Source organism: Thermobia domestica, chromosome 13 (assembly GCF_964235325.1).
Source record: "Thermobia domestica chromosome 13, izTheDome1.hap1.1, whole genome shotgun sequence".
Lineage (NCBI taxonomy): Eukaryota > Metazoa > Arthropoda > Insecta > Zygentoma > Lepismatidae > Thermobia > Thermobia domestica.
Window position 1 is genome coordinate 137979137 of NC_137466.1, and position 67923 is coordinate 138047059.

General features: G+C 34.5%; 1 protein-coding gene across 1 annotated transcript; it reads right to left on the reverse strand.

Annotated features, from left to right (window-relative positions):
* Positions 1 to 3131: 3131 nt before the first annotated feature.
* Positions 3132 to 59002, reverse strand: LOC145667775 (uncharacterized). Its single transcript, XM_081735214.1, has 10 exons — positions 58874 to 59002; positions 51377 to 52357; positions 49652 to 49876; positions 45277 to 45528; positions 39862 to 40036; positions 22894 to 24702; positions 11618 to 12585; positions 9973 to 10197; positions 8886 to 9137; positions 3132 to 4887 (listed from the first exon to the last, which is right to left on the reverse strand). Exons 2-10 carry the CDS (start codon positions 52308 to 52310, stop codon positions 4715 to 4717), a joined length of 5013 nt encoding a protein of 1670 aa, XP_081591340.1. The 5' UTR covers positions 52311 to 52357; positions 58874 to 59002; the 3' UTR covers positions 3132 to 4714.
* Between the last annotated feature and the right edge of the window lie 8921 nt (positions 59003 to 67923).

Below are 67923 nucleotides of genomic sequence, written 5' to 3' on the forward strand. Positions count from 1 at the left end.
ACTCTCACAGTGTATTTGTTTACAGTAAACGCATACCTATCAAGACTAAACAAAAACAAGTCTGTTAAAAATTTAGTTACCCCTGTCAAAATCTGTCTGTACGTTTTTGCTTGTCCAGTCTTCCACACTTTTCTAACGACGCTCTTTTTTCTTCCCACATACACCTTGCATGAGTGACCTCAATGACATGTAGAAACGATATTTCGAAACTCACTTGTACAAGTAATGACCAATGTTACAATTGACCCGCGTTGCATTTGTCCCCGGTCTCCCCTATATACTGCATGCAAGAAGAAACAAAACACTGATCACACATGAATTAGAAACTCCAACCGGAAGTAGGCTCAAAGCTTGCAAACGGTGCGAGATATTGAAGAAAATAATCGAAAATATCTCTCCTTTATGATATCCCTTGCTGATTTTTTTTTGTATCAAAACGTCATTCACTTGTGTTTGTAAAGGGACATGTAGATGTTGTGAGGAATGACAAGGAGACTCATGCTCGTATGTGAATCATGTTCTGTGTAGAGAGCATAGGTTCAGCTAGTTTATATTTTAAACTTTCTTCTATCTTGCTTTCATTGCTGCAAAGCTGTCTATTACTTCTTCTAAATAAATAAATAAATAAATAAATGGAACCTTTTAACTTTTACGTCCCACAATTATGCCGGCTAGGCTAAAGGAGATGGTGATGATGAGAAATGAATGAAATGGTGGAATGAAGAAAGTAGGAGGAAATGGGAGAATCCCAGGAAAACCCACATACGGTGCTTATCCACCACAAAACTCACTTCGCACTGGCTGGGATCTATCCAAGAACCCCATGCACAAGAGTTTAACGCTCTACCATTGGGCCACCGCTGCCCCCCATAAAGCAGAGTTTAAAGTCATTACTAATGGACAAAAATAAAGGGGAAAATGGAAATTTGTAGGGAACGACTTATGTAAAATTATAAACTTATTAATACAATAGTAAATAATACACACTAATCATTGGATGGCTGGTTGGGTAGTGGAACAACAAGTGCAGCCACCCTCTCGTGGTGAGTAGCATTCTTATCTTACTTGTTTTAAGAATTTTGTAAAAAAAAGAAAAAGAAAAAAGAAAAAGAAAAAAAGAAAAAGAAAAAAGAAAAAAGAAAAAACCTGTTAAAGTCTCAAATTTTGCTAAATTCGCAAATTTTATTAATTTTTGATAGCGATGTGCGACCAGAAGATACTATATAAATATAGTATAAATATAGTTTATTTATTTTAAAGTTATTTTTACATACTTGAAGGAACCTTTAGGCTATATAGGGTCATCATCCCACATTCTTCAGTCCTTTTAGAAAAATATTGAAAATTTATTGTTTTTACCGGATTTTTTTTTTAAATTTCAACGGCGATGCAGGACCTTGAAGATATATAAATAAAAGTTTTTTCTTGTCTATACCAACGGCAACTTTTGCGCACTATAGCGTTCCCGAAATAGAAAAATGATTCTTTTCGAACTACCCTAATAGTCACTTTCAGTTTTATAATATTAGATTAAACTGTAAAGATAAAACTGTTCCAATTTATTTATTTACTGTTTAGGTTCTGCATATGGTCCATCATTCCCGCAATGCATGGTCCATCTAACTCATAGTACCATGGGATATATGAAGCAGTCAGCCATTTTTTCAAGCTTAAATTTTGACTAGAAATATATAATTTTTTTATCTTAAAAACCTTTAGTTATGGTTACAAAAAGTCCTTTCTTGGATTTCGTGCAGGAAATCATGCTCTACATGTGCAATTGTTCGAGTTAGTGGAGGTAGAAAAAAGTGGACCATTTCTACCGGACTTTCTATATGGCCCGGGTTCGTCTCACCCAGGGGATCCATCTCTACGAGACTTACCTAATACATACATCAATAACAAGTATGGACATACAACAATAACTCTTTCTGCATATAGAGGCCCCATGAAAAGGGTGATGGTAGATATTGGCAGGGAGTCATGAAAAGGGCAGGGGCTTAGATATTTGAGATGACGTCATACCAACTGATGACAGAGAAGAATAGTGTCATTTATAAATGACTGTTGTTATAGATATTTCATATTACGTTTATAACCACATATGATTTTAACTTTAACATAAAACATTATTTTGAAATAAAGCTACATAAAACATTATTTTGAAATAAAGCTACTTAACCAAAGGTGCTGTTTTAGATTAATGTTGACTACAGAAAAATGTCACGTTACCCCCTCTCCTTTAGTATAACTGTATCTTCTGCGTAGGGAACCTAGAGAAGGCATAATCAGCTATGATTCACAAAATTCGCTAATATATTGTGTATTATTCCAGAAACTACTATAAATATTTCTGCATAATATATTTATTTTATTTCCGTTACGAAATAAATTTCTTGGGGTGCTTTAAAGGGAAGAGCTCACCGGTATTTGGCGGAGTTTAAGGTACAAAGGAATTAAGACCAATTGTCAAAGTTGTTACAAAAAAAAAAAAAAAAAAAAAAGACGTAAAGTTTGTACGGTACGCTTAAGTATATGTAAAAATTAACACTGTTTAACTGTTTATCACATTATACGAGTAATTTGCAATATCTGGACATAAGTCTTGTGAGCTCAGAAAGAAGATTCAATATAGATCTTAAAACTGTAATATATCTAAAATGGCAAAAAGTGGATTTAATCCCCTTTTGCACTGAATGTGCCATTTGCTCGCTTCCCCAGCAGGTTAGTCCACTCCTGGTGGAAGTAATGAAATCTTGAATTCTTGAATTTCATTTCTTTCCCTTCAGGATCATCATTCTTTCTCTCTCCTATTGTCGCGTCGCTCCGAAATATAAATGAACTATCAGCACCTTGAAATAAAATTGATAAAGTGAATTACTTAAAAAGTAGCTTGATGTCTACCATGTTACTAAGCCGATGAAAGGCCCGAAGAAGAAAAGCCATAAGAATTAAAAGAAAGATAACTCCGATTTACCTTAATAAAAGAATAATATTTTTTTAAAAATATTCTTATTTTCGGGAAGGAATAATTATCACCTTGAGTATATGAACTTTTCAAAGGCAAGAGAGAGAGGTACAAGAAATAAATACAAGAAAAACTTTGCGAACAAATTCAACAGTTGAATATGTTAAAGATGAATAATATGTCAGACATTTATTTGAGCCTTGTACACCACAGACGTACATTAATTCAGATCAATATATACTATCCCTTAAAACTCTAAAGTTTTAATGGCTCAGTGGTAGAGCGTTCACCTCTGGTGCTAGGGGTCTCGGGTTCAAACCCTGCTCCCGCCAAGTGAACTTTGTGGTGGACAAACACCGTGTGCGTGGGTTTTCTCGGGGTTCTCCCGTTTCCTCCCACTTCTTTCATTCCACCATTTCATTCATTACCCATCATCACCGTCTCCTTTAGCCTAACCTGCATAACCGTGGGACGTAAAACTAAAAAATTTCATTTCAATTTCATTTTCTAAAGTTTTAAAAAAAATCAACTCATCGAAAAAAGAGATAGGAATGTTAACTTGAGAATTTTATTTTCCTAAAATGTTATTAGATATCATTTGTTTCCATTTGATTTTATTCCTCTCTTGACTATATATTTGAAGGAAATCTCTTTTTTACTTCGATATCCTTCATTTCATTTCACCATATATTTCATGAAAACTTCCTGTTTATTTCAATATCCTTTATTTGATCATATTATTTATGGAAGCATCATATTTATTTTGATATCCTTCATTTTACCATATATTTCATGGTAAAATCATCTCTCTTGATTTATTTCGACATACCTCAATGACCAAACATTTCTTGAACATCTGTTATTTCCTATAAACATCCCTCATTTGATCAGATATTTCTTGGACATTTTTATATTTTATTTCGACATCCTTTATTTGACTATATATGTCATGGACATCTCTTGTTTCCTTTCATCATTGTTTATTTGACTTAATATATATAATATATATTTGACTTAATATTCTCGTGTGCTGATTTTGAAAATATATTATGAATTTCAACACAAATGTGCTACAATTAACAGAACGAATAAAGATTTTATATATTTATTTTGCTCTTTTTATGCTGCTTTAAACTAGAAAACTGAAAAACTTATAATAACCAAATTTTGCTTTTTGACAATGGAAATTGATGACAATATTGATGCATAAAAATACATTTGATTAATGTGTCTTTGACTAATAGTGACCAACAATTTTAATTTAATCAACATTAAAACCTTTTAAGGTTCGTCGACGAAAAGTTTATCTTTAATTTCCAAGTAACCACGCTATATGACCCAAATACGCAATAACAGCGCATTTTGTACACTGCAATCAAGTGGTAAAAATATAAATTGTGCTTTATAATAGAGGAGCAACCACATCTCTCAGCGTTCTCTTCTGCCAATGGCAATGGGCTCATCACTTTCTGTGATCCATTCAGTAAATGATTACACCAAACTTGCTAAATCTTTTCGCAAATCTTAAATGGAATAAATCAGATCCAGTCTTTGGGCACAGAAAATATTCCCCGCTGTTGCGAAGAAGTGAACTTAACTAACATTCTTCTAATTAAAATGATTGATTTTGTTATATCCTGTATTAGTTTACGTAATTACTATCTAGGTATAAAATAGGCTGTCAAGCAACACAATATTACAATAGTAATAAATTTTGATGATATTTCTGCAGAGTGTTCTACATTTCTATTTATCACTTCTTTTAACAATTTTAAGCCAAGTCCCAGTTTTGGCGCAGAGAAAGAAATTCTTAGGGTCAAATTTTACAGGAACTTCTGTCTTTTCAGACAGGAGAACCTCATAGGCTGAGATAATAGCTGCTAAACATACTTTGGACTGCATCAAACCAAAACGATTACCTGAAATAAGAAATATAATAATTGCGTGACCCGCTACACAAAAAGTCAGTTTGCATAAAGTGATTTATAAACAATTATAAAAGATTTACAATCATTAATCTCTACCACCAACAGACAATGTAATACAGTCAAACCTGGATAACCGAAAAACCTGTATCACTGGGAACTTATCTTTCAATTACCTCCATAAGTGAGGCATCGGTTATTTTTACTTGCTAAATAAGGAACTTTATAAATGGGATTAAGTTCGTGGTCTCTTGTGACCACATTTATCCAAGGTTAACTGTATTAATTTATTAAATGCTATTATGCTAACAAGACTTTATAAAATTGGTTATTTCATCTGAATAAATTAGTAAACAATTAGTAAATATTTTTATTGTAATGGCGTGTAATGCAAGGTAACAGGACTAAGACGTTATCCATTTTTGCAGTATTTCTACTGTTTATGTCGTTCCTCTCTCTGCATTAGAACACTAGAATTGGGTCAAAATGATCCGGACATTCAAATTTCTTTTTTACCTCGACTAATACGTAAACCCTGAAGTTCCATATACTCTTCAAATACGTCACAACAGCTTATATTGCTGTTGTTAACACGACTATATTTATTACGTTACGAAAAATATACGTAAATGATTCAAAAGTAAAACAATCTTAGTATTTTGTGGGATGCAAATGATTCTAGGGTTCCGATGTTTAGTGAGCGAGTAATTTCAAACTAAATTTGTTTGTTTGCCTGAAACTTGTAACATTCCTTCTCAAATCTATGGCTATGTAACAAGTTTACTTTTAAGTTTAACATACTGTACAATCCAGACTTATACCCACATTGAAGAAACAATAGTTCGTACTGTTTATATGTGACTGCCTTATATTTTATAACTTAGACTACTTTGAAGTCAAAATGATGGTATTTTATTTGACATGTCCATATATATGTATTCGTGTCTAATAAATTCAACTTCAAAGCTCAAACGCCTAAACCGTTTTCAATAAAAGTGATGTTAGAATCGTGGCGACAGTCGCGGTCCGTGTAACATAGGAAATGAAATCAAATATTTCAGTTTTACTTCCCACGGTTATGCCGGTTAGGCTAAAGGAGACGGTGATTATGAGAAATGAATGAAGTGGTGGAATGAACAAAGCGGGAGGAAACGGAAGAATCCCGAGAAAACCCACGAGCACGGTGTTTGTCCACCACAAAGTCCACACGGCGCGAGCTGGGATCGAACCAGGAACCCCAAGCACCGGAGGTGAAAGCTCTACCACTGAGCCACCGCGCCCCCTTCCGGGTAACAGGATAGGCGATATCACAAGAAGTCAATATAACAGACGACAGTTAGCATCTCGTTTATACTGAAAGAAATTCTTTCCCTATAATATGGGTATCAAATGAAAGCTTACATCACGAGGATTATTAGTACGTAAATTATAACGAACGGAAAGAAGATCGATAACGTTGGAGGGAAGGAGAGGGAATTTGTCATCCACAGTAACCCATAGTACATAAGTGATGATTAATTTATTTAATAACTTCTCTCTTTTATTAAGTATTTCATAGTTCGTGCTATATGCTGAAAATAGAAGATAAAAAATTAAGTAATAAATAAAAAAAACTACTATAGTGAAAGTAATTCGTCGTCTTTTGTTCCGAACTGAAAACTAAGAAATGTGTTCTTACTTATCAATATTACTTAGATCAGTAGTTAGCCTAATTCCTATCACGATACCCATTTTATCACATCCTCTTGCCAGCGATCTCTTTATAATTTCTGGTTTGTAATAAGCTTGAGTAGGATTTTTAACATACCTATTTCGGAGATCTCACGATATCCATCTATTTCTATAATAGTAGAATACATTTCTTGTATATAGTGGATACAGTAATTTCCCTAAAAAGTGAATGGATTAAAACCAAATTTGCTGAGTTCATATTACAAATATCCAATCCGATCAGTCATACAGTTTCAAAATAGAGGTGGTTTGAAAATTTTAAAACTTCATAACTCCCTTAATTTTGGGTCATATATATAAAAAAAAATAAAGTGATTTCTAATTTAGGTTTAAAAAAACTTGAACAGTTATTAAAGAAGTTATTGAGTATTTTAGATGACTTGATAATGTGCGTCACGAAGATTGAACCGGACATTCATGCACTAGTGAAATCACACTATACAGCTTTCAACTTTAATTGTATGCAGGTTTCGTTGCATTTGTACTTTTCCGGTATTTCAATATGTAGTTCTCATTAGTGTCTTATCGTACCTCTCTCATTTAAATTGATTTTTAAATAACTCTGCACCTGTTGAAAATGTTTAGTAGCCCTATTTTGTTGTTGTTTCCTAACAGTATGTATATAAAAAATATCTACCAGAACAAAATTCAAAATAGTATTTAAAAATATTTTCCGGTATTAGATTCTAATTATGCTTATCTTTTCCACTTACATTCGTGATCTCCAGGTAGAGCAACCCTGCATTAGATATTAAAATAGCCGTTAAGTCGAAGGCCTGCAGATCTACATGATGTAGGGTGTACTAATAACAGGGATAAGGCCTTCGATTTACGGCTAATTTAATATTAATAACAGAAAACTTGTTTTCTACTTTTCAGATCGGAAGGATGGACAATAAATTACTTTCAGCGTAGCCCAGAAATTATTTTATCTGAGATTTTTACTAAAAATTGATATTATTTTTCTGAAATTAATTTGCTATGGTCACTGTGTAGAGTAACGGTTTTAGGCTGACTTCTATCGTTGCCATATCATGCTTGTTCTTGGTCTAAAATCATAAAGTAATTGAAGAACTACAGGAAATGAATCCTCGTGAAGAAAGTCAGAAGAAATATGTTCAGATCCAGTCCACTAACATGCTCATCCATTTGAATTGATGACACCGGACCTACAAAAGAGTTGTAGCCCAAAGGAGCCAATTATTTAAAGTAAATTACAAAGGCAGTTTATAAAATCTAATACTAGGCCCTTCTCTCTAAATTGAATGAGTAATTTCCACCTAAATTTCAAATACTAGTGGGATTAAGATTTTTTGTGTTTAACGTCCTACGTATTTGCTTCGAAGCTATGGGAGACAGCAATAGTAGTAACATTAGTGAATGAAAGAAAGTGAAAGAAAACTATAGAATCCCGAGGAAACCAATGCGAACCGCTTTTATCTTCCACAAATTCCAATCGGCGCAAGCTGGGATTCCACGCACCAAAGATGAATACTAAAGGGATGTGTCAATAAAATACAGAAAAGCATTTTATATGATAAACGAATGCAACAGAGAAACTCTATTAGATCATTAACCAGACAAGGACTGAAATATTATCTTCCCATTATCACAACGAATTCTCGTCACATATTGTTCAGCCACGGTATACTGTTGCATACAATAAAGGGAATATAACGTTAGTTGCGATGATGTTACAAACTATGTGATTTAATAAACAACAATCATAATAAAATAGATTTATTACTGAAGGATACGCATTCTGGAAATGAATATTAATTTAGTGTAAAAAATAAAATAGCCAATTGGATTATTTTTCCGCGCGTTTTTGGAAACGCGCATTATATGAAATCACACATATAAATAACCTCAAATACGATGTAGTGTAAGGTCAGAGAAGCAGGTGAGAAATTGTACTCTTTTTAAAAGGCAAATAAAGTTTATGTTCTTCTTATTTCTCTTACCATAAAACAGAATAAAATATAGCACGTAATGTTTCATATTAAATAGATGATGATAATCAGATTTGTTTAAAGTTGTTCAGAAATAAAAATATAATGACTTTTGAATCTTCGTCTTCTCAAAACTTTGTTCAGGCACTAATAAATATGAGTAACCAATTTAACAATATTTCATTTTCTTATAATAAGATTTAGACTTTTTAATGTTTTATCACAATATTTATTATGAAAATTCATCTTTAAATGAATTTTAAAAAGTATCTAAATATTATAATAGTAATAATAATAATGTAAACTTGCCAATGCACATTCTTGGTCCATCTCCAAACGGAAGGTAAGTAAACGGCTGTCGTTTTCTGATATTCTCTTCACTGAACCTTTCAGGATCAAACTTCTCAGGATTTGGGTAATACTTAGGATCGTGATGAAGAGCGAAGATAGGAATTTCCACTACAGTTCCAGGTTCAAGCGTGATATTAGTTCCAGGAATCGTGTATGCCTTCGTACAAATCCGATCTGTGACAGTGAGTGGCGGATATTTTCGAAGAGTTTCTATAAAGATATATAGCAAATACGTCAAGTTATTAATGTATTTTTATTTGAAAAATAAATGTTATTAAATTATTATAAAAAATGTTAAATAATCGAAATCACTATAAAGAATTACGTTCACATTTACTAACCGATTACAGTCAATTCTGGCTGTCAAGCCGATTACTCTAAAAATTTACGGTATTAGTGTTAAAGTTATGGTCATAGGGCATAAATACAGCCTTTTTATGGCCTACAATCAAATTTTACAGTAATTTCGTAAATTTTAAAGTAATAGTTGGCAGCCAGAATTGACGGTAATCGGTAAGTAAATGTGGCCTATATATTTTTTTTTACAGTGTAGATAGATATTTCTTTTAAATAGATATAGTAAGATATGAATTTATGGTGGCACATTTGAATGGACAATATAAAACTAACAAAATAATTACATATATTTTTATTACTAAGCAAGTTTATTCTATCTTCAGACAACAAATATATTCTAGCTTCAATTATCGCTAAATTTTGTGATTTTTGTTTAACGATATTGTAATATATCCATTGAGGACAGAGTATAACAGTACAGTAGTATCATTAAAGAATTTTTGCGTTTCTTGATGTTATACTAAAGACGTAAAAAAAATTGAAGTCATCAACATCAGTTGGACAACATACAATCTACTAAATTTCATGAGAAAGAAATATACCAAGAGAACAAAACTTTAATTTATCATAATAGACCTATTTGTCTAATACTTGTCACTACAAACGTCTTAGTGCTTCAAATTAACTGGAAATGTATTGTCGAACAATGTTTTAGAACGTAAGTCTCTTATAGTCGTTCGTGACCTACCTGAGATAACTTTATTCAAGTATCCCATTTCATTGATAACTCCTTGGTATGTCAGTTTTCCTTCAGTTTTCGCTAACACTCGATCAATGTCATCTCGCAGTCTCTTCTGAATCTCTGGATTTAAAGCTAATTCGTACAAGGCAAAATTGAGCAAAGTAGATGATGTCTCGAATCCTCCAACAAAAAACACGAATACTTGTGCTGTGAGGTCATCGTGAGAAATATCTGAAATACAAGATTACTATAGATGATGGTATCTCAAATATTTCTTTTCAAGTTAGCTTTATAATGTATCATACATGCGTCTACTTTAATACCTTTTCCGAATTTTAAACTTTGGTTTTGTTTAATGTATTTATGTTAAAGAAAAAACTAATAACCACAAATTGGTAGCATAATTTCATATCACATTTGCCAACAAGAGTTTCAGTAGCAAGGATAGTTACCACTAAATATGATAACTTTCTTCAAACAGGAAGCTTTTAGATCATAATAATAAGACTATGATATTACTATAATACTATTAATGCTTGGTGGCTAAACAAAGATAATGAACAAAAACATGCAAAAATTAACATAAATGTCTGTCACGAAAATTATACAAATAATAAGGTGCAGTTTATAAACGTTTCAAGATTAATTATTCCTCATTCATATTGTTCATGATTAACTATTACTTATTTCAAAGCCTAAATTATGAATTATAGATTAAATTATTATAAGAAAGAGTATATTTAATTCGGGTGTAAAATATGCATCAAATTTTCTCTTCTATTTAACTAAACAAAACTACTGGTTGGGAATTGTTTTTCACTTCTGAATAATAACTAAAACTCGTATTATTTCAAAAGGCAATAAATTGTTTTCTTATAACAATATGATAGTTGAATCAAGATAAAATGATAGTAATTTCGTTTTATATCTAGTATTAAAAGAAATAATAATTAAATTCTGAATGATATTTGTTTGCTACTCAAGCCATAGTTTCTGAAATCATAAAACTTTACATTAAACTGAAATTGTGATATATAATGGGTGTTCCCTACTTTACCATGTTATGCTCAGGAACAAATTTATTGTAAAGTGTATTATTCCTATTATACGTACAGAACTGGAGCAACTGCGATACCTTGACGTTTTAACTCTTTGCTTACATAGCATAAAACAATGATTATAAATCAAGAATTCTGTGTCTAATGAAAAAAAAAACATGAAAAATTTTTGAAGAGAACAAGAGTGTACCTAATTGCTGATTAGTTCTATCGAGTGTTCACTCAGAATTGAACCAAAAACTATAGAAGTTCATTAGTATGCTTGACACCATGTTATTTTGTAAAGATTTAGAGATACTAAAGATCCAGCCGAGAATCGAACTTACAGGTTTAAATATATATATAGTGCTTTTTTTAAAATTCTTTAGTAGCTTCAGAGATCACATCGATCAAATACACAAAATCGAAAATATACTATCGACATAGTATAAAACAAATAGTAAGAAAGTATGCAAAAATTATGTTTGTTCACACTACTTTTAGAACTTAAGCCTTTTTTTAAAAAAAAAAAAAAAAGATATCAAAATGAAGATATGACACTTCTTAATTTTTTCAAAGCTTTGACATCTAAAAATGAATTATTGAATTCTTACCAATATTTCCTTCTTCAACCTGAAGATGTCCATTTTCGGTTTCAGCGTCGTCCTCGTCATCTTCCACTTTACCCAAATTCTTGATTTTAATCAAAAGATCAAGAAAATCGTTTCTTGTAACGTTATGGCTCTCCCGGTATTCCATGGTGTCTTTAACTAATTTGCGAAAGAAATTAGTAACTTTCTCTTTAGTGAACGAAAGGTGCAAAGTTTTGGACAGTTTTGGAAATGAAAACATGAGGAAAAGATTCAAACTTTCCACGAAAGTTAGAGGTCTTGTTACTTCAGTACCCATTCTTCTAAATTCCGTTCGAGGGTTCTCCACTGAATTCACCTGGATTCCAAAAGCACAAGTAGCAATTACATCTGTGGTAAATCTTGCCATCATGTCTTTCATTTCGATTGGTTCACCAATTTTTGCAATATTTTTCAAATATTTCCTCAACTCTTCACCACAATCACAAACAAACTGAAACATTTTCTTCATTTTCCCGGACGTAAAAGTGGGAGTCAACTTAATACGCATGTGCCTCCAACGTAAACCTTTGAGACTGAACAAATTTCTAGCTTGCAATGGATCAGCATTCTCATCTATAAATATATCATGGTCTTGAAAATGTGAGAAATCTTTCACCATGATTGCTTTCAATAACTCTGGGTCTCGAATTAACAGTAGTGGTCGCTGAAAGAAATATAATCCCACATATTTCTCTTGTGGATATTTTTCATAAATTTCACGAAACCCTTCACCAAAGTTGATACGCTGTAAGATTACATCTTTCACATGTCCGAATATTACGGACGGATTCTCTGCTGATATTACGCCAATTTTTTTCCAATATTTCAATTTATTTGAAAGGTACAAGTAGATAAACCCAACCACAACCAACAGCAGTGTGACTATGTGAGGAAGAAATTCTTGCAGAAAGGATAAAACACCCATCTTACAATTTGATGTCCCTTTTTCCCTGGAAATAAAAAGAAATCACTAATACATTATAGCGACCAATATTTTTTTTTTAAATTCTTATTGTCCCTATTCACATTAATGTTATTACCTGTTTTGCATTTCACCTCAATTTAAAAGAGCAGATAGATATTTAAAATGTATTACATGGTTGATACCTTCTCAATTATTATTCGAACACATTTATAACTTCTTCGGTTTTAGTTAAGAAATTAGAGCAGAAATGAAATACATTTTTGGACGCTTAATCGATTGCAGAAAACCGCTTTTCGCTATCTTCTATGGTTTTTCCTTTATCACGATCAGACTGTTATCACGATCAGACTGTTTAAAACCAGACTGTTATAGTAACTGGAAGTGATGGTAGATTTCTACCAGTTTTAGTGTTAGTAGAAACTTAAGGATAGAAATGAAATTTATTCTTGGCACGTATTGTAGTAAAAAGTATTCTAATCAATTACAGGAAACAGGTTCTCTTTATCTATTACCGTTTTCACTCTAAAACAGGAAGAGGTTGATTTCTGCCACTTTCGGTTTTACTACAGATGTTAGTGCAGAGTTGGAACATATATTTTAGGATGCATGATCGATTATAGAAATCTGCTTCTTGCTGTCTTTTACGGTTTTTATTCTATGGACATCAATGTTAAAGTAGGAAGGAAGTGGTTGATTTCTGCCACTTCCGGTTTGAATAGAGGGTTAAGAGAGAAGATAGTACATATCTTAGAGAGCTAAATTTATTTAAGAAGAATGTTTCTCGCTATTTGTTATCGAGTTTCCTCTATGTAGATCAATACTGAAACCGGAAGTTGTAGTACATTTCGGTTCCAGTAGAGAGTTAAGGATGAATACGTAATCTATTCTTGGGATACTTAATCGATTGCAAAAAAAAGCATTTTTCATCTATTACCGTTTCTGCTCTACAGTTCTGAACATTAAAACCGGAAATGATTAATTTTTACCACTTCCGGTTTAAGTATCGGGTCCTAAAACGTAATAGTTTCCTAAATTTTGACTCTCTACATGATGATTACACACATCATTGTGTGTAAGGACCATTTCACTCCTTCTGTAATATGAGGGAGCGTCATGAGTGGCAGAGCTTGGATGTGCACAGCATGCGAAACTTACTTTTCTTCTTAAGTTTTGAACACCAGTGTAGTATCCCTTTTCATGTCCGAGATTGTGTGAAACATGGATCTAGAATCTAAGATGAAATCCGAACCACTGTAATGTATTTTCAAATTTCAAGGCTCTTTCATCTGGAATCTAATCTAGGACCCCATAAACCAAACGCGTGTGTCCTAGCCACTAGATCAGCAGAAAGATCCAGGTAATTTCCCCCTTCTATTCTGGTGCTGTCCGATGGGTCAAGGTAGCACTTCTGCCTAAGAGAACCCCCTGTCGAGTTAAGGGTCTTCACTACAGCGAAATTAAACTAGCGCTAATTTTAGAGTTTTTCTGTAATATCTTCAAAACAAATAAAAATATTCAAAAAGCAGAAACGTAGTGAACTAGATAATACGATTTTGCATCTAATACCGTTATCACAACTCATCTATCTGCTTTCAATTTGCAACTGTAGATAGATTTGGGATTTTTTGCGGGTTCTGTAAATAGCGGCATACAAGCAGATAGATTAATTGTGGTAAAGTTACTACATGCAAAATCGTAATATCTAGTTCACTACGTTTCTGCTTTTCGAATATTTTTATTTGTTTTGAAGATATTACAGAAAAACTCTAAACTTAGCGGTAGTTTAATTTCGCTGTGGTGAAGACCCTTAAGAAGGTCACTTTCGTATAAAAAGTTAAGTGATAATAATGGCGTGAGTACACGTTTTAATCCAATAGAAACAGCTTGGCCAGCAAAAATTTCTTCATGGAATATAATGACAGGCAGTGTACAACTCAGTAATAATAAAAGTAACCCAAAAAGTTCTGCCGCTTTTCACTCACTATCTTCAAACATCGATATTTCACCGAAGACCTACCTGGAAGATCAAAGCTAGTTCCCATCAGCATTCACGACCTCCTGCCAACGTTCTGGAGGGCCATGGGTTCAATCACGGTAGAACTTGGTGGGCCATGAAGTTAAGAAGGTATCAAGTTCATTTTGGATTTCTACTAGGGATTTGAACTGGCGTCCTCTAAGGTGATTGTACAAGGAATGGAACAGGTGATAATCGAACTGCAATGTCCGGGGAGTATGGCGCATGCAATAATGTTTCCCATCTAAGGCGTAAAATGGTGTCCCGGGTCATCCTAGCCATGTGGGGCTTAGCGTAGTCCTGTAACAGCAAGACTCCTTTACGATTCAGAAGTGCTGGCTTCAGAGTTTTAAGTTTTTCTTGAACACGGCTCAACTGCAGAAAGTACACAGTTGCATTGATGCTCTGACTAGGTGGTAGTACTCCCGATGCGCGATACCGCGAGCAGTCCACCAAACACATAGGAGGACCTTCTTCTAGCGCACTGCTGGTTTCGGCTGTTTTGGAAGAGGTTCATGGAATGCTAACGAATGATGACGGCGCCGTGGAGCTTCGAACAGGAGCCACTTCCCATAACATCTACACCCTGTCTAGAAGTGGCTCCTTCCTCAAAGGAGACAGCAAAGAAACACAGGTGTCTGCTCGCGTTGCCCGGAGTCAAATTATGTGAGACGCATCTACCTAACACACTGAATTCATGTAGTACTTCCCAAGATGATAGAGATGCTGCAGAATGGTTTCTCCATTCACACTGAATTGTAGTCCGTGTTCCTTACATGTATGGTCATTGTTCGCCTCAGTTCCTGCCTGAAGATCTTCATTTTTTTTTTTTTTACATGTGTTGGTCTTCCGGCAGGTGGTGCGTCTTCGAGTGTTTCGTCACCGTCCTTAAACTTGTTAAACCACCACTGCACTGTCGGCGTAGGCACGATACCCTGACCAAAGGCCTGGCATATCTTCCGCCCACTGTAGCGCGTTTGACCCCAGTTTGAACTCATACTGTATACACACCCTTATGACGCTCTGTGAAGGTCCCATGTTCACTCTGTCCTTACGGAAGTTTACGGTGTAACTGAACTGCCACAACCAGGTAGTGTGTTGGATATACCCACACGAACAACTTACCTTCGCCTTATCTCTATTCGCATTCAACTCACTGTGTGGGGACCAATTAAACACAGACCTCCACAAAAAGCGACAGAACTTTATTGATTACCTTTAAAGGCACTAGTACTCATAGCAGATTTTTAGGAAATAAATATAGAACTTAAAATGGATGAGTACGTATTCAACTTTAAATCACCTGCAAAAATAAATAAATAAAATAAAATAAATAAATAATAATCTTGGTGTAGGTCTGTTGCTGGAAACAAACTGTATTGTGTTTCTCTCATTTTATTAGTTTTATTCAAACTGTGAGTTGTTCTGTAGAAGCATTAGTTAGGAAGTAATGATGAAGGGAAACAATATACATAAGTATAGGTACATGTATTTGTGATATTTTTGACCTGTAATTTCGTTTTCTTTCTCCATCATTGTTCGGTTCGTTGTATTGGAGTTTAACTTCCCTGTCAGTCCGAAGCTAAACGAGGTGTGGGCCTGTATTTTAAGGTAGTATGTATACCACCGTAATTCGTTTCCATTTTTAAGGCTGTCCGTCCGGGAATCAAACCCGGGATGCTGCGCACCAGAAGAACGCACGTGATATTCACTAGACCAACCAAGCTCTTTTTACTTTATATGGAAGTATTATTTAAAAGGGCAAATATCCAGGAAAGGTTTCTCTTGAGTTTATTTTTTCGTTTCGTTTTACGTAGGTTGAATTAGCGAACCTTTTAATGAAGTACGTACAAATTGTTCTTTTTATGAATCAGTGGCTGGAAAGAAATATTTTCAATATGCAAACTAAGTTTGGCTGGTTCCAGTAAACAGGAAGTCGACTTAAGTCAGAATTACCTAAGTCGACTCTTGTTTGAAAATTGATGTTTTACTGTTATAAGATTCTTCTGATGACTTCTACATTGTGTAGAAGAAGTAAAGTCAAATTCCTAAAATTGAGCAAGTTACAGTATGTTATGAACAAATATAACTATGTTGGACTGCTCTCTGTTCTTCTGTAACTTTCATCAGCTCTACTGTAAAATTTACTTTTTTTCGACGTAGCCGGTTATCTATTGGAACAAGTCGTATATTTTGTGGCAACCAGAAATTGAAGTACTTTAATAACAGAAGACATTCACTGCTCAATAAGCAGATATACGTCACCATGAAGGGTGGTGTAAACGTACAGAGATAAAATTGTGACCTTTGGTTTTGATTTTCTGTTAAGGCTTAGATAAGCTCTAATATAATCTCCGTATTGAAAATGGACATTGAATTCCAAATAAATAACGTTTTCAGAAACTTCAACTGTATTCGACAACGGTTAACACACACTCAAGAAAATACATCACTTCAAATATTGACATACTACAATTTAAACGTACAACTCTCGATACAATAACCGAAACACGTGGAGTGTACCCAACGAGTAGACAAACATTTTACTGACACCAAGTCATCATAAGAGGTACAGAGTACAGTAGGTAAGTACAACTTGTTGTATATCTACATATCTTTAATGATAAACACAAGCCAGTCAACGGAAACGGTAAACAAACTGAACTACGATAAATTTTGAAAGATAAATGCTGACATGAAGGAGATGTTGTATGTGATACTAATCACTTTCTTAGGGCAATGGTCCATACAGATAACATAAAGAATTAAGAAATACAAAAGAATATAGATTATTTACTTGAGCTATTGTGATATTTTCTGATACAGAAACTGAATTCAATAGAAATAGTTGAATCAAAGAGAAGCTATTAACGTTGTAGCTTATAGACGTTTTCAATTCAGTACTTTCCTAAGTTTTAAAGCACACTTGATGTGACTTACAAAATCCATGCTTTTGGTTTCAGAAGAATAACTATATCATTGTAAACGATACGATTTTGTCGACTATATTTCTAACAATTATTAAACATAGGCTATAAGGAAATTTTAAAAAGTAAATGTGTATAAGTCTGTACCATTTAAAGGTAAAAGTATCCTTCTTTCTGAATATACTATGTAAATCTAAGTACTGATGTAAAAGAACAGGCTCCACACTGTCTTGACTTCAGCATACTTGGAGGTGATATAGCCACCGTCATGCTTTGGCCACCTTTACTTCCCAACGTTGCTATTTTAAAGATGCTGTGAGTACCTGCGTTAAAACCAGGATAGAACGAGAAAATGTTTCCATACATTCCAAAATTCATATCCGGACTTGGTAGGTAAATGTCTTACAGGCTACTCTGGCACAGCTCTACAGCTTAAAAGTAAGCTAAACGAAACTCTTAGCAAAACACCCCTCAAGGGGTTAAGGTCTACCAGTCGGCTTATGGGATTCATACGTTTGGGATCATGCGTGGTCATCACAGCGGCTCTTCTTGACTTGTCTAACTTCATTGAATCAAATGAGTCCCTTTATCCAAAGTAAAACGGATTTCTGAAAATCTGACCGTTCGTAGTTACGATTCACAGGAGTTTCTATATACTTCATATCATACAGGACCTTTTATCCACAATGGTTTGGATCGTGTCGAAGACTCATTTGATTCAATGTAGTTAGAAAAACGCTGCTTAGGTTTAACAATCGCTATATAAAAGGGTCAAGAAGAGTAGATCTACTAACAGATCCGCGACGTCGAACAACCGCTAATGCCCTGTGTTTACGAACGCTACTTGCAATGCTAGCGAGACAGTACATCAAATACTGTGTTACTAACCTACTCAGTGAAGTTTTGTAACATTTTGTGTAGAAGCTAGTCATGTTTAGATTCGTCCACTTCGAATAACAATAAGTAACTAACGTGTGGCTGTGAACGTTTGGAGTCAGCAATGCTGCGAGCGGTCGGCGGATCGAACTACTGTGGGTAAAAGATCCTATATGATCCAATCGCCACGGACCATAATTACCGGCGGTTGGATTTTCAGACTACAGCTGTTTCATCCGCTCCACAGTGAATAAAAGGACTCATTTAACTCAATGTAGTTAAAAAATACGATAGCTGAGTAATTGGTATTGTATCCGCAAGGATAGATGCCCCCTTACTGAACCACTCAAATACCTCTTTCTTCTCTCCCTTTTATTAGGTTGTTTATCAAATATCCGGGTTGACGCCTACTGAAAATTTACTTCGAGAATATAACACAGGGATGGAGTAAGACCGTATATCTAACACTATAAACTTTGTCCAAGTCCAACAGTTTGGGGTACAAAGACAATCAATGAGTAATGTGTTGTTGAACATGATCGTATGAAAGTGCACCATGGATTTCACACAATTGAGTGATTATTTTCTTTATGAATTCAACCAGGGGTATTTTGCACAGCAAGCTGCAGAAAACTTAACAATACATTTGGGCCAGGAATGCCGATTGAACGTGCCATTCGCCAATGGTTTGTCAAATTTCATTTTCCTGACAAGAAGTGTAAAATAAGTCACTGAATACCTACTAGCATCATGTTCAGATGAGCTCCCAAGAAACATTTTAAATCGGGCCTTCAGAAAAGTGTTCTTGCCATTGCAGACGAGTTATGGATATATCATCCCACTGTCATTCAGCGTTCTTGTGCAATCGGTAAGATGGAAATTTGATTTCATGGGTGCCACATGAGTTGATACACTCCAACAAGAATCACCGTCTGAAGGTAGACAGTTCTTTGAGTGTAAGGAATAACCGGAAAAGTTTACTACATCGGATTATTACTTTTGATAAAATAAATAAAATATAAAACAAATAAATAAGCCTGTTGCAATAAGTGAAAATTTTCTGAATAGTGGTGGGATCTGATCTAAGAATCTCTAAAAGATTTTATTGCTAATATGGTTATCTATGATGAGATGGCATCATGCCTTTCTAAGTCGAAGCTAAATCATCACTAAGGATTGATACAGTGTTAAACTTCATGAAACACACCGCAATTTGTCCGCAAACATACAGAAATTAAATTCGAATTTCCAATTCCTTATTTCTTCTGTTCTAGGTTGCTGAAACACATGTTTAATTATTTAAATCAGAAAGTTCAAATACCAAATTTCAAGGCACTAAATCTTCAGAGCAAAGTGGCTCCATTCCGGTAGAATCATGGTGTCCTTGATCTTTAGAACTATGCGTTCTTACTTTACTGACAGAATTCACAGATTACAAACATACAACAATAACAATATACACGAACATACTAAAATAACTTTACATTTTAAACTAACCTCAAATAATCTAAACAGGTAGAATTACATTGGTATTTAAATATATGGAATTGAAAATTACGATTCACGCACAAAAACATATTTAATAGTTTGTAGTCGCCTTAAATGTTGATGTATTTACAATATTCACTTTTCTCACTCTCTTAATTCATTGCGAGATATGGACATTGTATAATAACAATTGCAACTCCCATTTCACTCCAGTTTCGCTCTTCCACAATGATTTTTACCCAAACTGTCCAAACATCTAGGGCCATATGCAGTGTCCTTTTAGAAGTATGATTAGCGTCATACTAAAGGCCTGATTACTGCAGGAAAAATATATACGATATCGATAAAATTTTGAACATAGATGAGGTTCGGGCCTGGGATGTTTTTTGTCGTATCACTTTGACAGTGCAACTTAGGGGAGGGGGAGAGGAAGAGACTTTCTAAAAATAATCGGAAGTTGAATCTATATTTTTCGGGGTTACTGAGATGAACAGTGATACTCCAGATGCTGTTTAAATCCAAATTCAGCTCCACAAGTTGAAGAAGGGGAAGGGAGATTTATAAAATTGATCGAAAATGACCAATATTAGTGTCAAATCCATAGATTTCGAGGTCGCTGAGATGAACAGTGACACTTCCGATGCCGTTTAGATCAAAATTCAGCCCCGCAACTTCGGGGAGGGGGAGGGGATAGAGATATATATAAAAATGACCGAAAATGACCGATATCAGAGAGTGCTTCAGTAATAGTAAAAAGTGACTGACTAACGGAACATATAACTAACTTTACTTATTTTAACCCAGCGAAGTGGGTAATTGACGCTAGTTACATATAAAAATGAGTGCCTCACATCTCAATTAAATAAAAAATAAATAAATAAATAAATAAATAAACTTCAAAATAAAAATCACTGGAGAATCGAAAGCCAGAGGAAGTAAAATACTAAAACTCCCTGTTTTTCCCTGCCATTGATCTTTCTTATAAACTAGTGAATCTCGTTTCAAGTGTGGAGCCTGTTCTTGGTACCCTGAATCGATCGAAAAAAAAAAGACGCTTCTTGATATATCTTACCGTTTTTGCTCTAATACCATTCGACAGAGACAGAAGGGCGGGATGGACGGACATAGCCATTCTATAAGGCTTCCGACACTTATGCATAGCATCGTTTGTAAATCTAATAATTTCCTTCCACAGGGATTTCATTACCATCCCATAAAATGGGCACTTATTTGAACGTTACGCCTTTTCTCTGGAGGCGATTTGTATATAATAAAAGATGTAACAGAATTATTCAATGGCGAAAGTGAAGTCAACTGCCGTTGAGGTCAAGCAATATTTATGATTCAGTAATGCCTATATCTACAGTTATTAACAACGTCTTATCTTCTTCAAATGAACATGACTTTCTTATGGGCTTTTTTTCAGTTTTAATGAAATATAATACTGAGGTCAAATTCATGCTCATGTACTATTATAGTAACACAAATATCACCATTCTAATTGCAATTTTATGACGACTTCAAATAAATTGTGACATCCATGTCCTATTTAGATTATGTTTTTAAGGACACCAATATTCGGAACAAAATTTTCGTAACGAACTTAATTTTGCACCCTTGACATTACTAAATATTTCAGTAAAAATTCCTTTCACGAAAGAAAATGTTTGTTAGCTCTTGGAACTTCAGCCCTTGGAATGATGGGATTATTTGCATTCCGTAAAGCACCAAGTTTGAATCATTTTACACATGTGTATATTTCCTGTAATAATAATAATAATAATAATAATAATAATAATAATAATAATAATAATAATAATAATAATAATAATAATAATAATAATATAATGTTTCTTTTTGAGGGACGTGGTAGAGGATATGATGGCAGGAAAGAAAGGGAGAGGGCGAAGGAGACTAAAATTACTGGACGATATCAAAAGAGAAAAATCGTACGTGAAGACGAAGAGGTTAGCTGAAGAGTGAGGAGCTTCAAACATGGGCGACATGGGAGCTTCTCACTTACGGCAAGTGACCTACGAATAATGGCAGAATACCTATGATGATGATGATGATGAACATTTAGGATAATTTATTTTCTACACTATCTTTCGATGAAACGTTAACGATGTTGAAATTCTGTTGTTCTTTTTGTTTGTTTCTGTTATTATTATTATTATTATTAAAGTTTATGCGAATTTATTTTCCTGTTTTATTTGAAGTGAAATAAACTGGAGTTTTAATTATTTGATTTTATTGACTTTCTTCAATTCGATTTAAGTGTCTCTGTTGGGAGCAATGTTCGAAAACGGCCATTGGCCGAAGAAAGTGATCAATTCTAAGTTTGGACAGATGCAATTATCCAAAGTACGAAGAAGTCTATCATTTCGGGGTTTGGTCGCTTAATAGTATCCAAAGCTAGGTTTGGATAATTACAGTTCATCCAAAGCTCAATTTAGAAAGGAAAATAAGAAAAAAATTTATTAATTTCTTCACATTTTACACATTTTACAAGATTTTTATTTTTCAATGTTTAAGAAATGAAAATGTATATCACAAAATTCTGTCAAATAAGAAGTATGAAATTCGTATATGAATAAAAATAGTTCTTCGTATTAATTCCTTCTAATTCAGCTTACTTTCTTTTTTAGAAGACTTTTAGAAAATATGCACCATATAAAAATAAGTACAATAATTAATTAAGCATTAACAGCAAAGTGCGTTAAATGTTTTAAGTTCAGTTATTAACACAATGAAACAGTGAATAATTTGAAAAACATGTGCTGAAAATTTTAAGCTGTAAGTGCGAAAAAATATAATGAACTTACAGTTATAAAATGGAATAACTGAAATGCAGATTCGCCACATATACAGGCTCTTCAAGTACATTGTAATAGGTCAACTGTCCAGTTACTTGTTCCTACACGCACTTGAGGAATGACACTTTGAGTTACACTTTACACCCTTCTTTACACAATTACATTTTTTGTTCAAACAGAAGTTCCTGCAGCCGCACTTAATAAACCCCTGCCTGGAGTGTGTTTCTGCTTCAGCTACACTTCTAAGTGAAATGTCTCTCTGCGGAACATCACTGATCTGAAGAAACTGTTCATCTGCGAACTGGAACTCATTGCGCGCGTACAGCTTTCTAATAATTCCCGAAGAAGTCCCCAACTGGTAGAGATCGTTATCGTTTCTCCCCATAACCACAGCCATGACGTTCCTCGGAGCAGCTCTGCCTCTGTCCAATTCTGGGATTTTGATTAGAACAGTTTGTCCTACGTCTGCACGAGGGAATTTTTTACTTGACGCCATTAACATTTCATTTGCTTGTCGCTTTAAATGTATTTTGGATCCCTCACGTGCCTCTCGTATACTCTCACTTCTTGTGCAGATGTTGCATCTTTTTTCTTGATTTGCGCACGGACATGGAGATTCATTTGCTTCCACAATTGCAGTGTTGATGGTCTCTAAAGAAGCTGGAAATTCTGGAAAAGTCTCTCTTTCCTGCCGAAGATTATTAAGGGAATCACGAACGAATGAATGCTGTGCGTCCTGTCCTGAAGTGTCTTCTTGTACATCACGAGTCAATGAATACTGTACATCCTGTCCTGAGCCTTCCTCTTTCTGCATGGTGTCACAGTGTGGATCACGAGTCAATAAATTCTGTACATCCTGTCCTGAACCTTCCTCTTCCTGCATGGTGTCACAGTGTGGATCACGAGTCAATGAATTCTGTACATCCTGTCCTGAGCCTTCCCCTTCCTGCATGGTGTCACAATGTGGATCACGAGCCAATATTTCTTGTAGATCTTCCTCATTGGTCAAGTCTCGTAATAAATCACATGGAAGAGATGAATCCGAAAGTCCATTTCTCATGGGAACGCCAAACAAAGCCTCGTAGGGGCTCCGGTTAATGCCCCTATGGAAGGACCTGTTTTTCTTCATCTGGACAAAACGAAGACCCTCAGCCCAAGACGAACAGCTATTTTCTGCCATCCATGTAATAAGAATGTCTCGAACATCTTGGTTCGCTCTCTCAACACTTCCTTGAGACTGAGAGTGGCGCGGCTTGCCGTGCACTATTTTCGACCCAAACACTGAGGCCAGCTCACTTGTAACTTCAGCTGCGAACTCACGTCCGTTATCACTTTGAAGAATACAAGGTGCACCAATAATGCAAAATATATCCATCAGATGATAAGCAACTTCTGATGCTCTTTTTGTCTTTAATGGGCGCAAAAACAGAAACTTTGTGAGATGATCCTGATAATTTAATATGAACTTGTATCCTTTGTCCGGTTCACTCTGCATGTCGATAAGATCAACCTGACCCCTAGAATTAAGCAGATTACTGAGAATAGGTTTAACAGTCAGTCCTTTGCACTTTTGCTTCTTTTTCAACTGACACTGCCCACACAATTTGAGATAAATATTGATGATCTCTCGTGTTACATTACAGTACTTTAGCTTAAGTTCTTTGTCCAAGCATCTCAAACGTTTGTGGCCAGTGTCAATGTGAGCTTTATGAATGACACTGTATAATTCTCCGGTGTGACAGAAATACCTAATAACACTATCACCATCTTTACGTTTTTCGATAAGTTTCTCAACCCCACCAATACTTAAAACATCATATCTCTTCAGGCGACGATAGTCCAGTGACGTCAGTGACTCACCTCTTTTCTTTTTCTCTTGCGAAGCCTTCACCTCCAACAGCAATTCATTGTACTTCTCTGGAGATAACAAGAACGTATTATCTGCTGTACTAGCTCGAACGTAGTCGTCTAGTTTTGCTTTGAAGTCTTCTGCTGCAACCATACTCATTGTTGTGCACGGTCTTCAATTTCACTTCAACGAATAAACAATTGTGAGTGGCAAAGAAAGCATACACGTTAACACATAAAGCTACCGCCTGACTGAAGACTGACTTCTGCTTTACCCTCCCTATATTCTCCGAATGCGCATGCGCCACGAATAAAAAATTGCAATGACATCTCGCAAGAACAACTGGAAATAACTAAATTGAGCTTTGGATGAACTGTAATTATCCAAACCTAGCTTTGGATACTATTAAGCGACCAAACCCCGAAATGATAGACTTCTTCGTACTTTGGATAATTGCATCTGTCCAAACTTAGAATTGATCACTTTCTTCGGCCAATGGCCGTTTTCGAACATTGCTCCCAACATCTCTTACTTCATGAAAATTATATTTTGTTTTAAATATTAATTTTCATATTTAATAATCAAATATAGCATAAGCAAACTACAGAATAATGCAAAAATAAGGAACATTTAACAATAGACTTAAAGAAAATATGCGTAAATTCACATCACTACTATTCCAGCTCATTTAAAGGAAACAAAAATAATTCCAAAAACTAATCAAAATGGATTGAAAATAAAGACAATGAAAATACTGAATATCGTTAAAGGTTAAACTTCTTAAAGATTCTTTCCTACAGTTAGCTCATGGGATTATAAAATAGCTCATACTTATGGTAATTCACTCAAGTTACTCAGGAGACTATACAGTGTATACAGGGTGTTTGAAAACAACACCGACAACGTTTGGGAGGTGATTCCTGACACCAAGATAAGACAAAATGTATAGACCAACCTGGATGCACAAATGCTTCCTTTCGGAGTTATAGGCTGCCGAAAATATGAAAAAGAAAGAACTTTAAAGGTCCACAGCTTCTAAACTATGGGACCTCTACCGTAGTCGGGTCAAGACTTCACTTAGGAATTAATATGTGGACTATCCAAAAATACATGTTTCAGAATTCTAAGGTGCTCTCGAAGCAATTTTTATAGAGGGAGTTTGGCTACGGACATATGATTTGAAGTACTCTCCAACTACCTCCATAAAATTTTTTGCGGAAGTACCACAGGATTGTAAAACTTGGATATTTGTATAGGGCACATACTAGTTCCTAAGTGAAGTCTTAACCCGACTACGGTAGGTTCCATAGTTTTTTTAGCTACAGACCTTTAAAGTTAAGTTTTTCATGTTTTCGGCAGCCTATAACTCCGAAAGGAAGCATTTGTGCACCCAGGATGGTCTATACTTTTTGTCCTATCCTGGTGTCAGGAATCACCTCCCAAACGTTGTCTTTGTTGCTTTGAAACACCCTGTATAGTTACTGAACATTTTATTGTAATTTAATCCAACTAGAAACATATCTAGAAGAATTTGGGTATCAGGACTGATGTTAGGAGGTCCAATGCTCAATTGGAAACAATTAAGGTTATCCCCAGATTTTCAACCAATTTGGAATGTGATGTTCTCTGTACTTTTGTACTTGACAAGCTGAAAGTATGAGATTTGTGTGAGTCCCTTTAGACGCCAGGTCCAATCGGGAGCAAATAGTCTAATCGGTTTAAGGGCGATTTTGTTAACTATTATTATTATTATTATTATTATTATTATTATTATTATTATTATTATTATTATTATTATTATTATTATTATTATTACAGTAGATTTTCGACTATCCTGTCTTACTTAAAAAAAAATCCCTAATAATACGACGATTCTTTTCCTGGAACAACCTTCTCAACTTGTAACATCTCCATAAATCAGGTATCTATCAAAGACTTATTTAAAAAAAAAAAAAAAGCTGTAAGTTTTGACTGTTTACGTCTAGCTTTTCACATTTGTGTAATCATTTATCAGTGAACAGTGGAACACGTTTAAAGCATTTATTTAAGAACTAGACCTACGTTTCACTTTGATATTTTTGGATCAAAAGATCCAAATATTTCAGTTAAAAAATTTTCTTGTGAGCCTTATAGCAGGAGAATTACCTACAGTGCAGCCCAAGTCAAAATATCACTTAACTCAGTATGATGTGCTTATTCCGTTAAAAAAAAAAAGAGCACTCGATTTAGGAGACATTCAAAAAATGTTGTGGCCCCTGATCCAATTTTGGGCCAATAGATCCATTATAGTTCAATCAAAAATTTTCTTGTAAGCCTTACATCTGTAGAATTACACATAATGTAGCCAAACGCAAACTATCACTTAATTCACTATGATATCCTTATTCCGTAAAAATTACGAAAACTCAATTTATGGGCCTTTCAAAAATGTTATGGCCCCTGATCCAAAAAAATATTTATTGGCCAAGATTGCAATCCTTTTATGCATGTTTTGATCATTCCTAAAATTCTTGTATGCATGTACACTCATGTCCAAAATTATTGTCGCATGTCTATAAATAAGTTGTTGTAGGAATATAATTTGATAACGAACTCAGCCAGTATTTCTTATAATGTTAGTATGTGTATGATCGTCAAAGACATGTATGTACCAAATTTCATGTCAAAAGAGCAGTAAATAAGAAAAATATAACGAAGAAAAAAACATTTATTGTCCACTTAACAACAGTTTGATTTACTCATTCTAATTTTCGTATTTATAATTATTTTCCTATGAAATTTATCACAAATATACATTTCCCGATTATACGCATAGTATCAGTATTAAAAGTACCCTGCAAAATCATTATCAAATTATATTCTTACAAGAAGACAGTTATAGATATGCGACAATCATTTTGGACATGACTGTACGTTGTATTTCATTTTGGACCTATGTCGCCTGCATTTAAATTAGCTATTATAAAATTTAATCTTATAATATGTACAATATTTTTATTCTTATATTGCTTTTACTTTAATAAGTTTATAAAAAGTACAGTACAGCACATAACAAACATGTAAAGTACTGGCCTGTACAAAAAGGTCAGAAAATATAAATAAGATGCGGTTTTGGTATAAAAAGTGTGTTTCTAATGCTATACGTATAGGTGAGGCAAGAAGTGAGTAATTATAGAAGTCAGTTCCAACCGGCTTTTTTGTTATCTGATCTACCTTTCCACCACATTAGGTCGGACAGTCGGGACTCTACCGTAGTTTGTCATCGTTCATTAACTACTACAAACTCATAAATTAGTGCACAATATAAGAATTATGAATCTTAATACTAGTTGCAAGTAGCGTCCTTTCCTTTCCTCTTTCTTACACTCCATCATATTCTTCAAACCATACTATACCTATCTTCTGGATCGATAACCTAAGAAGTTTTTTTTCATTATTCTCCATCTCCACTTTTTTTTTTCATATTTTAACTTTTTCTTTTACGTTCTCAGTACTTTCATACCGAACCGTTTTTAAGAAATTTCGTTTACGAAAAATTCTTTTCTATATTTATCCTGCCTGTCAATGTGTCCGTCCGTTCGGAAGACAAAAAGAATCTCAGGAACAATTCGATGGCTCGTCATTAATTTCGGTGAGGATACACAAAGTCAAACGTTAGTAATCGTGTTAGTAGATGGAAGTGATATGAAAACCGGAAGTAGTAATAATCAAGCATTTTCGGTTTTAATGTTGATCACTCTAAAGGAGAAAACAGTCATAAATAGCGAGAAGCGGAATTTTGCAGTCTATTAACCATCCCAAAAATACATTTTATCTCTGTTCTTAATATTCCACGAAAACAGGAAGTGATACATATAGCTACAACTTCCGGTTTCAATATTGATCTAAATACAGAGAGAAAACGAAAAGAAAAAAAGAGAAGTCTGTTCTTTTTTAATCGAATTTATCATTTTAACCATCTTCCCATTCGAACTGGGAGTGGCAGGCATCAACTACTTCCGGTTTTAACTTTGATTGCTGTAGAGTAAAATCAGTAATATATAGTGGAAAACTGTTTTCAGCAATCATTTAAGAGTCCCAAGAATGGGTACCTTCTACACTCTAATTACCGTACTAAAACCGAAAGTTGTAGAAATATACTGGCACCTCCAATTTCAGTATTAATTGAGGAAATATCACGCCTTCACGCGCTGTACACGTGACACTGCTACTCTTCTTATCTACTCTTTAACGTAGTATACACATTTTAAATATCTTTACTTACGTATTTCTAATAGTTTCTTTTTCGCCCCGCATATATTGCTACTCTGTAAAATACGCACAACCCTCTACATAGAAACGTAAAATACACAGTGGGCATTCATTTCTTAAAAAGAAAGAACATAGCCTATTTCGTAATAAATACATAAGATAAAAAAAAACGATCATTACTTACCTTTTAAAAGGGTTTCCACATTTAAAAATGTTGAGAAGATACCAACTTCTTTATATCAATCAAAAAAATAAAGTATCTATCATAAACTGGCTTAACGTTCTTTTAAAACAATTTGTTTATCTTATTTGAGTTGTTTATCGCTTACTGTAGCCGCGTCACTATGTAACGTCAAAGGCTTCTCCTCCGAAACTCTCTGTCATGAATTGACAATTTGTATAATGAAATATGATTTGGCCTTGGCAGGAAATGTAGCATTTACTATTGGCTACACGTCTCCTCTATACGCGCTTAACTGCTTCTTCTTTTTAATATGGTAGTCTTCTCTTATTTAATGGAGAAAGTCGTATCCCGCTCTCACTAACTTAAGTACTAACGGTAGAGATTGTATCATCTAGCCAGCCAGCTGTAATCACTTCAAATAAGACATCGTATTGTTTTTTTTTTTTTCCTTAGGCGATTTTGTGCGTCATCACGTGGAACCACGAAAAAAGGAAAAGGAAAGCAGTTGGTGAATTAGTGATGAGGCAAGTTCCACGTGTTACATCGAGCGTGGACTGCACTCTAATAGTAACAAAATGAAATGAAATCTTGAAGTTGTACGTCCCACGGGCTTATGCCTGCTAGGCTAAAGAGACGGTGATGATGAGAAATGAATGAAATTGTAGAATGGAGAAAGTGGAAGGAAACGGGAGAACCCCGAGAAAGCCCACGCCCACTGTGTTTGTCCACCACAAAGCTCACTTCGTGCGAGCTGGGATCAAACCAGAAACCCCGTGCACCAGAGATGAACGCTCTATCACTGAGCTATCACGGCCCCTCTATTAGTAACAGGTAAGTCGTGAAAGGTAATCCGCGATGGTCTATTCATGCACTGTCCTTGCACTATCCACTGCAACGCGAACAATGAAATGGATTAATCCTGATAAAAGTAACCAGTACAAACACGTTGTTCAGTTTGTACAGCTTTAAGTGAGAATCTACGATATACTTGTGCAGTATATAAGAACTTCTACACTCAAAAATAATTTTCTATAGTAAAATATTTTAAATGTAAGCACTTTTTATTGATTCGTAATAGTTATAACAAGTCTCTTTATTTTAACCTAGGTTGAAGAGCTATATTTGAATCGTATTTTTCAAAATATCAAAATATTCCTTGTTTACAAAATAACAATTTTAGAATGGAGAAGTTATTTTTAGTGAGAGTTTATGTGAATGTTGTGAATTTGTGATTACTAAACAGGTCATTATAAGTATTTCATCCAGGCAATATTGGGCGATGTTTTAATTTCTTTTTTTAATGTTGTGAATTACCAAATTCTTCATTTATACATATATTCCTGTTCGTATCGTATTATATAGAATAAGAAACTTCTATCTTGAAGTTGGCCCCTTGGAACGTCCGGGAGCTTAAATGTCAAGGCAATTTCCATCTGCCCCTCCCGCAAGTTATTATATGTAGTGATCGTTGTTGCTATTTCAACAACCAATCATGGAAGCATAAGAAACCAAAGGGACAATTCACCTTCTATTTGTCCTTGTCCTCTTTAAAGTACTTCCCTCCTGCATCTACACAGCAGGGGCGGATCCAGGACGGACTGCTGGAAGGGGGCGGTTGGTTGTAATACTGCAACTTAGAGCTACTTTTAAGAACTCCAAACTCTGGGATGGGTATTATTTATATATAAAACAAGAAAGTTTCCTCTTCTGGGGCAGTCGCCTCGATTCCCCCCTGATACACAGATTATAACGTTGTCGCTATCACTGAAAGTAGTACTGGTGCGCCTGATGTGAAGTGTGCCTGATTTCCCTTGTCATGTTGTCCTGGATGGTGTCAAATGATTTCTCCTTCAACAGAGTCACAGAAAAGTTTTGTATCATTGTAAATGGATAAAACATAGATTTACGGAAATTTTCCGTTTCATCTTCCTCCGTTGCGTTTACTCCACAAACTCAGATGTTAGCACATGTGCTGCATATAAGGCGGACGGTTTGTAATTTATCTTTATGCAAACATTATAGTAATGATATTAACATTTGTAGAATGTACAATGGATCCTATTTTCTGAAACTCACTGAAAGAAAAGCAAGTCTAAACGCATTTTAATTTCTTTTTTTAAAAATTAGACTTTGTACTAATGGGTTAAGGTGAGTTTTCGTGCACGAAAAGGAAAATATTATAACGAAACTAAATGCAGTGATTAAGGGAGCTTGTGTACAACAGGAATACTTTAAGCCAAGAAATCGGAGGGCATTCCTGAATGTTACACGAAGCATTATTATGATGCAATTGCCATTGTGTGGATGCCCACTTGCATTTATGATTAACGGAATTGTGTAACTGTTGTAACACCGCTATGAAGACCTCCTTTTTAGATGTTTCGCTCACGGGGAATAAATTCGTGACGGAGGATACTCAATATGTCAGAAAACACAATCAATATCATTTTCAACTGGCGTAAGACTTGTCTTTGGGGATCCAGGTAACTTGCATTGGGTCGGCATTATTTTAGTTTCGGGGTCATGCATATAAAACCATGATTCGTCGTTTGTAACGATACTAGGCAGGGATATAGAATCGTCACTGTGTGATAACTTCATGTTAATTTCTACAAGGCGCATCCAAAAAGTAAGTTTCCCACGCGTCCCATAGCTAGGAAACTGTATGTTGCGCGAAGCGACTACGTGTACGTGAGAGAGTAAGGTCCTAGCATGGCACATGCACTAGCAGAATTTCCCTAGTGCTCTCAGTAGCGTCCTGGTAGTGGTTGAAGATCGACGTTCCTATTCCAGCTCCCGCCGCGTGTGAAGTGCGAGTAGTGGTAAAGTTTTTGAATGCATAGGGCATAGCACCAATCGAAATCCATCGTTAGTTGTGCCAGGTCCATGGGTCTAACGGCATGAGCAAACAGTTCCTGCAGATTTTCCGCTCCTTATTGCACACCACTATCACGGAGTGCTTGTTGATCAAGAAGTTTTGTGTTGAAGCAACTGACCCTAGAGCACAAAGCAAGGCGCACAGGGTCAGTATTGACATTTTTCGAACGATACAGCTGACGATGGATTTCAATCGATGCTATGCCCTGTGCATTCAGAAACGTTATCACTGCTCGCATTTCACACGCGGCGGGAGCTGGAATAGGAACGCCAATCTTCAATCACTGCCACGACGCTACTGAGAGAATTAGAGAAGTTCTGCTGGAGCATGTGCCATGTTAGGACCTTACTCTCTCACGTGCATACAGTCGCTTTGCGCAACATACGGTTTCATAGCTATGGGACGCATGGGAATCTTACTTTCTGGATGCGCCTCGTATGTCGAATACTGCGTTTTGATTTAGGTTTTGCTTTTATCCCTAAACATCATTATTTAAGTGTTTTTATTACAGTCGTACTTCCAATAACAGATACAACCCCATATACAGTAAGATCGATTATTTTATATTCAGTTCTAATAAGAGTGAAGTTGAACTCAAGATCAAGAATTTACTGTCAACAAAATCTAAATTAAAATTTTCATATGAACCCAGAAATGTTCAAACGAATTTAGAGTTACATCTATAGTTAAATCCCATCATTTAGGAAAACTATTCAAATGTCAAAATACAAAGTGTCATAATATGCAGACAATTCTTTTGGGATGTTTCTAAATGTTTGTATAAGAAAGGAAGAAAAATCAAATGTGTTTAGAGCGAAAACTTCATCGTACAAAATCAATTTTATCTTCATAATGTTTAGTTTTAGAAATGTTCGTGGGTTTAAACGGATTCATCTAAATGAAATATTTTAGCTAGAGCACAGAATGATGGAGTATTGGTAGATTTATGTTCCGTTCCTCCTTTCTTTTAGGCTCCATTTCTCACTTACCCAAACATTGAACAACAGACTTGAATATACTCAGGACCATAGCTAGAGAGTGTGCAGGGCGACTCAGCCCTTTTAGCGACCACTTTAGCCTTTCTGAAAGTTTCAGTTATTTGTTCTTTTATGAACACTGGATGATCTACTATTAGATCCCTATCCTTTTCATAAACCTCAGATCTGCCATTAATGAAGTTACATGATTGCTTCCAGTTGAGTAATGTAATATAATACTTGCTATTTCATATTTCAACGTAGACATCAACATTAGTAACACACTGTTACAGCCGGATTCGAATGTTCATAATACATCGTTGCAACATATCACTTGACGCGGATGCACACACCTGGCTAGACATTGCTTCCGAAGTGTTCAAGTTATGCAGATTTCTGGTCAGAGACTAAGCCGTGTTTCATGTCGATGGGTTCGTAAATTTCCATTACTGGGCTTCTAGCGCAAACAATCCTGGTATTACAGTTGAAAATTTGCAGTTATGTTCTTCGTTCAGTGTATGGTGCGGTATTTGTGATGCGGTGTGTTCTCTTATTGGTCCGTACATTCTTAGTGAAACAATGAATGTTTGGCAACGCTAGGCATTAATGAGAATTGCTTGGCAACACTTTTACACGTCGAGTTATTGGACGTCGCTAAAATGAAGAGTGGTTAACGGAAGGCCCATATTTGACACTGGATTTCATTTTTTGAAGAGTACTTGAACGAAAACCTGTATCCCAGAAAACAGTGTGATTTGTATACTTTGGAAGCAGTGTTTAGGAAGAGGTGTGCTCCGTGTTAAACGATATGTTGGATCGGTCTATCAGGAATGTTGGACTTCGCCTGCAAGGATGTGTTTCTAATTCTGGTGTCCACGCTGAAATTCAAGTATGAAGTGTTAAGGACAATAGTATAGTAAGTGAATGGAAGCAACCCTGTAACTACACTTAAAGACCCGGAGGGGATTTAAATGTAGAAACGCTTGGATCCCGGCCATTTTAAATGTATTTTTAAAATTTTGTTACTCAGAAACTACCCTTTTAAAGTGAATGAAACTTTCAGATTCAATCGAATAAAAATGTACTAATATAACAGAAAAACACTAATGCACTTAGCATTATTACCGTTGAATACACAGTGTTGCAAACTTTAAGGAATATTTTTTGCATGTTGGAAATCCAATCGAAAGATATATTGTCCGATAATTTCGTGTAAATTGCAAACGACCATACAACTAAATATAAATAAGTTTAAATATACACTACATATCACAATATGTCACTCGGCCCCCTCCTGTCCCTTTTGGTGACATGTTAGGTGCGAGGACGTTTAGAAGCGCGGCGCGGTGGTTGAGAACTAGTGCTAAGAACAGCATCGAGTGTTGTTTTTGTGTCACTGTCGGAAGATTCTAGTTATTCTAATATTGTAGCAATGTCTAAACATTAGATTCATCGTCCGTTTCAAAAGCATCGGAGTCGCTATCATCTATTATTTCCGTAATTTCTCCGGGCGAAAATATGCCACTATCATAAGAACCACGACTTGTTGCGGTGGTATTCATCGCCAGAAGCTCAACTAAAAAGAGGAAGTGAAGCCTAAGCAAATTACAAGAAGGATGTCGAAACAACCACACACACTTCCACTGGCTTATAAAACAGGAGAAAAAAATAACATTTTTTTTTCCTTCTGAAAACTCATATCTTTTTGGGGTATATACATTTGACACAGCATTTCATATAAATCTACGCAGTACGTGACCTGTAGGCATGAAGGTGATAAATATTAGTGAAAAGTAAACAGAAGGGACTAGCTGTATGAAGCTGTTGGCTTCTTTCGTCAACTGCGTGCTGAAGTGCGGGAGCTGGCCTTGATGGGTGCACGGCAACTAAAGTTGTCTCCGGGACTGAACGCCTCGTAACAAGAGGGCAACTATAGTTGTCCGTGGGTCTTTAAGTGTTAATGGCAAATTAATAGTGTACTAAAATAGGAAAACAATAGGGGATCATTCTTTATATGTTAAAAAAATAAGCAATCAAAAATATAAAGAGAACAAGTCGCTCCCAAATCACTCCCCTCTACTCTGTATAATGTTTTAGCTACGAGTCTGCATATACTTGATTTTCTTTGGTTCGTCTTTATTTTATACTACAAGCTAAGAATACTGTCAAATTAATATAAGATTTAAAAATGAAATGAAATTAAATATTTCAATTTAACGTCCCATGATTATGCCCTTCAGGCTAAGAGAAGTGAATGATAATGGAAGAATTGATCGAATGAGAAAATTGGAAGCATCCCGAGAAAACTCACGAACACGATGTTGTCCACCACGAACTTACTTGGCCGAGAGTCGAACCAGGACCCCACATACCAGAGGTAAGCGCTCTACAAGTGAGCCCCCGTGCTCCCCCGATTAGAAAAAAAATACAGCCTGCAAAAATTGCAATTATTTTTAAAGCGATACACGTAAATCATAACTGTTAATCCTTACTTTCTTCATTCTTTAGTTTAATAAATGAATGACGTATGCCGTAAGAGTTACTTTGATTTTAAGGTAACTTTCACAATTTTCGGAAACATTTTAACGTATCATTTTTTTAGTTTGATTTGTTCGGTTTCGTTAGTCAACTTAAGAGGATTTAATACCCAAGCTTCATCTGCTCTCGTTTTGACATAATTTACACACTTTCAAATTTCTCGCCTAGACGAACAATTTGGAGTAATGCAAGAGACATATTAATATGTTAATCTGTTAGATATTAGTAAGGATTAAATATTATTGAATCAAGTTGAGAATTTTCAATATTGTTTCTTTTCCATTTGGGCCTTTTAATCAATGTTAATGCAAGTGTATATTTATAAGGTTAGCATATAAACGTGTTGCTGTTTAGTGGGGCGAAGTACGTAAATCTTCGCACAGTGTTTCTACGTAGTGGGGCAAGTTTAAAAGGACGTCAACAGCTCGGCTATTTGTTATATAAGCTTTAGAGCGAAATTGCGATGTCAGCTGATTGACAGTATTCTTAGAAGCTTTACGATTATTTAACTATTGATGTTATTGAACAGGGGTGGCAAGGGTTAATAGCCCCCCTACATTTGATATATAACAAAATACTAATGATATATTTATTTGAAATTCACTATGTTTGTAGGGAGCTTTTAACACTGAAAGGGACGGAAACTACCACGAGATCGGAGAAGAGTGGAAATAAAATTTATAAACATACCTAAACAGCAATTAGTTTTATATTTTGTACAGCAGCACATAGATTGCTATTACCGACACTAGTTGCTTATGAACTCAAAATACCTACCTACAAGAAAATTAACTGAACTCCAATTTTTCATTTGGCTCTTCTTTTATTTCAATGGTACATTTTTTGGCAGTATCGAAAAGTCTGAGCGAGTTAAAATTCGAATTTCAAGAGGTCTTTCTACAATTAAATATAATTCCAAAATTTTCATTTGGCCCTCCTTCCTTTATTTGAATGATACATTTTTGGGAAGAATGTACAAAAGGAACAATAATAGTAAAAGATTCTGAGTTCGTTAAAATTCTAATCTGAATATGTCGTACTAGAATGCCAAACTGTTATAATCAAGTAACAACTGATGTGGACATTTTTTCGAGCTACCCAGTGTTTCAAAGAGCAATTAGACGAGCATTGACGGAATAGTTTTACTTTTACACTCTTTTTTCTATGTTGTTGTTATTGTTGTCTTGTTTTTTTTCTTTCTTTCTTTTGTTAGCATGTCCCTGTGTAAAATGGCAAAGTTATGCTGTATCTGGGAATTTGTTCAATAAATAAAATAAAAATTAAATAAATTTTGATTTAGTCCTATTTCATTTAGTATTTGATTGATAAACAATTATTGTTGGTGGTACAAAAAAGTTCTAAAACAGTACAAAGTTTTGAGCTAGTTAAAATTCAAATTTGAAAGTGTCGCATTACAGTTACATCCAAGTAGCCCACATTTTGTTTTGCCCCTCTTTTGTTTATTTTGATGGCAGGCTACAATTTTTTTCTTGATGACACAACAAGGTACCAAAATAGTAAAAACATTCCAAGCTAATAAAATTTAATTTTGAAGAAGTCGCACTACAACTAAACGAAACTTTCTGCTACACATGAACCTTTTACACGTGTATACATGAGACGGACCGTCTACAAAATTTTGTGAAATTACATTTTCTCCGGCCTAATGTTAATCAATATTTTTTGGACTGCGTGTATTGTTAATATTATTTTGATTGGTAATTTTTGTGGGTCTCTAAGCCATTAAGAAATTGATGGATACTTTTTTTAAATTATTTTTTTTAAAAATAGATTAAATACTGCATATTGATTGTTACAAAAAATAAATAATTAAAGAATATACAGATTGACATTTAAAGATCCGGCAACCTCCGGACCTGAGGAGTATCAGACTTTCCAGAGGGCCGGATTTTATATGGTTACACATGCTGTACATATTTAACAGAAGATTACTATCTGTACAGTCCCTTTAAAGAAAGAAAATTAAACACTAAATGGAAAGAAAAAGAAGATTTAATATTCAACAAGTAAATAAAATATTTTTATAAAATTTTAGTCAAACTAATGAGCCTACAGCAGTTAATAAATTATACAATGAGTAAGAATGGGCAGGAATGTTTGGTACCAAATGCAAGCAAGACTCAGGAACTGTTTATCGACTACATTCCAATAATTTATACGATGCCTCCAGAAAATAGTGGCAAGTCAGCGCTGTAATTTTGAAAGAGGGCTCCCACATACATGCACGAAATTTCAAGGAACCAGAATATTGATGGTCTGTTTTCTGGAATGTTAACATGTATTTTTTTATGTATAAATTGAAGGAATGATAGCTCAATTGCATTATCGAACAATCTCTGGACACTAAAAAATAAATTACAAAATTAACTTATTAAATGTTAACTTAAGTTATGAAAATCAATTTATTAAAAAAATAAAAATCTGAATTCAGAGGACCTTACTCTCCCTTCTATGCAATTGAACGAAATGCACAGGCAGCATTGATTGCTTGAGGATTAAAATTAAATCTTTTCAGTTTTACATCTTACGCTTATGCGCTGTAGGGTAATGGAGACAATGATGATGATGAAAATGAATGAAATGGTATGAAGAAAGTGGGAGAGAACCTCTATCACAGTGTTTGTCAGCCAGAAAGTCCATTTAGTGCGAGTTGCGATTGAACCACGGATCTGGCTAACACCGAGCCATCGTGGTCAATGCTTGAAGATTAGAAAAAAGACAGAATGACATTTGAAGTAATCAAATTTTAAAGACAGAAAAAAAAACACCAGGATCTTTGCCAGTATCCATAGTCGGAGATCCTTCGATTTCTTTAATTATTTTTCTGTATTCGATATTCCATATTGTGTTTATATAGTGATCTTAGCATTTACACCTAAAAAGGAGGATTATTGTTTTCTTATTTTTTTCTCTCTCTAAATTCACTACTTAAAAACATATGAAAATTAATTTAATATGGCGCGTTTAGTGCACAAGGGAATCAAGTCAATTAATACTAACTTTGTATACATTTCATATTTAAGAACCATATCTGAAGCTCCTAGGGGCGCGGTAGATCAGTAGTAGAGTGCCCACATCTGGCACGTGTGGTCCCTGGTATGATACTGGCTTCCGCCAAGTGGGTTTTGTGGTAAACAAATACCTTGTGAGTGTGCTTTCTCGGGGTTCTCCCGTTTCCTCTCACTTTCTTCATTCCAACATTATCATCCAATTCTTCATCACTGTCTCCCTTAACATAATTGTGGAACATTAAACTATGAACAAAAATACCTGGAGCTCCAATCAGAGCTTAAAAGATTCGTAAATAAACTTGTAATTCGTAAATAATGTAAAAAGCAATGTTAGTTGTTCATATACTTAAGGGTATCCATATACACTTAGTTTCTTTTCCTCAAAATTTGATATTGTGACTTGATTTACGTGTGTTCTGATCGCCCCATATAACCTCATTTTCCAAATCTATAGCTAAAACGTATGCTTTAATTTTAGTTTTCCGAAAGTACTTGCTTGTGTGTAGCTACTCAAACATTGACCATTATATTTTTCTCCAGTCTTGTCTTTCAGATTCTATTTTTAAAGAGAATGCAAACGAGACGTGAATTGAAATTTATACATTTCCCCCCCTATTCCTTTGGTTACATTATAATACATAGTGAAAGATGTTATTTGTGAGGAAAGTAAGTGATAGCATATAACTATAATGTATTAATAAAATAATTTATACATTTTATGTAGTACAAAATTTTATTACCTCTTATTTACATTTAATACGATTATAAGGGGGGAGAATTATAACATGTCATGATCAAAGGTGCCTCGTTTGTCTTAATCTCACTCAATCTTAGTATGACATCAATCCCACTCGACCTCACACTCACAAAATCATTTCGATATCACGCTTACCTAATGTCACACTCACATAATCATTTCTACATCACATTCACTCGACCTCACGCTCACATCACCAGTCTAATTTCACACCCATTCGACCTCACACTCACAATACCAGTTCAAAATCACGCTCACATCATTTCGACATCACGTTCATTCGATCTCACAGTCACAACATCACACTTACCTAACCTCACTCTCACATGATCATTTTGACATCATGCTCACTTAGCCTCATGCTCAAAGACATCAATTTTACATCATGTTCACTTGTCTCACACTCACAACATCGTTCCGGCGTCACATTAATCTACTCTCACACTTTACATCATTTTGACATCGCGCTCACTTAAACTTTCTCTCACTTTGTGAGATTGAGGTCGAATGAATTCATGACTTCAAGCACTTTTGGTCATGATTTCAAAAGACAGCAAGTTAAGAGAAATCAGCAACTAACATGGCATCGAGCACTCTTAAATTTTTCTGGCCCTCTTGGATCTTTCTTAAAATGTTTCTTTCAGCTGGAATCGAAGGTTTATAGATATATCGCTTATAAAGCGTATGTACTTAAAAAAAAGTAAGCCTAATTACAACTTATTATCAGTTCTTTTGGTAAACTTAAGCCAAGTTCCACCTTTGTTAGAGAGAAAGAAATTTGTGGGATCAATATTCAAAGGAACGCTAGTCTTTTCGCATGTATGGACGTTGTACTGGGACAGTATAGATGCGAGACATACCTTAGACTGCATCAGGGCAAAACGGTTACCTGAAACAATAACATATTATTAAAAATTATGTCCAAATGAGTAAATTTACTATACTTTTGTTGTATAATAGTATTAGAATATTTTATACTGTATATAGGTTAATTAAATTTTCATACATTTTATTGCAACTGATTTGTCGCATTATACCTTAAAATCTAAGATATATAGATCACAATTCCTGTCAATATTTTTAATCGAAACGTAACAGAAATTAATAAGTACGAAAATTGAATAGATGTGTACAACTGAACACGCCTTCTATATATATACAAGGTGGTCCGGAAATGGGAATACCCTCCCTTTAGTTTCAACAGTATAGTGTCACTTATAGTAGAATGTTTTTACACAGTTACCTTGAAGCCTTAAGAGTCTTAAGAATCATAAACATCGGTATGATCACCATCCATGTCATAAAACAGCTGAATTCTGCGGCAAGTTCTCGCAGATGTTTTGCGGAGATACTCCGGAGTCACGAGGGTGAAGGTGTGTTGCACAGTAATTCCTGCGTTGTGTAATATCGAGTATTTCTTACTTGTTGCTTTATGAAACCCCAGAGAGCATTGTCGTCAGATCGGAATCTCTTGGAGGCCAGGCAAAGGGAGCTGGTGAAGATGCACAACCTCTTCCAATCCAGAGACCAGGAAACGTCTGATTCAGGTAATTGCGCACTCATGAATCGCGAAGTGAAAACAAATGAACATGGATAACAATGCTGTCAGACAATGCCAAGCAATTTTACCAAACAAATGTGGGTAAAACCTAAAACCGTCAGAAAACACAAATTAGGGGTACGCCCACTTCCGGACCATGCTGTGTATATATAGGTTCTATTTTCGCTTTCAGTACTTCTTGTATCCGTAGTAGGTGTTCTTGGCCGTGTTTCAATTTTCTGTTTCAGATTACCTATATTACTATTATGTATTTTCTAATGTGTCTATTCAATTCATCTCATAAATGTTATTTAGGGTTTAAATTAGTTTATTTTGAGCCTATATTAACCTATTTTAGCATATTGTCAATTAACAACTCCTTAACTTTCATTGTAATATGTTTTAGACCGTCGTCTTATTGGAAAACAAAGAACAGCTCAAAATTTTTCTTCTGTTTAAATAAATATGTTGGTTAATATTGTACTAATATTGTACTTGGTAAAATGCATATTTCCCACTCAAGTTACACTCATTTCAATTTCAAAGAAGAATACTACCGCCACCAAAATTGACAGTTTCCAAAGAGAAATATGTTGTTTCCATTTGTGCATTTGTTTTTATCCATACCATTACTTGCCTATTCGATATATATGTTAAATTTACTCCTGTCACTTAGTTTAATATCTAGTTCTAAAAACGTACTGGCTTTTCTACACGTGATCTTGTAAATCCCATTTTCTTCTTCATATTTGACTTACTAATAAAGGGTTTCTTCATAATTCTATCCTACTTTTTAGTTAACGATTCAATTTGCAAACCATATTCAGTTTTGCTCCACTTTATTTTTAGAGCACTTGTATTCAGATCACTTCTGGTGATGCTTAGATTCCACCCTTACGACAAGATTTTCAGTCCGTTTTCCTTAAGATATCCAATATATGATCGATTTAACAGTTCGTTTATTACAAATCTATTTATAAAATGCTAAATCGTATATATATATATATATAATCTCCACTATCTTTGAAACTTGTCGAAGAAACCTCCCTTCTTCATTTCTCTGCCAACTCACGAATAGGGATTGAAATCTCCGTCCGCATTTGATTGACAATACCAGTGTGAAATCTTCTCGTACACAGAAAACAATTTGATACACAGAGTGGACAAAATGTCTCTATAGACACTAAAGTATGATGAGTCACTGTTCTCGTTAATATATTATTATTATTATTATTATTATTATTATTATTATTATTATTATTATTATTATTATTATTATTATTGTGTTATCCCTGGTTTAGTTCAATGTTTACTCATTTATTATTATTGTTACTGTTAATATCAATGCTTTATTATTGTTTTGTTTCAGTTGAGATAACACCATAGGCACGTCAGTAGAGTAACACAATGACAAATACAAGTAATATTAATGTTGAGGAACTTTTGGTGCCTTGTGTGCGGGTTCACGAACGCAGTGACGCGAAGAAGTCAATGACAGACATTATGAGGGACTTCGCCGTGCGTTCTGGAAAACCGTCACGATCATGGCTAACTTTATTCTCATGAAAAAGAAAGTATTTGCAATGTGATGTTTCACGTAGTGAAATGGACATAAGAACGTGGTGATATTTCCAAATCTTTGAATGAAACATGAAGGGATTCACATAGATCTTGTTGATTCATAAAAATCTACTAAAATGTACTACCAAATAATATTAATGTAAAGGGACTTTTTACGAAGGTTACTCAAGAACATGAACAATGAGACAACAACAATAATAATAATAATAAAGATTAATTATGGACAATAACGCGTAATACAGTACCTTACTATGTAAAGGGACTTTTCGCCCACTATGTATGTGATTATTTTTCTTTGGAATCATTATTTCTCATGTTATCCTACAAATGCAGAAATATTGATCTAAAATTTGTTCTTTGTATCTTCAATGTCCTTTTAAATGAAAAAATGAAATGAAATTTTAAGTTTTACGTTCCACGGTTAGGCTAAAGGAGATGATGATGAGAAATGAATTAAGAAAGTGGGAGGAAACGTCAATGTCCTTTTATAATTGTTATAGTCACTTCCCACTGTAATTGTTACAGTGGGAAGTTACATTGGTAAACATTCAATTTTAACGCTACAAACTAAGAGAGTAAACTTACTTCTGTCCTAATTTTTGTATACAATAATTAAAACATTAAAAACATGAGGTAAGTTTACTTCCCTTAGATGGTAGCGATAAAATCGTAACTTTAGCCGATGTAACTTCCCTAAAAAAAAACCGTCACTGAATTTAACTATTAGTAAAACTGTAACTTTTTCTCTATGATTTTTAAATTGGCACATTGGACAATACAAACAATATATTTCAATATTCAAAATAGCTACTTCTATAAAAGTACACAAAACCCAATTTATTAACTTCTTCATACTAGGTTGCTTGTTTTTATTTGTAGTTTGACTTCCCGTTCAGCACCGAAATGTTTCTGGTTCGAATCCTGGTCAACTAAGTTTTGTGGTGTACAATATCGCGTTCCTGGTTTTTCTCGGGGAAATTCCGTTTTCTTCCACGTTTCATTCCAATAATTGTACCATCATCATTCACTTGCCTTAATCTTAGTCTTAAGTCTTCCTTAGTCTTAAGGGCATAACGTGGGACGTTATACTGGAAGATTTCATTTTTTAGCACCGAGGCTATATAAGACAAGGATCTACAGCTTAACGGGGAATCCAAACCATGTGAACTTCCACCGGGAATCGAGCTCTGGTTTCCTACATTGCAAGCACGTACATTAACCATGTAGCTAGGAGAAGTTTAAATGACCGTTGAATACTGTATAAAGAATTACGTTCAATTCAGTCATAGATAAACTCGTTCTAACTTTACTGGCAGGAAAACTTAGAGGTTGTATACCCGAGTTTTATTGGTGACTAGACGAAGTTTGTGTTATGTATACTACAGACACACTTCATTCAGACACACAAAAAAGTTTTTACGTTACTACGAAACAACATTAGTTTCAGTGTGCTATTCAATGCCCACTCACTGTAGCAGATAATCCGTATTTAATTCTCTAAATTTCTAGATTCTGTAATGTAAAACACGTATTGTATCTCTCCATAAATCAGTAGGGGAGCTTGTTCCAGTGCCGGACAGTACTAAGGCCTGTGACAAACATCTTGGCATTTCAGCTAAACGAATAAAACGCAAGCTCTGGCGTGACGTTGCCAAGTGGTAAAGCGGTGTGGCTATGGGTAAGCAGACAAACTACAGCGCCATCAGGTGACAGGGAATAGACGTGGATGTGTGCAAAATAAACGTGGCAATGTCGCTGGCCTCTCATTAGCTAGCAGCATTTAAAGGGAACTTGGAGCGCCGCCTTCAAATGCCAAGATGTTTGTCACGCCGTTTAGTTTTAGCATTCCGGGGTTAGAGAGCAGTAGCTGTTCTACATGCGTCTGTAGCATTTATCAACAGCCGTAAGTGTTTGGCGCCACGTGTCTGTCGTGTGCTCCAGTCTCAAGTAAATCGCTGAAAATTGATCCTCCTTGCTGTCTTGCATTATGCATATAACTTTTACAGAAGATTTTCGCCCTCCTCATGTAAGTGAAGTAAATTTATCTGACTTTCATAATGATTTTTAATACTTAAAGAAGCGTACAATGTGGAAGCACTAACTAAAATTTCCTTAGTCTTTAGTTGGTAATATTTTTTTTTTCAAATAGATCGTGTGATCCCAGTATCGGACAGAGAAATCATCTAAATAGTCTCAGTTGAGAAGATAATTAGGGTGGAATTTATTTCTAGGGACTTGTTGATTGAGCACAGTGCTGCAGTTGTCGAGAATGATCACTTCTACAATGAACATATTGATTATTTCATTTGTGAAAATTGTAAGCAGTGAGAGTACTGAGATGAAGCACTTAATTTGAAATATGTTTTGGCTTTAATTTCCTATACTATTGTTACTGTAGTCTTAGTTTTATTATTATTGTAGAAGTTTAAAAATAGGTTGCTTGTAGCAACGGTTGTAACAGTAGCTAGTCATTTTTGTGTAAAATTTAGTAGGGAGAGAAGCATTGTTGCTGTGAAAGCACTATTTTGTTTTGCTTTCTTCATTGTTTACTCATTTTCTATACTTTTAATCTAAAAGTACTAATATAGCTCATCCTATCAGCTAATATTGTAAGAATTGGATACTGCAATACTATTAACATAGCAAATAAATTGTATTTGACAACTACAACATAATATTTGCTTGCATATTCACAACTACTCCTCGGGTTGATATTTATACTAATCTATCCGGTACTGGGAACACTTTTTGGCCAACGCCATTTTGATCATTTTAGAAAATCAAAAAATTTGGTGTTCAAATCTTATAATAAAATGTTTTCGTTATACTATATTATTATCAATGTTGTGATTATTTTCAGTGTGTTTTCTTGTATCGATTTGTTGATTCTTTTTTTAAGTAATTGGAAAAAATGCTTAGGCGTCTGGTACTGGGGCAAGCTTCCCTATACGGTTACTTGAATTTAATAGATATGCAAACAAACCATAAGTTGAAATAAAACATCTTACCAATACACATTCTAGGCCCCTCTCCAAAAGGCAGGTAAGTAAAAGGATGTCGACTCCTCTTATTTTCCTCATTAAATCTTTCAGGATCAAACTTCTCAGGATCAGGAAAATATTTAGGATCCATGTGAATTCCGTAAATGGGAATTTCAACTTGTTGATTTTTTGATAAAGTCACTTCAGTGAATGGAATGGTGTAGGGCTTCGTGCACACTCGATCTGTGGCTGGTACTGGTGGATACTTGCGAAGAGTTTCTACATATAGGAAGAAATAGAAGAAATTCAAGGAACTTTATCCTAAAGTATCTACATTTATTTAATAAATGATTTATAAAAGTATTTTAAATACAATGAATAAAGCAATTTTTACAGAGACTATGAGACATTTATATAACATGGATATTGAAAGTATCATATCATCATTGACAGTGTGAGAACCCCAGTCAGGTTTGCTGGTCCCTAGATTCGAACCAAAGACTCGGTGCTTATGAGACACATACTGTGAATATCGTATATTATCATTATATATTAATGCTCGTAATGCTCGTATTAATGGTATTAACATTTTTATATTAATGCTCTAAAAATGTATTCATATTTTTTAAAGTGTGCGATACACGTTTTATTAAAATCTCATATCTACTAAGGTAAAACTTTCTATAGAGATGCTGTCTTTAACTATTTTTGGTTGGATATATTTTTTCAGGAGAATTTTTCTTTTGACAGACTTTGAGCACTCAAAGTATTAGCGCATTACATCACTGAAATATCGAAACTTTAGAAATTATCACAAACTCAGAATTGCTAATATGTAGATATTGAGCTTTTTTTTAACGCTTCCCAAGTTTACGAAGACATCAGCATACTTTTATTAGAATTGGAAAACTCAATATGAAAAATAAAGAAAGATAAGGGAAAACCCAAATAAGTATAGATGTAATATAGGGACTTAAGTACATATATTGTCTGATTAGCAATCACATTATTTCTGAGGTTTCTTCTCGAAAGCAGACGTTATAACTATTTGCCTTACGAGTACTGTAATAAGCAGGTAGAACATTGGTAAGAAGCAACAAATTGTTCTTTTCCTTTATGGTTCAAAATGGTAAAAACTTGGATCTTAAGGAGATATAAATAAAAGATCAATTGAAACTTACAATAAGAACATCACATCTAGAACAAATGATAAAATTATGGTTTCGTTATAGCGATATTTGTTTTCATCACTTAGTTAATATTAACCTTATATCAGGTACTCAGAATTTTTACAATTCAAAAAACGAAATTCTTGATAATATTATACTTTAAAGTATGTATGGTCCATAAATTTGATTATTTAGTTACTATTGTTTTAAATTATTATGTGTTCCGTAGAACAGCCGTACAGTCCCTGATTAAGTATTCTGAGAAGATTTTGTAAACCATGCTGTAAACCTTATGAAACTCTCTGGACACTACAGTATACGATTTAAATTCAACAAACCACAGTGCATTTTTTAACCTCTCCAAAATCTGGTGCTACTTTAGAACACCCTGTATGATCCACTAATTAACTTTAAAATCTGTTATCAAAGATACACTCATTTTTTAAAATCCTATATGGCATACTGTAGAGAACTTTTCTTGACAAGCAACAAGATCAATTTCTACGTATTTATTGTAACAAAATGGCGTATCGGTTTTTATCTATGTATACAGCATCAGTTTGTAAATCTACAAATTGTATTCTTAATGTAATATCAACACCACCTATACGACTGTCTCAGCCAAACTAAATCCTTAGCTACCTGTTTTGTTATTTGTGCAGCAAGTTTTAGTATTTCTATATTATGTTCTGTTGTTTTTCACAGTACGTTTTGGAATTTCTGCAACACTGCAAGATTTAATAAACTGAGACAATTACGTTTATATTATTGGCGCTATGTTAAGAATGTCGTTCTCAGAGGTCGAAATGTATTGTAATATCCTATTGGCTTATCATTTTTGTTGCTTTTACAATACGTTTCGGTAATTTGAGAATATCTTAGTATTTGGCATAATTGAGCCAATCATATTAGTTTATATTGGCTCAATACCAATATTAACTACAGTTTTTCAGAATGTAGAACAAGTTGGGAATATTAGATTAAAGGTTGTTGTTACTTTAACAGTACGTTTCGGTAATTTTAGAATACTCTCAAATTTAGAGTAGCTAAGACAGAGAATTGTTGGGGTGTATTAACATGACGTTTTGACAATATGGAACGTCTATTGTAAATATTAGCTTACAGTTTTTTACTTTTATCATACGTTTTGGTATTTTTGCAATAACTTAGTTAGAGTAGGTGATACTATCAAATGGATATTATATGCAGCCTTTTAGCCGTGTCGCTTTAGTAGTTATAACCTCTGACGAGTTCAATAGTATTCTTAGACAATAAAACTTAATTAGAAGTGTGAGAAAGTTGTGGACAATTGTCGCACAGATTTCTATCGTTAAAATTATTACACTTAAAAGACGGAAGAGAGACAATGCTGCACAGTGTCTATCGTAAGATTCTTCCGTGTTGCTACAAAACTGGCATATATTCTGCAGGAACCACAGATTAACGTCCTACAGAACGTGATATTGATAATCAATATTTAATAACATTATACATGAAGATACAGTTATTAATTTATGTCCCTACACATTTTGGAGAAAAATGTGACATAGAATTATCTCTTCCATATTTATCAATTCTATTTGATTGTTTCGTATCGCATTGTTACAAAACAGAAATGATAATAAGTGTTTTATAGATGTTGTAGCATATAAGAGTAGTCATAGCTAGTTAATATGGGTGTATGCAATTCATTAATAGTAACTGGAAGCTATGCTAGTTGAAGAACAATTACGTTTGTTAGTAGATGCTGTAAAGATGGTGTTGTCAGTTATAAGTTATAATAAGAGGCAGATAGGATATACAAAAGATGGGGCGTTAAAGTAGCCCTATGTCCAAACTTCAGCAGGTGATTCTTTTAAGAACAGGCAACGAAAACGTCCATATCAATATATATATGATATTTCACCATTCCGGATATATATATATATATATATATATATATATATATATATATATATATATATATATATATATATATATATATATATATAGTGTATTCGAGAGTATGTTTTCTAGACGGGCACAACACTCATCGTTGAGGAAATTTGTCGGAAATTTTCGTTTGGTGTCATCTCAGAGCTCTTGTCTATCTGTCGCTGTCAGGATATTAACGATATGAAGAAACCCATCGTTTGAGGGTGCAACATCAATCGAACAAGAGCTCCCTCATAGTTATATGGTGAGCACATACGAGACTTGAACGGCACTGTAAACCCGGGTTCGATTCCTGGTAGAATTTCATGTAATATGGTTTAAATTGTAGATTCACGTCTCATATTGCCTTGGTGCTGAAAGAGCCAATAAACTAATAAATTCAAGTCAATCCGACAACAGCAGGTATTTTTGAACCTATGCGTGCATCTATTTTCGTCATGTTCGTGTTTGTCTCTGTACAGGTTGTAGTCATTTTGAACACTACCTCTGACAACATTATGACCAGTGTGAAACCATACCTCTGTCTCCTTCCAAGAGGCGTATGTCATTTAAGGTTCCATTAATTAACCATGTCGGTCCCAGTGTCCCCACAGGGTAATAAAGCATGACGAAATTATTATTACTTTACAACTTTAAAATCAGACTGGCAACATTGAAAACTGTTTATAGGGGATGATCATAGATGGAAAATACTGGCAACATCGAAAACTGTTTATAGGGTATGATCATAGATGGATCATCCCCTGTAAACAGTTTTCAATGTTGCTAGTCTGATTTTAAAGTTGTAAAGTAATAATAATTTCGTCTAATTTTATTTCCCCTGTGGGGGACGCCGGGACCGACAGGTTAAATTGTTGTTGCTAATGCACGTTGTTACTGTTTCACCCTATCCCCTCACAACGCCTTCGATATGACATAACTGTTTCTATCACATCAATACGTCTCACAAGGTCATATTTGGACTGTTCACATCTATTTCCATACCTGATGGTGCATGTCGTGTCTTTTAGTTCACCTTGTATATCTTTCAAATACTGCCGTATCACTTTATATTGATATATACTTCTCTGTTGTCTATCCTCAGAAAGATCATCTGCTGAACCTGAGAGCTGCCTGACCATTCCATCCTATTAAAAGAAAGTAATTGTTAGTATAGAAAATATATATAAATAACTAAATAAATAAAAAGGTACGAACGAGGTTCGATTTTGGGTTAGGTTAATTTCAAGATTGTTTATTCTTTTTCGTATATCAGGCTTACGTATTCTATATTGAAACTGCAAGATTGGCAATCATACCTGAAATAACCTTATTTAAATACTCCATTTCTTGCATAACTCCTTGGTATGTAAGTTTCCCGTCTGTCTTTGCAAGAACTCTATCGATGTCTTGTTGCAAGCGCTTCTGAATATCTGGATTTAGAGCTAACTCATACAATGCAAAATTTAAAGCAGTCGATGAGGTTTCGAAACCACCAACAAAGAAGACAAATGCTTGGGCTGTTAAATCGTCATGAGAAAATTCTGAAACAATAAAAAAACATTAAAATAATAATACATAATAATTGATATAGATCTTTGAAACGCTAGAACAAAGAGTCTTAAGCTATGACTATGTCACCTAGTTCTTCCGTTTCGTAATGGAAAATCAATGATTTCCGGAGCAACATCACTTCTAAGTAATAGGTACAATACCATTAAATGGTAGTCAATTTGTAAATGGCGTTCCACAAGTAAAACTTTCCCCTACAACATTTGTTTGGCGGGTATAAATAGCCTCGCTACTGAAATCCCCATTAAACTTTAACCAATCTATTGACTAAAGAAGTTTTGTTTTTTATAACTTTTCCAATAACATATCAAAATACATTCTTCACTGTTTAAAATTTTCATGCGACTCTTAAGGTTCCACAATATAGAGTCACATTTTCCTACCTTACTTTTTCCTTCATTCTTTTGTCTCCATTCGCGACTTCCAGTGAGAACTGAGACAGAATCTACTCTTTCAGTTCTGACATAGCCTTCAATGGTTGCGAACGAGGCGGAATGATTCAGAACTTTCGTGACGAGACTCGAGACGAAACATAGGTCTTCCAGTAGAAACATATACGTATTTTGAAACAACAGAGTCTCAATCCTTATCATTTGTGCAATCCCTACGCCCTTCATACTGAAAATACGCAGAGATGGAACGCTCTACTTGATTATAAACTCAGCGTTTTTTTTATTGGCACTATTTACGCAGACAGGATACATACGCAATGGCATATACTCAACTAAGACGAGGCTTCGCGATGGAATGTTGACACCCGCAACATCCGAAGATTAGGAATAGAAACAATGTCACTGAAACGTGTAAAGAAGCTGTGACAAACCTGTTTAGAATTGAGAGCTAGTATGAAATCATTGACGGTCTATTAATCTGTTCACTAGCCTGCTAGATGGAATCATTGACAACAATGATCGGTAGAAGTATGACACAGACAATCACGGGCTACCGCTCACGACTTGCCAGCCGACCGCCCATCGGATTGATCACATCTGTTCTAGAGCATTAGTTGGCCACACAGTACTTTCGTCTCAGAGGAAAATCATCCATTACATCCCGAAATTCTCTTGGAGGTCTTCAATATTTTATGGAATTAAAGACGTTTCACTCTCGGTTTAACATTGATTGAACATAGTTCCCTCACGGAAGTTGGAAACACGGGTAAATCAAATTTACGTCTCAAAGTAGATGTACGGTAATATAATAAAAGGTATAGACTAAATGTTATTCTTTGCGGACACATTGCAACAGTTTCCATTAGTATTACGTACTTCAGTTCTTACAACAGAACAATTGCAGGTTAGGTTTATTATTTCGCTTTGCATACGCCCTTTGACTGTACTGATAGGGAGTGTTTCTCCCGAGGAATGTACCATTTTTGGAACTTCAGAGAGAGTATAGTCAACGTACCGACAAGAGTACAAAAATTAAACATAGAACTAGATAAATGTAAAAAGGTATTGATAACTACTCACCTATATTTATATCTTCACCTGCGATGTGTCCATTCTGTACCTCTGGTTCATCATCTTCATCATAATCTACTTTTCCTTGATTTTTTAATTTAATCAGCTGGTCAATAAAATCATTTCTTACTATATTATTGGTCTCACGGTAATTCATTGTGTCTCTCACTAAACTTCTAAAGAAGTTATTTATTTTTTCCTGAGTGAATGCCAGTTTAAATTTTCTGGGAAAGGCTATCATCACCACAATCTTCAAGGAATCCAATAAACTCACTGGTTTTGTGACTTCTCTACCCATTACTCTAAATTCAGAATCAGGGTGTTTGATACTATTTTCTTTGAATCCAAAAGCACAGGAGGCAATAACATCTGTTGTATATCTCGCCATTAGATCTCTTACTTCTATTGGTTCACCATTTGCTGCGGGGTCTTCCAAATACTTCTTTAGCTCCTGACCGCATTCAATAACGAACTGAAACATCTTTTTCATTTTACCGGAGGTAAATGTTGGCGTCAATTTAATTCGCATATTCCTCCAGCGAAGACCTTGAAGAGCAAACAAATGCTTAGCTTGTATAGGGTCTACTTCCTCATTCACAAATGTATCATGATTTTGGAAATGGCTGAAATCCTTAACCATTATTGTCTTGATTAATTCAGAATCACGCAACAACAGCAATGGCCTTTGAAGCAAAAATACACCTCCAAATTTGTGTCCATCTAATTCGTTGTATAGATCTCGGAAGAGTTGTCCAAGATTTACACGTCGAAGTGTAAGGTCTCTAATGTTGCCAAACAGTAGTGAAGGCTCTACATATGGTACGCCTTTCTTCTTCCAGAAGGTATACTTGTGAGCAAGATACATGTATAAAATCCCTATGCCGGCCATCAGCAGTCCTATGAAGTGTGGCAACAAATCCAAAAGATACGATGAGAAACCCATTTTGCTTGGGTATTGCGTATTGTGTAATTCTGTCCTTCCAAATTGATCTGTTAAGAAAAGAAGACAGAACATGACCAATGTGAACATCAAATGATCTATTGATTTATTTATAGCCCCTACTTGGATAAGGACACCGAAAGTAAGTTGAAAACTTATGTAATATAGGTTCTGAATTTCTAAAAAAAAAAAGAAAAAGAAAAAAAATCCGACTTTTAATTAGGTTCAAAATTATCAAAATACATAAATACTCACATTTCCAACTAAATGATAATTTCAATATCATAGTTTTAACATATACCAGTTGCAAGCACCCGTCATTGCCGGGTCTTAATTCAGAACCTTAATAAAAGGATTAAGCACCTGTTGTTCCTTGGCATAATTGAAAACCTAGATAAAAAGAGCGAAGAATGTCCTTAAAGAGAACTACTACTGTTTAATTGCCGGGACATTTATCCTATGATGTTATGTGAGCCTGAACAACACAAGGCTAATGTGGGTTGCATACACAAATTGAACAAACGTCTTCGTGCGCGATTAGATTTCTTGAAGATAACTCTGTATAGCTAATCTGGTAGTTCCTTTATATGCAAAAAAAAAAAAAAAAAAAACTGATGATAGAAAAATAAATTGACACACACACAGACACATTATGTTATATATCAGTGTAGTTATCTTACGCAAAATATTAAGCAATACAATTGAATGTGTGGATTTGCTCAGGCAACGCTTTTGTAATGCATTTCATTAATAAATGTGGAAACAACGAAATCCTCTGTTTGTCCCTTATAGTACAGATATTTTTTCTTTAGTATTATCCAGAAATTTGGATAATTAATGATTATTGTATAAAACATAATACCTAGTATTTTTGTTTAAGTGTTTTCTGTAATGATATATTAATTGAAATCCTTATTGAATGCTGCAATTCAGCAATAGAGTTTTCTTTAAGAATAAATCCAATTATAGATTGAACTCCAATTTTTAATCTCAATAGGACAAGTAATTCCCCAGAGAACAAAATTTCAGAACAACAATGAAGCTTTAAAGTAAAATCTACTTATACCTTTACCATATTTTTAATTCGTAGTTAACACGGTTTCTAGTAATTATAGGTGTACAAGTTTCATTTAAATATAGTAAGATCAGTTATTAGACGAGATTTCAGCAGTTAACATAACTTTCTGAAATTCGTTGTGTAGCAAATTACTGTTCAAACATCTAATGATTGATCATTATTAGTATTTCTTGACGTTTCAAAATCAATCATTTGTAGTTTAACAACAACATAAAATAAAAACTATTCCTAGATTAAATATTTCAGTGTGTTAACAGCGGTGGGAAAATGAGATTTTTGACAGAAATTCTTTGTAGATTTACCAGTAAATTACTGTAAATTGTTTACTTGACATTTATAAACCTGCAGTTATAGTTGATAAAATTTCTATTGTTAGAATTGTTTTCTTTAAGGACAAATATGGTAGGTATCAATAAAACACTGTTTTCCATCCAGAGAGTAATTTATTTTATTAATAACCATAATAGAAGACATTTTGCACTTAAATCATGGGGACATAAATGTTATTTTGTAAATTATTATAGTTGATTGGGTAAAATGAATGAATGGGACTAAAGCTGAAAGTATTGGGCGCTCTTCCTAAGGCTAAGGCATAACATTTTAATTTGATATCAAAAACTTTATACGTGGTCTCACGGTTATTTCATGTTATCTTCGACCAACGATAGGAGATAAGAAAGTAAGGTGATCATGAAAGAAAAAAAAAATCGAATTCGAGATTTCTACGGATTTACACGTTTCATGCCGAAAAAATCATTTTTAGATGCATGTCCATCTGCTTATCATGTTTAAAAACCCAGATTGCCTTTTAGACACGTAAAGCTGGATAGTCGACAATCTACTGTATATATATTTATGGGGTGAGACGAGACGAGAACTTTTCGAAACTAGACGAAAAGAAACTTGTTCAGAATCAAGACGAGATGAGAAAAAACCCTTCAAAAATCGAAACAAGATGAGAAGAGAAAACTTAATTTCTCGTCCCGTGGACAACACTACTCCTCACCCTCACTCGCCCTCGTCCTGAAAATTATTGCTGCCATACCCTCACTCGCCATTGGTCTCAAATTGCATTATCGCATTCGCCCTAACTCACCTTATCCTATTTTTTTTTAAAGTAAAGCAGAGTGAAGGTGACCGCTGCCCTAATGAGACCAAAATCATTAAAGATATCCAAATTTGGTCCAAACTGTTGTGTTGACTACATTACTACTGTGGTGGTGCATATCCCAAATAACATACCGATAGTATCGACTACTATGGTCATCACCTTACATATTTCGAACAATTAGAAGCAAAGTTACAAGAAACTGAGAATTCACTTTCTTGAAAGGACATCATTTCAAAAAAGTGCTTAGATTAGTACCACATCCTATTACATAGATACGAAGAAATGGTAAAAATTGTTATAGATTTTTTTTTTTGGGGGGGGGGAACTTATTAAGACAATTGGTGATTTACTTTGCCTCCATAGCATTGCAACAATGCTTTTGGAAAGTTCAATTCCAACAAGTTCTCACATCACAATTAATTTCATAGCTTTAAATTCAAAGTCTTGCAAATTTTACTAGTATGTACCACATCTCCAAAATGGTTTTGAGATATTACATTACTGTAAACAGCATTATTATCTTTACATCTAATGAAAACCATTTATTTTAATGTTAGGATAAGGTATTTTCCTAAGCACTTTTTTTTTTTTTTTTTTTTTTTAATAAAAGCCTTTCAAAAATTTTCTATCTTTCGTAAGTTGGTTCCTATTCACTCGAAATTCGCCATATCATGATCATAATAGTAGATCCTAAGTTAATCTACTTTGGAAGTGTTTTGCTTTGTGCATCTCATTACTGTTGTAGGGACATCCAAAATTTGGTTGTTCCTGATACAGTTGCATCCTAAGCTTGCAACGCTGAATAATAAGTATGATATTGTAAATTTTCGTTTGACGCTTAGATTTGAAATCTGTATAAATTTGAAGTAATGCCTTAAAAAAATTAAAGAAATTGATCTTGAATTAGTAGGAGCATTTTTAACAATTACGTACTGTAGAGTATGTAAAAAAAAAAAAAGTCTCCTACTCAAAATTTGCACGGTACAAAATTTTAGCTTTTTTATTTAATAGTATAAAAATTATAAGGAATTATGAAGATAAAGTTCAGAATGTACAAAATAATAACTGTACATAACATATTTTTATACATCAGGGGCACACCCACGAGTGGATCCACCGATCGGGTCCCCATGAATCTTCTAAACTCAACATACATTTGTGCACTTTCTTAATAAAACTATTCTCTTTAACAGGGAAATGATAGATGTAGCATGGACATTTGATTTTGTACTTTATCTAGAGCTCCTTCGAGGCTAAGTGGTTAGCGCACGCGCCTTTGGCGCGGGAGACCCGAGTTCGATTCCCGGCGGGAGCTCATGTGGTTCGGATTCCACGTTAATCAGTAGGTCCGCGTCTCATGTAGCTTCGCTGCTGAACGGGACGTTAAGCTCAAAATCAATGTACTTCATCTATATTCTTTCTCTTATAAAAACAGTCTAATTCTATCATTATTTTCTGAAAATATACGTGGAAGTATTTTACAATGACTTATCGTCGTTTTGGGTGGAGAATAATACTTAGACATAGTGGTTTACAATATTAGAACCTACCTAAGGTTTGGACTCCTCCCAACAAAAATTTCTAGTACGCGCCTGTTATACATTAATAATTATCGTAAACTGAATAATATTATATAAATAATAATAGACAATAACACTTTTTTCGGTCCAAAACTTGCAACCCCGGGCCACGCCCCATTGCTCACCGATGCCTAAATACATCGCTGGTCACCTGTAGTTGCCGAAGTAAATGTAATGCAAAGCATTAACTCCGCATATCTCATGAGCCACCGCGATCTCTCCCGAATGGCTGACACTGTTTTTTTTATTAAGAAAATAAGGAATTTTCAAGTAATTTTGCGGGAGACCCGTCTTCGATTCCCGGCGGGAGCTCATGTGGTTCGGATTCCATGTTAATCAGTAGGTCCACGTCTCATATAGCCTCGCTGCTGAACGGGACGTAAAAATCAATCAATCAAGTAATTTTGCTACTAATATTATGTTTATCCACTTGTTAATGCACCATGTACAGTCAAATGATGGTAATTTCTGCACCGAATACATTCATTGCTATTTGAGCATTTCCCAAGTAAAACATTTAGCTATAATAAATACATATAATACTGAACGAAGTGATTGAAAGATATTTCACACCAAAGTTCAAGATTTAATGATAATATTACGTTGTATAAAAGACGTACGCAGGAGAAGGGTGCCCGAAACCTCCGAAATCTAGATTTTGCTGCAAATTTAGTCTAATTTTAGAAGTAACGTTACAAATTTTAATATAATTTATCCTAATATTGAATTTCGATCCTCTCCAAAACGTTTGGACTTCTCCCGAAATAAATTCCTGCATACGTGCTTGGTTATTATCTCTCTTTAACCACAGTGTGGTGTCCTCTTGCTAAAAAATGAAATGAAATCTTTAGTTTTACGTCGCACTGTTATGCAGGTTAGGCTAAAGGAGACGGTGATGATGAGAAATGAATGAAATGGTGGAATGAAGAAAGTGGGAAGAAACGGAAGAATTCCGAGAAAACCAATGAGCACGGTTGTCCACCACAAGGTTCACACGCCGCCAGCTGGGATCGAACCAGGGACCCCAAGCACCAAAGGTGAATACTCTACCACTGAGCCCCCCCCCCCAGTCCTCTTGTTAGTATCGTATTGAAAGGCTTGATGTAGATTTTAGTAGCTACAAGTTTTACTTTAATAGGTAGCATGCTATTAAGTCTGTTATAGCTGGCCACGAATGTCATGTATATTTTATAGCCTTAAAAATATTTTTGTTGGGCAGGTTTTTCAAAAACTGCACATAAAGATTTAACATCACGCATATCATTTTCTTAACTCCACAAGATCTACTGATTTACGTCAATTTCACCTTTGGACGTTTTTTCATTACATGTTATTATTTATTATTGTAGAAGTTTATATATATATATATATATATATATATATATATATATATATATATATATATATATATAACAAGAGTGAAACGTGCAATATGTGGAACTGGCTTTTATGGTGGAGAATTCATAGTTTTAAAAGTGGAGAATCATACGGGAAGATATTTTGAAGTTTGAAAACATTAACAATTAAAAAAGTGAATAAAACGCTGTAATGGAAATTTTGTATGTATAAAATAGTCTTATATGCAGTATAAATTGTTACAGTATTCTCGTTTTAGAAGTTTCACAATATTGATCTTTAACGAGGGAAAATATTCGGAGAACATACATGTACTAATATATGGAATTTATTGAAGAACTAAATGGGAGGTATCAGAGAGTAAGAAAGCTCGTGTATAGTTTCCGAAAAAATAAGGGGAATGAATTTCTTACTTTAATGTTGGGCAGAGTACAAGTGTCTGAACACACAATGCACCGAACACTCCTAACGATAGGCCTCCGCAGCCTACGACCCATCCATGTGCCAACGTTAACACGACGATATTGGCAACTTCGACTGAAATAGGAACGTGAACATTGCCACTAGACCTTGGTGCAGTGGCAGAGAGTTGCACGGTCTGAATCCCAATATCTTTTTCATCATGTCGATGGATGGGTGCGAATCCGCCGTCTTCCAGGGAACAGCTTCTTGACACTTGTCTTGTGGGACGGAGACAAGCTGGAGGCGGCTCAATTATTCTCTGGGGAACATTCACATGAGCATCCATGGGTCCAGTGGAGCTCGTACAAGGTACCATGACGGCCGAGGCGTATCGTACACTGGTTGCAGACCACGTACACCCGTCCATGACGACCATTTTCCCAACGGCAGTGGCATTTTTCAACAAGATAATGCGCCATGTCACAAGGCCATGAGTGTGATGGAATGGTTCGAGAAACACAGTGGCAAGTTACAATTCATGTACTAAACCCCAACTCGCCGGATCTGAACCCAACCGAACACCTCTTGGATGTGATTAAGTGTGCTTCGCCCCCCCCCCATCTCCGGAATTTATGGGAATTAGGTGACCTACCAAGACCTCATTGCTTCCATGCCAAGGCGTGTCGCCGCTGTTATCCGTGCCAAAAGTGGGTATACCGACTATTAGGTAGGTTTTCATAAGGTTCTGGCTGATCAATGTACCAAGCTGAATAAAATAATGTCCATGTGGGTAAACTCAGATGCTAGTTTTCGAGGGAAAAGGCGAACTTTAATGGCACAAGAAAAAGTTACCAATATACTGTATTTTTGGCAGTCTTTTTTTTATTTTCTTGAAAAAGTGTTATTTATGTAGTGATTTAGTAAATTACACTATTAACTAACAAATTGTATCATTTTTTTACTTACCTTTTTAAGCACGTAATACTTGTGATCATAATCAACACAACTACAAGAAAATAAATAACGCAAATATTCTTACCTTTCCAACGCACCTAGGTGACTTCAGCTATGTTCTGGTATAATACACTATCAATTGTGCTAAACTTGAATAGAATATACACAGAATGCTCATCACTTTCCAAAATACAACTAGTCTCTCTTTACTTCTGAGTAGCCTATTCCTCATACAGATGACGTAAGTGCAACATAACATTTGGCGAATCATCGTGAATCATCGTGTCTGCCTATATCTGATATACTACGTGACTTGTTATCGCAATGTTAATCTTCTTATTGTCCTAAAAAGGAATACCTTGTGTGTGTATTTTTTTTTAAACAAAGAAAGCACGTTCGTGTCAACGATGAGCCCAGAGTTGCCAACCTCAAACAACAAAATTATCGAATTTTGCCTCTAAAATTATCATATAGTACCAAAAAGATCATATGTTCGTTATGTACATAATGATAGTAGAAAGAAGTATAATACTACTAATAATAGCCATAATATATAATAAATTTATCTTGTAATCTTTAGTTTCGAACTCCAAATCGGCGTCTGTGTCCTCAACATTTTTTTAAAATCCTGATTGACACTATTCTAAAAAAAAAAAAAAAAAAAAAAAACAATATTTCCACTCTCTCGTAAACATAATAGAATTTAAAGAACAAATGCATGGCTGCCATTTTGCAATTCTCAAATCGTTATTAATTTATTGTACCTGGAATGACTCGTGTCTGTGTGTGTGTGTGTGTGTGTTATAATTATTTAATGCACATCAATTTATTTGCACATTCAAAAACCGTAAAAAATGTGTGCTTTTTAAAATATTCGTATATTTACCTATTATCGCAAGAGCACTATCGTACATAACGTTAACTCTTAAATTATTGTTTATTACAAAAATATCATATGGTTGTAAAGCCTGGATGAGTCTTGAAATGGTCAAGTGTTTCCATATGTAGGGGTATGATTTTCTACACAGTCCAGTTTGTAGCTGTACGTTTCAGGATTAAGATAACAATAAACTTTGCAAACAAAAAAAAAAAAAAAAAAAAAAAAGACAGTATATCAAGCGAAATGTATATTTAATTTTATTTCAAAGAAGTCTCATTATGTGTATTAAACGTTAACTGCTGAAAGATATTTGTTGTTTTATAACGGCACGATAGTAGGGAATGGGATATGAATATGCACCGTTAAGATCACCGTTACCCATGCAGATATTGACGGATTAACTCCATTAATGAACTCAATAATAATTGCTCTAGAGCAGGGTTCCCAACATGGCGGTCTCGACAGGGTTTCATAGAGGTCGCGAAGATAAGTGGAAGAGAGAGAATCTAATGCTGGAAATATTTTTAAATATTATTTTGAAAATTTGCTGTGATAGGCATATTTTCATTTTTATACATACTGTTAAGAACAGAAAAAAATAGGCCTACTAAACATCTTTTAACAGGTGCAGAGTTGTTAAAAAAGTCGATTTAAATGAAAGAGGTACGATATGAAACTACTGAGAACTGCATATTGAAATACCAGAATAATACAAATGCAACAAAACCTGCATATTGAAATACAATTAAAATTGAAAGCTAATGAGATACCTGAGCATGATATGATTTCACTAGTGCTACAATGTCCGGTTCAATCTTCGTGACGCACGTTATCAAGTCATTTAAAATACTCAATAACATGTTAAACAACACTCCAAGTTAAAAAAAAAATTAGAAATTAATTTATTTTTTTTATCATATGACTCAAAATTAAAGGAGTTCTAAAGTTTTAAAACTTTCAAACGGCCTACATTTTGAAACAGTATGACGGATCGGATTAGATATTTTTAATATGAATGTACTCACCAAATTTGATTTTAATCCATTCGCTTTTACGGAAGTTATTGTATCCACTATATACAAGAAATGGATTCTACTATTATAGAAATAGAGGGATATCGTGAAATCTGCGCAATAAAATTCCCACAGAAGCTTATCACAAACCAGAAATGATAAGGGGGTCACTGGCAAGAGAATGTGATAAAATGGGGGTTGTGATAGGAATTAGGTTGAGAACCACTGCTCTAGAGATAAATTGCTCTAGCTATCTATTGCAAAAAAGGAGATTCAAAAGTCTGTATCAGTGTATTGTGGTTTTATAGATCTTGTATATTTTCTTTGATATTTTATTCAATGAAATCTTACTGTAACTCTCTGTTATAGCGCTGCCAAAATGTCTTGAGCCGTGACAAAAATGCGAACTAAAGTTCACATCCTCGACACACCCACGCGTTGAGCCAATAAGTGTTCAGCTGTTGCTAAACGAGAGAGCTTTGGCGAAAGGGAGTGGAATTCTTTCAGCCGATAGCAGCGCCTGGAACAGAAGACTAAGTGTTAGGTCAATGTCATATATCTTTAAAAGTTTGTGACGACTCTCTCGTCATTTGATTTTAAATCCCTAATATTTATTATCCCTTCTTCTCTATATCCTTAATAAACGTAAAAAGTGTATTATTTACCTTTACATTCTTCACTTCGATATACAGGGTGCCTCAAAAGTTCCCTGACCTAGAGTAATTCTGTTATTTTTCAGAGTTACAACAAAATGTAAGAGGGGAAACCATCCCCAAATACGATGTTAGCAATCTAAAGTATTTTTCTATCTAAAGTAAAATCTATTTTTTTTTTTTAACGGACGAGTCGTTTGGGCTTAATCCCCCAATGTTAAATTAGAGTGCAACGTTGCCATTTGCCTTGACCCACAACATGAGTGAATGAAGTTACTGTTTTTTACGCTAACGTGTCGATGGCCAGCCTTCATTTCAAACATGCCTCCATTCACCATGCTCTTGCAAAATTTATCAACCTCCCGGTAAATGGCAACGTTGCATTTTCATTTAATATTGGGGGCATTAAAAATGTACAGCCCAAGCGACTCGTCCAATTTAAAACGTTCCTTCATTTTAGATTGAAAACATCATATTTGGAGATGGTTTCCCCTCTTACATTTTGTTGTAACTCCGATAATAACAGTTACCTTATATCAGGGAACTTTTGAGACCCTGTATGTTCAATTTCTTGCCATTCTCCTTTGCTTTGTTTTCCTCATTGGATCAAACGATCCAATATATTTCAATCAAAAATTTTCTTGTGGGTCCTATATCTGGAGAACTACATACAGTGTAGCCAAACCCAAACTATCACTTAACTCAGTATGATGTGCTTATTCCATAGAAAATACGTAAACTCGATTTAGGAACCATTCAAAAATTTTGTGACCCTTGGTCCACAAACTAATTATTGGCCAATGTCGCAATCTTTTGATCCATTTTTTTTTATCATCGTAAAATTCTTGTTAATGCTCAAAATACGCAGTTCAGTTTTTTTTCTTTCTCTTTCCTGTTCTACATCTCAAAGTATCATTCCCGTCTGCTTGAATCTGCATTTCGCTTGTTAAAGACTCGTTTCCATTTTTTTTTTTTTTTTAATTTCCATATTGGCTTAGTAGTTTTCTCTTGTTATCTTTCTATTTCCATTCGGGTCATGTCCATATACCTTCTTCAAATTTCCCTATCTTTTAAAATTGCTCTTGTTTTCTTTACATGTATTGCATTTTTTTCTTACCATTTCGCGTTCATCACAATTTTCTACCATAACAATAGGTTACTTGCTTCAAATTTTGAAGTTTCCATACATAAAGGTTATGTCTAGACATAGCAATTATATGTTTCAATACTACTCATTAATAGTCTTCTTTTCCTCTTCTGTTTCACTTCCATCACACCCGACAAGTTTCATATAACTATAAACATTATGTACGTCTAATACAGGGTGCAGCAGTGGATCGGACAATTATAAAAATGTTATTGCAAGAAAATGATGAATTTATTTGCGTGTAACAAGTTTGAATACAAACTAGACATGAATGTATTTATTTATGTGAATATAAATCACCGAACAGAAAGCAGTATTGCACAAAATTAAAAAAAAAACGGTATTGCACCACAAAAGAAAATCATAGTGTTTTTTTTTCATAGATAAAGTTTTTTTGTGTGTGTATAACAATTCCAGAATTAAAACATAGCATTCACGAAGAAGTTACAAGAATTCCCTTAGATATGCTATAAAGAGTAATTAGTGACCTTAGCAAAAAGGTTACTGAATGTGTACAGCAGAATGGTGGTCATCTGCAAAATGTCATTCCTCGGCAGTTACGTTTTCGGTGGAACATTACCTATTTTTGTTTATTTTGTGCTACACTTTTTTCTGTTTGGTGACTTAAACTCAGAAATAACTAAATATTCTCATGTCCAGTTTGTATTCCAACTTGTTAAACCGAGATAAATTTCATCATTTTCTACTGATAACATTTTAAAAATCACCCGATCCACTGCTGCATCCTTTACTATTACGCAGTGGCGTATTTAGGAGTGACTATCAGGCTCAAGCCCCCCGAAATACATTTGTTATATGCAAAACTTTCTAAAAACTTGTCGTCATCCAAAAGGAAAAATATAAGAGGTTATTCACGTGTTATGCATAGCCTCCCCCAAAACAAAATCCTAAATACGCCGCTGCTACTACGTAATAACAGATATGATATTTGCTCTTCCTATTTCTTTATTTCTTCCATATAAGTACTTTCAGCTTTCATTCATTGGCTGCCCTACACACAATATTGGGGGAACTCATCCCCCTCATCCTCGCCACAGACGCCTGTGCTCTTTACCGTAAATCACAATAACATTCTTGTAAAGTTTGTATTAATTTAAAGTGTCATTAGTAGGAGAGCCTGAACTTTTCTACGACAAAGGCTTGCCGCCGCTGTGTATATTTTTATTACTGTCTGGCCTAATGGATGTTGTCAGACGGTTTGGTAGGTCATTATGGGTTGATGACATGGATTTGGAAAGTTGTTATATTTTTGTTTTTAGTTGTGCTGACATGGAAAGGTCATGTCCTCTTTTTCGAGTGTGTATGCGTGTCTGTAGAGACTTTATACTGGGTATTTTTAAAAATAATAATAATGGAAATTTGAATTAAATCTGTTGATACGTCATTCTGTATCACGTACTTTCGTAGTAGTGATTAAATTAATATTTGAGTCTTACCTGTTAGGCTAAAGGAGATGGTGATTATTTTATTTGTTAAAAATAAGAAGCTCAGAATACTTATAATGTGTGATACGCACTGGGATCGCACCCGGGACCCTTAGCATCAGAGATGAATGCTGCATTGTACGGGGATTGAATATGGGACCCTTAGCATCAGAGATGAATGATGCATTGTACTGTGAATAAACCTGGTACCCTTAGCAACAGAGATGAATGTTGTATTTTATGGGAATTGAATATGGGACCTTTAGTAACAGTGGTGAATGCTGTATTTTATGGGAATTGAATATGGGACCCTTAGCATCAGAGATGAATGCTGTATTTTATGGGAATTGAATATGGGACCCTTAGCATCAGAAATGAACGTTGCATTGTACGGGGATTGGATATGGGACCCTTAGTAACAGTGGTGAATGCTGTATTTTATGGGAATTGAATATGGGACCCTTAACACAAGAGATGAATGATGCATTGTACGGGGATTGGATATGGAACTTTTAGCAATAGTGGTGAATGCTGTATTGTACTGAAAATGAGCCTGGTACCCTTAACACCAGAAATGAACGTTGCATTGTACGGGGAATGAATATGGGACCCTTAGCACCAGAGATGAATGCTGTATTGTACTGAAAATGAGCCTGGTACCCTTAGCACCAGAGATGAATGCTGTATTGTACGGAGACTGAACCCGGGACTCCCCCAAACACCAATGGTGAACGCTGTATTGTACTGAGAATTATTGCAATTCTCACATGTAAATTGGCGAGAAAAAAAAAAACATATGGGAAAATACGAAATGTGTGTATGATTGAATGCTTTATTTATTTTGTTAATATTCATTATTTTTATTCCTTATAGTTAACTCCTTGTTTACAGCCAAGTTTGAAATACGGAGCGAGTGAATTGTTCTTCCGTCTCTGAGAGAAGGCTGTTTTAGAATGAATAGAGGTTTATTTTTGTAAAATGCCATTATTTCCGGGTTGTTGCTTTACACGCGTTTCCCTTTGCTTCCGTTAGAACATTGAGTGGTGACATAGATATAGAATGTCAATGTACTTTCTACTTTTATTTCCGCTTGTACTGAAATAACCGTAGACGATTTCTCCTTGCCGTTAGAACTTTGACTGGTGACGTACTGAAATATTTTTCCATTAACGATGTTTGTTACTGCGATACTTATCTGCAGTGATGAAGAAGACAGATAGAAATTTTATGTTTCTTCCCCCTTTAGAAGATGTATTTTTGTGGCAATATCTGATTTTTGGCAGAATATCTAATATCTGATGAACATGTAAGCATTTTCCTTAATTAGATGAAAACCGTACATAGCCTGTCCTGAATGTTAATCGATCGATACCCTGTTTGAATGAGATTTCTCCAGCGGTTGACGAACTTGAAAATAAGAAATTTTAGATGTCTTACCGTAACACTGAATAAACGATGTTAGCGGATATGACGACCTTATTTATTTATTTATAATTAATGAAATCGGGTTGAAAACCCGATGAAAACATGATGCTTGGGGGAGGGACATAATGAAATCCTTATATATATATATATATATAGTATTGAAATAAAGTTTGTTATTATTGTTTTTACACCGTTTCATAGTGTGTGTGTGTGTATTGATCTTTTGTGTGTTGAACTTTTTTGTGACTGATTTAACAGAACGAACTCTGATTTTAAGGTGAGAACTTTTTAATACCATGTATTATTCACTTGATTATAATAATGAGTTTTTGAATAATTATTGAAAAACTACACGATTTGCTTCTGAGAAACATTATCCGGGAAATAAACCTACGACCATTTTTGTAATCATGACGAGAGGATAAGCTTTGCGATATACTGAAAACGCTTGAAATGTAATTGCGATTTTCGATTACTAAAGTTATTATTATTATTATTATTATTATTATTATTATTATTATTATTATTATTATTATTATTATTTACGGATCGTATCTTTTTTCATTATTTCGCTTCTTTTTTTTTATTGGTTCGTGTTATTTTATTTTATTGGTTCATTTGCTTTTTTTTTGTTCAATCACTTCATTAGAAGTTCCGTGTTAATTTATTTTATTGGTTCGATTTCTATGAAATCTCAGAACACTTGTAGTGTGAACCTACAAATAATTTCGAAAATACTAAGCTCGTTTTTTAAAATAAGAAGCTCAGAACACTTGTAGTGTGATTATTTTATTCGTTCGTGTTATTTTAGTTCATTCATTTTTTCGCGTAGCAAATTCAACTTATTTATTGGATTGTATGCGAAGCAAGCTCAGAACACTTGTAGTGTGATTATTTTATTCGTTCGTGTTATTTTATTTCATTCATTCTTTCGCGTAGCAAATTCAACTTATTTATTGGATTGTATGCGAAGCAAGCTCAGAACACTTGTAGTGTGATTATTTTATTCGTTCGTGTTATTTTATTTTATTGGTTCATTTGCTTTTTTTTGTTCAATCACTTCATTAGAAGTTCCGTGTTAATTTATTTTATTGGTTCGATTTCTATGAAATCTCAGAACACTTGTAGTGTGATTATTTTATTCGTTCGTGTTATTTAAAATAACACTCGTTTTTAAAATAAGAAGCTCAGAACATATTAAAAAATGTGAACCTACAAATAAAAGACGGACCATTTACTTGTAGAGTTTTATTTGCTTAATTATAGGATGCTTAATTACAATATGTTTGATTCATTTGTTACGATTTTTTTTAAACTGTTATACCGAGCACTTTAAATCACTTATACCTAATATATATATATATATATATATATATATATATATATATATATATATATATATATATATATATGTACGTTGTACAGATGGGACTTGAACTGTTTAAGTAAGCTCATTTGCCAATAGATGGCATACTACTACGCTTTGGTAACACATCTGATAATCTTTTTAGGAACGCAAATGTTTGAACTAAGACTAGTATTTGCAGAAAGAAATGTTTTAGTCTTGGGGGAGCGCTTTTCCCCCAACATTATCGTGTTTTAATAGTAAATATTACTGAATGTTAGTTATTTTGCGTGGGTGGTAGCAGCATAGCGCAAACAATAGTTTTAATGTCAAGAAAGAAAATTTTACGGAAACACCTAAATACATTGGTTATTGAACACTGTCTTTTGACTTGAAAACCTGTTGTATATCCGCAAAGCAAAAGGAAAATTACGTAGTTATAACTGACGGGTCCCATTAGTTATAGGCGATCCTAGATTTTAGCAGTATTATCTTATAGCAAAAAAGAGAATTATGTACGTCTATTTGTAGTATATTTTTACAAGTAACGGGGGCCCTTCCCCCCTTAGTTATGGGTTCCTCCAGATTTAAACAGTATTGTATTACAAGGAAATTATGTAGTCCTATTTGTAGTATAACTGGCGGGTCCCAGTCACAGGATTACTTAGAAATTTTTGAGTCCCCACGGTTATGCCGGTTAAGCTAAAGGAGACGGTGATTATTTTATTTGTCGAACAATATGTGAGAGAATAAAAGATATTCTCCTAATAAATTGTTTTTTTATATTGCTTCGCTTTACAAAGAAAGCTCTTAAAAGTATATAGAAAGTGGTAGGAAAGCATTTTATTAGAAGCTCAGAACACTTACAGTGTGAACTTGCAAAATAAATCGTTTGCGGTGCAAACTCGCTGTTAAAAATAAGGTGTTTGAACTAAATATGGGAGCTAAAATAAGCTCTTAAAAGTATATAGGAAGTGGGAGGAAACGGGAGAACCCCCGAGAAATTTTCATATGTACGATGTTTGTCCACCACAATTTATATAAAAAAAAAATAAATAAATAAATAAATAAATCCAAACAATGTTTGTCATGAAAATGTTGAAATATTTGGTGTGAACCCGGGACCCCAAACACCAAAGGTGAACGCTCTACCACCGAGCTACCGCGGCCCCCAGGTTTACTTAGATTTTAACAGTATATTACATTATAGCAAAAGGAAAATTACGT

Coding starts and splice junctions, on each gene's coding strand:
- LOC145667775 (XM_081735214.1), bottom strand. CDS start 52,310: ATGGGTTTCTCATCGTATCTTTTGGATTTGTTGCCACACTTCATAGGA. Junction 49,877..51,376: donor AGGTGAAGATATAAATATAG/GTGAGTAGTTAT, acceptor TTATTGTTTCAG/AATTTTCTCATGACGATTTA. Junction 10,198..11,617: donor GGTTGAAGAAGGAAATATTG/GTAAGAATTCAA, acceptor CTTGTATTTCAG/ATATTTCTCACGATGACCTC.